The 70,455-nt window shown below is 47.6% G+C and overlaps 3 protein-coding genes across 6 annotated transcripts; 1 reads left to right on the top strand and 2 right to left on the bottom strand.

Annotated features, from left to right (window-relative positions):
- Nucleotides 1–2,722: 2,722 nt before the first annotated feature.
- On the bottom strand, nt 2,723–11,839 carry LOC310694718 (protein S100-A14-like). Its single transcript, XM_083478077.1, has 4 exons — nt 11,718–11,839; nt 11,232–11,397; nt 6,221–6,367; nt 2,723–4,738 (listed from the first exon to the last, which is right to left on the bottom strand). The coding sequence occupies exons 2-4, from the start codon at nt 11,259–11,261 to the stop codon at nt 4,607–4,609; spliced, it is 309 nt and encodes a 102-aa protein (XP_083334203.1). The 5' UTR covers nt 11,262–11,397; nt 11,718–11,839; the 3' UTR covers nt 2,723–4,606.
- A 10,671-nt stretch (nt 11,840–22,510) lies between these two features.
- On the bottom strand, nt 22,511–34,139 carry S100A13 (S100 calcium binding protein A13). Its single transcript, XM_083477466.1, has 3 exons — nt 33,975–34,139; nt 26,811–27,062; nt 22,511–22,814 (listed from the first exon to the last, which is right to left on the bottom strand). The coding sequence occupies exons 2-3, from the start codon at nt 26,961–26,963 to the stop codon at nt 22,677–22,679; spliced, it is 291 nt and encodes a 96-aa protein (XP_083333592.1). The 5' UTR covers nt 26,964–27,062; nt 33,975–34,139; the 3' UTR covers nt 22,511–22,676.
- A 16,713-nt stretch (nt 34,140–50,852) lies between these two features.
- LOC310694294 (protein S100-A1-like) lies at nt 50,853–69,112 on the top strand. Of its 4 annotated transcripts, none has more exons than XM_083477409.1 (3): nt 50,853–51,002; nt 67,526–67,718; nt 68,771–69,112. In XM_083477409.1, exons 2-3 carry the CDS (start codon nt 67,578–67,580, stop codon nt 68,912–68,914), a joined length of 285 nt encoding a protein of 94 aa, XP_083333535.1. In that variant the 5' UTR covers nt 50,853–51,002; nt 67,526–67,577; the 3' UTR covers nt 68,915–69,112. The 4 variants fall into 4 exon arrangements, with proteins under 4 accessions (XP_083333535.1, XP_083333537.1, XP_083333534.1 ...); XM_083477411.1 differs by having other exon boundaries at nt 50,901–51,002; nt 67,576–67,718; XM_083477408.1 differs by lacking the exon at nt 50,853–51,002 and adding an exon at nt 66,175–66,311.
- Nucleotides 69,113–70,455: the final 1,343 nt, after the last annotated feature.

Here is a 70,455-nt window from a genome sequence, read left to right as displayed (position 1 = left end):
CTATTATTATTATAATAATTACCCTGCCTTTCTCTCAGAACCAGGACTCAAGGCACAAATTAAAAACAACACAGGCAAAGTAGAAAAGGCTAAAAGCATATAAAACATCATCATGAAAGAGCAATTAAACTCTCGTAAAATTACAGCAATATAAAAAAAGCAAATCTTATTAAACGCAGGCAGTATAAATAGCACAGTGCCGTTAAAAGCTCTTTCCTTTAAAAACAGTTAGTTCCCAAAGGTCTGCTAGAATAAGACAGTCTTCACCTGCCAGTGGAAAGCAAGCAAGGAGGGAGCCAGTCTAGCTTCTCAAGGAAGGGAGTTCCACAGCTTGGGGGCAGCCACCGAGAAGGCCCTGTCCTGCATCCCCACCAAGCAGGGCTGTGAGGGCAGTGGGACTAAGAGAGGGGCCTCCTCTTAAGGTCTTTCAGATGGGCCAAAGTTGTATAGGGCTTAGAAGTCATAACCAGCACTTTGAATCATGCCAGGAAACTGACCAGAAGCCAAGGGACCTGTTGTATCAAGGGAGCTATTCACTCCTTATAACCGACTTAATTTCATAGAAATCATTTGGGAATAGGGTCACCATATTTCAAAATGTGAACATCCAGACAGAAATGGCAACCCTATATTAGAAGTAATTTTACAATACAGTGGTACCTCGGGTTACAGACGCTTCAGGTTACAGACTCCGCTAACCCAGAAATAGTACCTCGGGTTAAGAACTTTGCTTCAGGATGAGAACAGAAATCGCGCGGCGGCAGCAGGAGGCCCCATTAGCTAAAGTGGTACCTCAGGTTAAGAACAGTTGCAGGTTAAGAATGGACCTCCAGAACAAATTAAGTTCTTAACCTGAGGTACCACTGTACCGTAAAAACATGAAAAACGATTGCATCATTATATGGTGTGTTTATGTTTATGTTTTTAAACTCTGAGTTGCTTGGATATATTCCTGTGTTTGTAGTTACTGTTGTGTTACCGTTTGTATGATTTTAACGATCTTGGCTACGCTAATTTTCAAGGTGGTTGGATGTTGTTCCCCATTTCTGAGGGGCTGTGACAAGAGGGGGAAACCAGGATATTTTGTGTGTGTGTGTGTGTGCGTGCGTGCGTGTGTGTGTGTGTGTGTGTGTGTGGTTCTTCTGGAAGAAGGTAAAGGGTTATAAAGACTAGGACTAGTGGCCTGAGAAACAGTTTCTATCCAAATGCGATTTTGGTTTTAAATGCAGTGTAAGGAGTCTCTATGGGAGTATATCGTATTTAAAAATGGGGTATCAGAGTTTTTAGGGGGCTAACCAGGTTGGGATAGCAGGCTTGTTGGTTTTGAATGTCTTATGTAGATTTTTTTCAATTTCGTTGTTCTGTATGGGACAATGACAATAAAGATTATCATAGAGTGTGTGTGTGTGTGTGTGTGTGTGTGTGTGTGTGTGTGTGTGTGTGTGTGTGTAGCCTTTGTCTTTAATGGTGCTTGCTGTCTTTATTTGATTCATTGTATTTGATTTAATGTACTCCTGAGCCGCTCAAATCTCAAAGCAGTTTACAAGCAATGCATAGCAGTAAAATAACAAAATGTAACAGGACATCTTTGCTGGCATCAGGAAAAGCTTTGTGGGGGGAGGAGAGAGAGGAAATCTCTGTTTCCAAGACTCAGCTCCCATCTGGAATATGAGACCTGGAATACTGGAGTTTTTTAAGCAGAGGTTGGATTTAGTTGAGATTCCTGAATCGCAGGAGGTTGGACTAGATGACCCCTCGGGGTCCCTTCCGACTCGACGATTCTATGTTTGGTAATTATCCACTCTCACAGCAACCCTGTGAGGGAGGTCATTAACAGGCTGACTGAGCGTGAGGGAGAGTGACTTCCTCGTTGCATCCAAACATCACTGCTTAGACGAATAGAGCGAAGTGGCAATCCTTAGTCTGTAGGACAAAATGTGGCCCTCCAAGGCTTTGTAGATGGCCCTCAGAACTCTCCCTAGGTAGCAACGCTAGCCGGCCCTGCTTTGCATCCTCCTTGGGTGTTTCTGGCTGGCTGGAATGTCTCCCTGACCTCTGATCATGCCTCTTGCTTCCTGGGATACAGAAGGAAGGGTGAGTGTGTTGGAAAAACTAGCTTACTGTAGAACAGTAAACTCTATATCTGTTGCTCTGCAGCTTTGTCAGTGGCCTCACCCACCTCTAGCATGCCGCCCCCAAAAGATTGCTCAGAAGGGAATGCGACTCTTGGACTGGAAATAAAAGGTCCAGTAGGGACACGGGTGGCGCTGTGGGTTAAACCACAGAACCTAGGGCTTGCCGATCAGAAGGTCGGTGGTTCGAATCCCTGCGATGGTGTGAGCTCCCGTTGCTCTGTCCCTGCTCCTGCCAACCTAGCAGTTCGAAAGCACGTCAAAGTGCAAGTAGATAAATAGGTACCACTCCAGCGGGAAGGTAAACGGCGTTTCCATGTGCTGTTCTAGTTCACCAGAAGCGGCTTAGTCATGCTGGCCACATGACCTGGAAGCTGTATGCCGGCTCCCTCGGCCAATAAAGCGAGATGAGCGCCGCAACCCCAGAGTCGGTCACGACTGGACCTAACGGTCTACCCTTAGAGTAGAGATCTAGAATCGTTTCAGCAAGGCAGGATCCTGCCAGGCTAGCAACAACATGGATCCGTCCTTAAAGATCCTGTCCCTTAAACGAGATGTGATGAAGGATAGACAACAAGCCCCTTGCAATCTTTCTTTTCTTATTTCTTTATTTCATGGATTTATACAAAATAATAATAATAATATGGCAAGCAACACAAGAGGTCAAAACGTTTGGCCATCCGCCCAGCCCAGACTTTGGAAACCGAGGATAATTCTTGCCAGATGAGGTGGAAAGGAATGGGACAGATCCAGACCTTACTTGGACACTCGGTGGATGGCTTCGTGATGACCACAGTGGATCAGATTCGGCTGCAGGGAAGGGTTTCTTCAAAGCATTTGACGGTGGTTCCCATTTGGCGAGTGTTTAGGTCTCAGACCTGTTTTATTTGTCCAGCGGCGATGTCAACCCCAACCCAGAACGCCCTTTGCTTCCCAACCTCTTCTCTCTCCAACCCAAGAATCACACACGGCCCCAACTCCTAGCCTCTTGCTCTAACCGCTAGCCTCTGCTTCCCTTTCCAGGGGAGGAAATTGAAAGCCATTACCCCTGAGCTTTGCACCCTCTCCCTTAGGCCCCCAGTAAATTGTGCAGAGAAGAGTTGAAGGGCCACAGTAAGTATTGGGTAGAGAGAACTGGGTCTTCCAAGAATTCACCCCCTGGTGGCTTATCAGGAGGTGAAGGGAAGACCACTCATGTATTTCAAATGCATTGAGATGAAGGACTGCATTCAACACAGCTAGACCTGATGTTGGAGGCCAGGGGGCGGGGCCACATTGGAACTCTGGCAGATCAAGGGGTGGAGCCAGTGCAGGAACTGGTGGGTTATGGGCGGAGCCTATATAAATCCAGTCTCTCCAAGCTGGTTCAATCACAACCCATGTTGCCACAGTTGTAGTTGGTTGGGCCAAGATTTGCATTTCTCCAGTGGTCGTAAATTCAGGTTGAGTGCTTGCCTAGGTCCAATCTCCATAGCTTCTCATCTTCTTCCGCCCACCTGATCTGGCACAGCCAAATCCAATCCATTTAATTCAAACTCCATAGCTTCTTTGCTTTGTGAATTTAGAAGACTAAAATAACACCCAAGGAAGAGACCAGGAGCTTGAAAACACAGCTAATGGAAGAAGCATCATCAACGCTATGGAAGCGGGCGAACCAAGATGGACTGGCCAAGCGGGGAACGAATTCCACCACCGAGATCAAAACTTTGGATTGAATGTATAGGTTTATTTTTAAAAATAATAATAACATTTCCAAGGTCTGGAACAAATAGTATTCTGGATTCCGGATCTGGAGAGAGGAGGGAAACATGGTGCTCTGGGCATTCTAGATCCAGGGGTGAGAGAACTGAAACATAACAAATCTAGAGGCAAGGGCTACTAATTTATTTTAAAAGTAAATCTCTAAAGAGTTCTGGATCAAATCTGGAAGATCTCAAACAAACAGACATGCAGACGAAGAAGAGTTTGGATTTGATATCCCGCTTTATCACTACCTGAAGGAGTCTCAAAGCGGCTAACATTCTCCTTTCCCTTCCTCCCCCACAGTATGGGGGCGTAGGGGGGGGGGTCGGCCTTAATTATCAAAACCAGAAAATAGGAACTTTGAGAAAGCATCCAGACGGTGAGCTGAAATGACCTCTTAAGGGTCCAGAGCTCCTCCGTTTGAAGGTTCTCAAGTTGAGCGGTCAGGAACCGAGAACGTCGGTGTACCTGGAAAGCTTACAACAATGCCATTCTAGAGTGGACTAGAGTGGTTAGGGTGGGAACCTGGGCTGGGAACTGAAAGTTTCCTGACTTAAAGGCGATCAAGCTCTAGACTTTGATATCCCAGAACCGAGCAAGGGGAGGGGATGGAGAGCACCCCGAAATATTAACACTGCATTGACAACACATTGACATCATGGCGGACAGTCTCTCGTTCTTCCTGTGTAAACGGTCCGAGGCCTTGTGGTTCTGATCCTCCCAGGTGTGCGTTACTTCTTACTCTTTGTGACTCGGCACCCCTTTGCTGCGTCTCCCATGACGCTCCAGTACTCGCCGAATTGCAGTTTGGCCTCGTCGCCATCGCCATGGCATTCAATCTTATCGTCCAACGTGCCAACGCTCTGTTTGGAGAAGAAAAAGAAGCTGTCAAAACCCAGCAGGGAAACCAGAAATTGGATTCACAGTTTGCGGGTTCTTTTTCCAGACTTGGGGGGGTTGGACTAGGGGAGCCCAGAGAGGAAAGTGGGTGGGGCAGCAAAGGTCAATAATTTCACCTCCACGCAGGAGGGCAGTTTCTGTGCCCGTACTCACCCCCCCCCCCTGTATCCTGGCAAGCTAAGAGGCATGGTCAGAATTCAAGGACATATTCCAGCCAGGCAAAAACACTCAGGGAGGATGCCAAGCAAGGGCAAGAAGAGGGCATGGCCTGGAGAGAAGGGGCAAGGCTTAGAGATGCCTGGAGGGCTGATCCTGAGGTTTCCTATCCCTGCATTAGAAATCTACCACTTCCATTGCTTTTTTCATTTTAAGCCAAGTGATAAATACCGTATTTTTTGCTCTGTAAGACTCACTTTATCCCTCCTAAAAAGTAAGGGGAAATGTGTGTGCGTCTTATGGAGCGAATGCAGGCTGCGCAGCTATCCCAGAAGTCGGAACAGCAAGAGGAATCGCTGCTGTCACTGCATAGTGATCTCTCTTGCTGTTCTGGCTTCTGAGATTCAGAATATTTCCCCCCCTGTTTTCCTCCTCAAAAACTAGGTGCGTCTTGTGGTCTGGTGCATCTTATAGAGCGAAAAATACGGTACACCTTTATTTTTTGGAGGGGGGGGTCCTTTCTCCTTTCTGCTGCTCCTTGGAAAAACTGCACCTCTCCCTTTCCCTGCTCCATTCAATGAATGTTTCTGTTCCATTCGTTTGTGTCAGGGATGGGGAATCTGCAGCAAGTCTTCCATACATTGTTGGAATGGGGCAACCCAGCCAGAGGGGTATTATTATTATTATTATTATTATTATTATTATTATTATTATTATTAGCTTCTAACTCCCATCAGCCCCAGCCAGCAAGGCCAACAGCCAGGTACTGTGGGAACTGAAGTCTAATAACATGGAAGAGCACAGATTCCTCCTTCCCAACTTGTATAGAACAAGAGAAACAAGACTGCAATCAAAGCAACGTTGGAGGAATGTGGACACATTGACCTGCCATTACTTCCACAGCTGAGTGTCTCGCAACAAGGATCTAGGCCTCTGCTCCCCCCCACCCCAAACTGAGGCCCTGCAGGCATTGTTGAACGCTCATCACCCCTGACAATTGGCCATGCTGTCCAGGTCTAATGGAAGCTGGCGTCCAAGAACATTGTTGGACTACAATTCCCATCATCCCTGGCCATTGGCCATTGTAGCTGAAGGGGCTGGTGGAAGTTGTAGTCCCTACGACACGTGTCAGGCCCCAGGTTGAGGGAAGCTGATCTAGGCTGAAGAGAGGAATTGCATCCCTTTGGTTTGGAATTGTTCCCCGACATAACGCAGAAACACTCCCCAAAAAAACTCTGCCACCCCCCGGCGGACGCCTGTCTTAGATTCTAGGTCTAGATTCTCTTCACCTCTGCTAAATGTGGCAACCTCTGTCCCACCAGGTCCCTCAGCTCGTTGGGGGTGATGCACTCTTTACGGCCCTTGACGGCGTAGCAGTGGAAGTTGTTGATGACGATTTCGATGGCCCTCTCCACATCGGTGAGCTCTTGAGAGTTCTGGGGAAGGAGAAAGACAAGGGGTGGAGTTATTGCGAGACGCAAAGCATCAGCACAAGTCTGTGATCTCAAAAGAAGGCAGTCAGACCGGCCCGACTCCCTCCTACGCAGTTACACCCTCCCCGAAACTCCATTAAGACTCCCAAGATTGCATACCATCTCTGGTGAGCAATCTGGAGATGATTATCCATTCCATTTGCACCAAACAGCTCAACTCCATTACAGAGGAAACCACAACACCCATCCTCTTCTGTGCTAGACCAGATAAGATATGTCCCTTGTCCACAAACATATCAGTCCAGAACGAATCATATCCTGTGTTGAAACTCATTCATTTCCTGACTCACATTCTGTCTGCATTAGAATGAATGAAAACTGAAGTCAAATCCATCCCAAATCTTCTGAAACTTCAGGAGATATCAAGAGTCTTTCTTCAACCGCTGGACATATTCCAAATCATTTTAAGACCTGGTTGTTGGTGTTGTTTTTTACAGAAGCCACAACTGCACCATACATTTAAAGCACCATGATCCCACTTTAAACAGTCATGGCTTCCCCTAAAAGGAATCCTGGGAGTTCTAGTTTGTTAAGGGTGCTGCTGAGAGTTGTTAGGACAACCCCTTATTCCCCCCCTCAGAGCAACAATTCCAGGAGCGGCTTAACAACCAATCCCTCTTCCCAAGGAACTCTGGGAATTGTAGTTCTCCTAACAACTGTCATCCTATTTCACAAACTACAGCTCCCAGAATTCATTGGGAGGAGGGACATGACTGTTTAAAGCAGAAGAAGTCAAAAGGGCATGGAGAGTCAGTGTTGAGGACTGAGATTCCCAAAGGGTACTTCCTCCAAAGTTGCACTCCAACTCCCATAAGCCCCAGCCAGCAAGGCTAATGGCAATGGATGGTGGGAATTGCAGTCCAATGACATTTGGAGGGGTATCAGCACTCTGATATGATATTGTGGGTGTCAAGATGCGCAACAGGTGGGCGTTCTATAGCCTCAAAGGATGGATGAGAAATCTGATTCTGTTCACATTTAAAGGCAAATTGATCAAACTGACGCATTACAAAACAAAATACAAGCATGAAAGACAGCCATCCTCCTAATTTCGCACTATTCTGAATTTTGCAGTGCATTTCTCTGGCCAAGTAAAGGTGTACAAAAACACAGGTATTGGTAAAAATCACATGTGCAGAAAAGTCTCATATTGGAGACTTTGCAGAAATGTGTCGATCGCAGCGAAATTGCATTCAAAAACAATTGTATAGTAAGAGAAATTCGCACTGAGGTGCTGACGAATTTTTGTGAGGACTTTTAAAAAAAGGGAAAACCCTGCAAGCTGATCTGGAAATGCGGAGAGCTGAATTTCAGACTGGAAAAATGAGGAACAGAGAGAAACGGAAACGGAAATGATTTGCCCAAACTGGCAGCCACGATTATTTGATGCACAACAAATCTCCAAAGCCCACTGATCCATCTGGTCATGTGCGCTGCAAACATGGATTAACAGTGGAGTAGGAAAGACCCAGGGTCTCTTTTTGCACCATGGTGTCTAGGGACATATCCTGACCCTCAGTTTTCAGCCATAAGAGCACCATACCACCAGACCCACCAAGACCCAGCCCGAGAGAGAGTTTGTGGCCTCTCGCCTTAACATTCCCACCCCCTGCCTTTCCTAATTATTACACAGGAAGTTGCCTTGTACTGAGCCAGACCCCTGGCCCATGTACCTCAGTGTTGTTTACGTGGACTGGCAGCTGCTGCTCTCTAGGATTCCAGGCAGAGGGCTCTCCCAGCCCTACCTGGAGTTTCCGGGAATCGAACCTGCGACCTTCGGCATTCAAAGCAGACTCTTTGCCCTTGAGCTATTGTCCTCCCCTGCTTTCACATATACTTTTAACTGGGGGTGCCAGGGACTGAACCCCAGACCTTTGGCATGGAAAGTGCATGTGCTGTGATTTCAGCCGCAACTCTTGCCCTATAAATAAAGGCCCTAGTCCTCAAAGTTTGGAAGAAGGCCCTGATTAAGACAGGAATGGAGGGAGCTGTTCTGTACTGAGTCAGACCTCACGGTCCATCTAGATCAGTGTTCTCCAAACTGTTTTTGGACTACAACTCCCACCGTCCCTAGCTAGCAGGACCAGTGGTCAGGGATGATGGGGATTGTAGTCCAAGTTGGAGACCCAAGTTTGGGAAACACTGATCTTCTCTGATATTGGCGCGCTGACCAACAGTGGTTTCAGGCAAGGAGAATTCCCAGTCCAATAGGTCTTACTCTTGAGTAAGTGTGCCCAGGGCAACAGCCCATAAATAACAAAGGGTTCTTGCTTCCTGCGACTGCCACCCTTACTTGGGGACTGAGTCCCACCGAAGTCACTGGAAGCGACTTCCGAGTAGACCTGTATAGGACTGTGCTGTGCCAGCATCTTTTTTAATGAAATGAAATGAGATCCCATTTTGAATCCTGAAAATCCATATGAAATCTTCCTTCTACACCGTGCTGCATTCCGTCGAGAGCTTACTGAATGTTTTTTTAAAAAATAAATATATTTTTAAAATTAGCAGGGAAAACCTGTTTGAACGCCGAGAGAAGCCAGAGCATTCGGGCGTTTCCCTGGATGAACGTCTTTCTCCGACCACAAAGCCAGTTGATCCAGAATATATATTCAAAATCAGCTGAGGGATCTGGTCTCCATGACAGAAGTCACTTGTGGAGCCTGCTGACATGTCATTCTGGACCCAATGTGCTATTTGTATTCAGGGCTGCTGGAACAGGAGGTGATCTGTACCTCCTTGGTAGTTTTTCTAATCTGCATCTTCTGCTGCAGTTTCACCTTCATGCACACGCACATACGGAGTTTACACCAACCTTCCCCAGTCTGGTGACCTCCAGATGTTTGTGGACTGCAATTCCCATCAGCCCCAGCCAAATGGGACAACGGTCAGGGCTGATGGGAGTTGTAGTCCACAAACATTTGGAGGGCCACAAGCCTGCCCGCCTGCCCCTTTCTTAGACACATGTCCCAGCCAATCAAGGATCACATATCAAATGCACTTACAGAGGTGTAGAGCAGGGATGAGGAGCTCCTATGTTGTTGGACTACAACTCCCATCAGCCCCAGCCAGCACTGGTCAATGATCAGGGATAATGGGAGTTGCAGTCCAACAACATCTGGAGGGATTCCCCTTCCCTGCATTAGAAGGAAGGCAAATGACGATTTAGTTCAAGGACAGGGAACCTGTGATTCTCCAGATGTTGTTGGGTCCCAACTCTCATCACACCCAGCCAACATGGCCAACAGGCAGGGGTGATCGGAACTGCAGCCCAGTAATATTTGGAGAGTCACAGTTCTTCCCACCCCTGCTGTATACACACGTCCCAACCAATCAGGGACCACATATTAAATGCACTTGCAGAGGTATAGCACAGGATGGGGGAGACTGTTGACCTCCAGTTGTTTGTTGGACTACAACCCCCATCAGTCCCAGCCAGGATGGCCCAACGGTCAGAGATAGTGATGGGAGTTGTAGTCCGGCAACACCCGGAGGGCACCAGCTTGGGAGAAAGCTGGCTTACGCATTCCCTGTCTGCAAATTTTGCCACCTGATTTCCCCTTTCACAAACCATGGCCCATGCTCAGTTGGCAGAGCACAAGACTCTTTATGTCAGGGTCGTGGGTGCAAGCCCCACGTTGGGCAAAAGACTCCTGCATTTCAGGGGGTTGGACTAGATGACCCCCGGGGTCCCTTCCAACTCTATGTTTCCATGAAATTTTCCACCTTCTCTCCCCATTTCCAGCGAACAGCATCCTAGGCGAAGACAATGAACTCTGACTCAGCACTAGACTTGGCAACCATCTCCGCTTCTAATAAAAATATTGCCAAGATATTCTCCCCCACCCCCCAAAAAAACCTCACCCCACGTACCAATCCCCTCTCATTAGGAGATTTTTCCTTAAAACATTTCAACGTGTCCCACGAGGAGGACCATTCCAGAGGAGATGAGAACTTTGCCAAGGTGGTAGACAAGTCTATTCTAGGCCCCAGAAAGTCAGTGTCTCACACAACTAGAAAGAACTGGTTTGGCCGAGGAGATCCCGAAATTTCCTTAGAGGGAATTGGTTGCGCAAGAGGATCTCTCCCTCTCTCCTGGGGAAGGACTGGGTCTCAGTGGCAGAGTGTTCCTAACCACATCAACCCTTTCTCCAGAATCATGAGGACATTAGCTATGGGGCAGGATCATAGCTGTCAACTTACAGATTTGAAAATAAGGGATCAGCAGCCTTGAAAATAAGGGATCAGCAGCCAAAATAAGGGATTTCCCGGGCACAGGTATGTTCAACTTCTGAGCCCCTCTGAGCCAAAGACAGAAAGCCCAGCCAGCAGCCAAATGAAGCCTCATCAATAAGGGACAGCAGCGGGACATGGCGCTGGGATAAGGGACTGTCCCGCCAAATAAGGGACACTTGACAGCTATGGGCAAGATATGTAGCCAAGTTACAAAGTACACACACTGTATGCAGAAGAGCTGCTGCCAGTCAGTGCAGGCCACATTGAAGTAGATGGAACAATGGTCTGACACAGCGTATGACAGCTTCCTATGATCCCTGGAACATTAATGGAAGAAACTGACTCCTATATTTTAGCCAACCCAATCTGGCTCCCTATGACCTGGGTTTCTCTGTTTCTCCCAGAAGCTTTGCTGAGTTTAAGATCCACAGATGATCCGAGAGGGCATCCTTTCCACCCCCCCCAAAAAAAACCCTACGCGCACCCCCCCTTCCAACACAGAATGAATCCACAATTTCTCCTCTCCATTCCCCAGAAAACCGAAAGACAGTCCCATTTCCCCACTCCAATTGACCTTTCTCTTCTTGCAGCAACCAAAGCCCATTGTTGATTCGGTTCGGTTCGTTCGGTTCGGCAAAAATCCCCTTTTCCGGAGCAAGTTGTGGCGAGTTGGTTCCTTGAGATCCGCTGGGTAGTTCCCGCAAAGAGGCTCTTAGAAATCCAACAAACGGCTGTTTTTCCTACGTGCGGCCAAACAGAAGGGAAGAACGGAGACTTTTAGCTTTCCATCAGATCCTGCCTTTTTTATTTCCCCACTCCCCCACCCTAGTCTGAGCATGTTTGGGAAGCCAAATTGTTGAGCTCTGCCTGAACATGTCCGGAGCGACGAAGCACACCGCTGAGCGAGAAAAGGATTGGAGTTCACGGGGAAGGGGTGGGAGTCCGGAGGAAGGGAAAAGCCCATTGCCACTACTATCCCAAACAGCAAACACCCCTTGCACCCCTTCTGTTTTGGGATGGGAGCCCCGGAGGAGTCCCAAAGGAGAGAAGTCCTTCTTACCTGCTCGAAGGGATCAGCTGTGCTGGATAGAACTGCCTCTCCTGCCACGGTTTTATATCTCAAGAAGGCGTGTGTTGGAGACACCTTCGGGAGATACCAGGAGGCGGTGGTGGCGCAAGGCATCTCCCTGCACCGCCTGGCATCCTGCCAGCGTGGAACTTCAGCGCCACCCATTTCCTAATTTTTTTAGTCACGGTGTGGCGGGTGAGCAATTGGTATGACAGGAGGCCAGTTTACGTGACTCTTCTTTTCCCTCCCCGCCCCCTCCAGTTTATCAAACTCGCCCGCTTTTCTCGTCTCGTGCTCTATCCCAGTGATCTCCAAACATTAAGGATCTAAGAATGTACATCCGTGGCTCCCAATTTTTTTGCTGCCACGCCTTATGGATTCCATAAACTCATCTCCAGCGCCCCCCTCTAAAAGCAGGGGCGCGGGTGGCGCTGTGGTCTAAACCACTGAGCCTCTTGGGCTTGCCGATCGGAAGGTTGGCGGTTCGAATCCCTGCGACGGAGTGAGCTCCCGTTGCTCTGTCCTGGCTCCTGCCAACCTAGAGGTTCGAAAGCAGGCCAGCGCAAGTAGATAAATAGGTACCACTGTGGCAGGAAGGTAAACAGTGTTTCTGTGCTCTCTGGTTTCCGTCATAGTGACCCGTTGCGCCAGAAGCGGTTTATTCCTGCTGGCCACATGACCCGGAAAGCTGTCTGTGGACAAATGCTGGCTCCCTCGGCCTGAAAGTGAGATGAACGCCGCAACCCCATAGTTGCCTTTGGCTGGACTTAACCATCCAGGGGTCCTTTACCTTTACTTTTAAAAGCATTGTTCAGAATAGTGGTTTGCGCAACCCCCTGATTCATTGCACATTTATTCGAAATCCAATTAAAATTGATTAGTTTGTTGTAGAATATTTGAAAAAGAAATATCATGGTTGTCTTAAAACTTAGGCAGGATTTGAAGTATAGCAGCAGATGACAAGTGGTAGCTTAATAATTTATAGTTTTTACTCAACTTAAACTACCCCATCAGGTTATTGCGAGGTCAAAACAGGGAGGAGGAGGACTGCCTTATTTTTCCATGTATAAGACGATGTTTTTTGCTTAAATTTGTTAGGCAAAAAATGGGGGCCATCTTATTCACAGATTGTGAATGCAAGAGAGGAAGGTGATCAGAGGTGGCAGGTGGGCAGGCAGGTGAGAGATTGGCAGTGGGCGACCTCCCCCCCAAAACTTAAAAAAACCCTCAACAGATCAATAATTATTGATTTCTTTATTTGGGTTAAAAAATATAGGGATCAACTTATACACGGGGGGAATCTTATACATGGAAAAATACGGTATGTAAGCCACCCTTGAGTAGGAAAGGTGGGATATAAATGTTAGTGTAAAATTGCCGTGGCAAAAAAAAGCAGCGAATAAATTTAATAAACAATCATAGCAATGCAAACGAAGCAACCACCATGAAATATAACACAAATAATCATAAAAAGTGACCAGCCAAATAGGGACAGAGGCAAAATCCAATTCAGTTTGCATTCAAAGGCCAGCTGCTCTCGTTTGCACTTCCTGAAGTAAAACACGAAGCGAAACTCAGCCATCCTTCGAAATCCGAACTGCCCTGAATTTTGCAACGCAGTTCTTCAACCAAGTTGTAGGTATGAAAATGTATACGCTGGGTAAAGTTTGCATGTTGGAAAATGCATACTTTTATTAAAAGAATGTATGAAAATGCATTATGTTTGGGGGGGTGGCTTGCAAAAAACTTGTCTTGCAAATTAGGCAAAATTTGCATTAAAATGCTGGTGAATTTTCATGTTATTTTAAGAAAAGAATTTGCAAACTGATGTGGAAATGTGGAGAACTGGAAAATGAGAATCAGGCCCCATCTTCCCTGTGCATCTAAAGCAGTAGACTAACACATTTAGCAGTCATGGCTTCCCCTAAAGTATCCTGGAAGCTGTCATTTGTTAAGGGTGCTGAGAGTTGACAGGAGGCCCCCTCCATTCTTTCACAGAGCTATAATTTCCAGAGTTGTCTCCTTTCCCGGCGACCCGAGAGAGAGACTGAAATTGATAGATTATTCCATCTGTATCGGCTCATCAATTTATATAGCTGCATAGGCCTGTGGACATAGAAAGACATAATTGAAGGAGTGCCTGACAGTCTAATAATAATAATAATAATAATAATAATAATAATAATAATAATAATAATTCAGTGCTTTTTCTGGGGGGACACAGGGGTACGCATACCCCTAAACATTTTGTGAATCTAAAATTTTAAACATTTTTAGTTTCTTCGCTAGCACGGTGAATCGTCAGTTCCGTCGCTACCCCCGATGGCGTCCTCATTTCCTCTCATGGCACTTCCTGAGTCTCAGACGGAAGCGAGCGTTTAATGTGTGAAGCAGTGTGGAATGTGGATGTGTGGTGTTTTGCTGATGAAAGTTTGGCCTCATTGAGGGGCAGTATTTCAATATGAGTAGGAAAATCACTGAGCTGTCAAGCTGTGTAATATGAGGCAATGCATGTTCTTTGTACTTTTGCCCATTGATGGTATTTATTTCCCCCGATTTGAACTATAAAATGGTGGTTTTCTTGAGCCAAAATGAGAGTGCCCCTAAACATTTTTAAAAGGGGGGGGGGAACCACTGATTAAATTGATTGCTTTATTTTGCCCAAGGTAACTCAAAGGGACACGGGTGGTGCTGTGGGTTAAACCACAGAGCCTAGGACTTGCCAATCAGAAGGTCGGCAGTTCGAATCCCCGCGACGGGGTGAGCTCCCGTTGCTCAATCCCAGCTCTTGCCAACCTAGCAGTTCGAAAGCACATCAAAGTGCAAGTAGATAAATAGGTACCGCTCCAGCGGGAAGGTAAACGGCGTTTCCATGTGCTGCTCTGGTTCTCCAGAAGTGGCTTAGTCCTGCTGGCCACATGACCCAGAAGTCGTACGCCGGCTCCCTTGGCCAGTAAAGCGAGATGAGTGCCGCAACCCCAGAGTCGGTCACGACTGGACCTAATGGTCAGGGGTCCCTTTACCTTTACCTTTTAACTCAAAGTGACTTACAAACAACAGACAGGCAGACAATAAACCCCAAATAGATAGGAGGAGGCACAAGAAGAAGGGCCTCAGAAGATGATCTCAGGGTCCAGGTCTCATGTGGAGAGAGGCGGTGCTTGAGGTATTGCAGTCCTGAGCCGTCTAAGGCTTTATAGGTCAAAACCAGCACTTTCAATTGGGCCCAGAAATGAATTGGCAGCTGGTGCTGTCAGGCCAGGATTGGTGTAAAGCATATTTCCCCAGTGAGCAAAAACGAGGATGCTACAGGGAACCAGGCAGAGGGCCTTCTCAGTAGTGGCGCCCGCCCTGTGGAAGGCCCTCCCATCAGATGTCAAAGAGATAGATCTGACATTTAGAAGACATCCGAAGGCAGCCCTGTTCAGGGAAGTTTTTAATGTGTGACATTTTAATGTATTTTTAATCTTTGTTGGAAGCCCCCCAGAGTGGCTGGGGAAAGCCAGCCAGATGGGCGGGGTACAAATAATAAATTATTATTATTATTATTATTATTATTATTATTATTATTATTATTATTATTATTATTGTGGTACCTTGGGTTAAGTGCTTAATTCGTTCTGGAGGTCCGTTCTTAGCCTGAAACTGTTCTTAACCTGAAGCACCACTTTAGCTAATGGGGGGTCCTGCTGCTGCCGCGCTGCCGTAGCACGATTTCTGTTCTCATCCTGAAGCAAAGTTCTTAACCTGAAGCACTATTTCTGGGTTAGCGGAGTCTGTAACCTGAAGCAGATGTAACCCAAGGTACCACTGTGTTATTATTGCTGCATCTTTGCTGGAAGTGTGTTCCACAGCATGGGACCAGGAACACTAGGTGCCCAGCTTCTAGCAGAGGCCAGTTAGTCTGCTGTAACACACAGGACAACGAGCAACACTCATCTGGATTATCTCAGAGACTGAGCCACAGGTGGTCCTTAAAATATGCCTGAGAAGCTCGTACACCAGCCATGAAATGGAACAATTCCTCCCCAACAGCGCCGTCATAGAGATATCCAAATTGCATCAAAATGTTTCAGTGCCAAGTGCTTGTCTTCAACCAGCCATTCCCTTCCCAGGATATTCCATTCAGGTCTCCCTCTACCTGCCAGTCTGCATTTCATGTCGACTCCTCACTGGGCTGTTTTGGGTGTAATAATAATAATAATAATAATAATAATAATAATAATAATTTATTTATACCCCACCCATCTGGCTGGGCTTCCCCAGCCACTCTGGGCAGCTTCCCAAAAAATATTAAAATACTGTAATACATCAAACATTAAAAGCTTCCCTAAATAGGGCAGCCTTCAGATGTCTGTACCCCATCCCTTAAGGGTCCCCCCCTCGAATCCTACCCCAAAAATCCCTTCCTCATGTGCATTGTTGATTTTGGAACCACTGTATTGATGTAAGGAACCATTCTTGCAGAATCAATCCTGCTAGGGCATCCTGTGGCCCTCCAGATGTTGTGGAACTCCCACCAGCCCCTGTTTATCAAACATGCTGACTGCTGGGGCTGCTGCGAGTTCAAGTCCAGACACAACTGGAGGGCCACAGGTTCCCCGGACGCAGCTGTGAGTGTACAGGGTTGCCTCTGGGTATATAGCCTGGTTCGCCTAACAGTCATTGACAGACATATCCGTTGCGAATTTGTATAAACCACGTATAATCATTTCCCGGTAATAAAATCTAGCACCTTCTTTGCGTTGACAGTCCCAAGACAGGAGCCTTTAATTAAAGAGAGTTAACCGATCAGGATTATTATTCTCAGTCTTATTTACCCACCTTTCACCCTAAGGTCCCAGGGCAGGCGACAACAGTTACAACTCAAAGTTAACAGTTTAAGGCTGTTTATAATCACAGACATCAGGTGGGTCCTAAAAATATAGACCTTTGTGGTCGGAGACATTACCACTCCGGAATACCAGTTGCCAGTTTTCCACAAGTTGGACAGGATGCTGAACTAAATGGACATTGGCCTGATCCAACAGGCTTTCCTTGTGTTCTTAGGATTCAGTTTGCCTTTAAAAGCAAGCCCATCTGCCCTGATGGCACTATGGGTTAAACCACAGAGCCTAGGGCTTGCCGATCAGAAGGTCGGCGGTTCGAATCCCCATGACGGGGTGAGCTCCTGTTGCTCGGTCCCTGCTCCTGCCAACCTAGCAGTTCGAAAGCACGTCAAAGTGCAAGTAGATAAATAGGTACCGCTCCGGTGGGAAGGTAAACGGCGTTTCCGTGCGCTGCTCTGGTTCGCCAGAAGCGGCTTAGTCCTGCTGGCCACATGACCCGGAAGCTGTACGCCGGCTCCCTCGGCCAATAAAGCGAGATGAGCACCGCAACCCCAGAGTCAGCCGCGACTGGAGCTTATGGTCAGGGGTCCCTTTACCTTTAACAATCTACCCTGAACTTTCTGAAAGAGTGCATGAACCAAAAACATATTCTTCAAATCCCTCCTTCTCTAACTTTTGTAGTGTGGTTCCCCAGCCAAGTTGCAAAAACAGATAATAAACTAAAGTTTTCAGGGAAATGCATGCGTGAGTAAAAAGAGCATAAAAGAATGCCTTGTGGAAGGGAGAATTGTTTTGCAAGACAAAAAACAAAAACCAAACTCTGCATATTAGGAGAAATTTGCCCTAAAATGCTGATAAATTATCACGGGGAGTTTTCTTTTAATACAGACTGATGTGGAAATGTGGAGAACTGGAAAAATGACATAGACTTGCCCATTCCCTAACTCAGCTGAAATTAGACAAATCATTGGTTCAGGAGTGGGTCTGAAAATGACTACAACTCATCATGGTGGCTCTATGCGCCCTCTAAATTTGGAGGCACTCAATTTATGGATGCTGGTTTTGGAGCGGGTGGGCAAGCAGGGGTTACGGTTATTCTCATGCCTATCTTGTGTGGGCATCTTGGAGGCACCTGGGAATGTGGGAGCCCAGTGTGCACACAGGGAAGCTTCCATGTGGATAAGGGCCAGGAAAGGCACTTGCGCATGGGAGAGCTCTATGAGCGCATGGGGAATCTTTCTATACTGTGAACCTTTTCTGTGGATAAAGGATGGGAAGGAAGCTTTTGTCCATATGGGCACAGCTCATTTGCGCGCACGAGCAGCCTGTGGTTCAAGTGCCACCGGTCCCTCCTCTGTGCCCACACAAAGCTTGGAATCAGAGGCCGTGTGGATTCAGGAGACGCCCCTGTTGTCATGGTCACCTGTGGCGGAGCAACACCCTCGGGGGTTAAATTCCGGAGCGCATTCCTTTGCCCTGCCGAAATCAGCCTCCTTATACAATACGTGTCTTGGAAATCGGGAAGCTTCATTTCCGGCTCCAAAGGAACAGCAGGTTGTCATTCCTGGGCTCTCTCGCACCGAGCCCTGGCCTGAAGCCAAACGTGTTTCTCTTACCTGTCGAGCTGCTCCTCTGTCTTAACAGATGCTCCGCCTTCCCCCCTCCAGAGGTAGACACATCTTACTCTCATCAGTGCAAAAGGAGGTGATGGATTTCTGGCTCCTCCTCCTCCTCGAGGAAGGGGCTGCCAGATTTATATACCACTTAATTCAAAAGAATATTTCTAAGCAGTTTGCAAGAAGCAAAATGAAATGGACCACTGAGTAGCTCAGTCGGTTAGAGCAGTGTTTTTCAACCACTGTTCCGCGGCACACTAGTGTGCCGCAAGATGTTGCCTGGTGTGCCGTGGGAAAAATTAAAAAATTCGAAAGATTTTTTTTTTTAAGTCAAATTTTCGAGTGGGGCGCCGTCCCCGGAGGGAGGCGGGCGAGTCGGGCGGCGAGAGGCGGGGCGGCGGCGGCGAGGAGAGGCCGCCCAGCGCGGGGCTCTCGCCGTCTGCCTGCCTGGCTGCCTGCGAGCTCGGTGGGCAGCGCCTCCGTCCGCAGCGCCCGCCTCGCGGCTCTCATTCCCTGCCCCTGCCAAAGCTCACCCAGCCAAGCCGCGCTCTCCTTCCTGCCTCGCTTTGCTGCCTCCTCCCCCCCACCCCCAAAGCTTGGAGGTTCCCCGGCGCCGGCCCGCAGGTTTGACCCCCTTCTCACACCTGTTCACGCTCCTTGCACGGAATGGGGCGGATGGGGAGGAACGGGGCTCGCCGCTGCCTCCGCTCGCCCTCCCCCCCTCCGCCGGCGGTCCCGCGATTCTTGGCTTTTTGGCGGTTGGCACAGAAGGAAGGCAAGGGGGAGGGGAAAAGGCCCAGGTTGCGCACTGAATAAAGTATTTTATAATTTTTCATATTTCTGTGTTTCTTTGTGTTTATTTGATTCCTATTAAAGAGAATTACTTTATATATAGTCAATATAGGCACAGAGTTATTTTTTTAAACATTTTCTAATGGTGGTGTGCCTCGAGATTTTTTTCATGAAACAAGTGTGCCTTTGCCCAAAAAAGGTTGGGAAACACTGGGTTAGAGCATAGTGCTGATTACACCAAGGCTGTAGGTTCGATCCCTGTTTGGGACGATTCTATTCATTTAAATCATTGCTATGAAAAGTCCCTGGCAGTTAAGAAATAAAACATATAGCAATAAACACAAAAAAAGATAAAGGACAGCAAAAGTAGTAACATTATCAAACTTAAGATAAAATCAATCATTTGAAAAATAAACATATATAATGAAATCACTTGGATGGCTTTAAAAGAGAATTAGACAAATCAATGGAGTATCAATAGTAACAATGGAGCATCAATAGTATCAATGGTTACTAACCACAACAACTATGTTCTCCCTTCACTGCTGCAGGTAGCATGTCTTTAAATACCAGTTGCTGGGAAACACAGGAGGGCAGAGGGCCAATGGCCTGATCCAGCAAAGCTCTTCTTATGTCCATATGTTCTTCTAATATTAATGGCCTCTCCACAACAGAGGGGAGTGGAGAATGGGTCTCAAGACCCAAGGAAGAGCAGGGCATGGGGGTTGGGGGTGGATAACTACTGTCACATCTCCTGTTGTCATTTAGCTTTTGTCCAGGTTGCAAAGTCGCAGCCCCAACTTGGAGGAGCGTTAGTGATAGGGAGGAGTAGTGCTGGGACCAGCTCACCCTAAAGAGCAGGCCCCACCATGAGGCAAAGTGAGGGGGCAATATGGGAGGCAGAGCATTCAGAGCTAGGAAGCTCTAGCACTTCTGATAATGACAATAACATCTCCATCCCTTGGGAGCTCTCCCAGGTCCTGAAGAGCCTCCTCCTTGCCCCTAATTAAAGACCTTGCTCCAAGACCACCTCCCTCCCTTAGGAGCTCTCCCAGGTCCTGAAGCGTCTCCTCTCCAATCTTCCTCCCTAGAACAGGGATAGGGAACCTGCAGCCCTCCAGACATTGTTGGACTCCAAATCCCATCAGCCCCAGGCAGATAGGCCAATGGCCGGGGTGCTGGGAGTTTCATTAATAGCGTTTTTCTGATGCATACCAGGGTAGGCTTGGAGGTCGGGATGGGGAAGAAAATGGAAGGGATAGGGTAGAACCAAGAGGGAGTGTCACATACAGCCAAGATCACTCTTCCCCACCCCTTGACCAATGACACAATGATTCTGCAGATATACTGACTGGTGTCAGGAGAAAATTATCCCCTGGCATGATTTGGGTTGGGGGGGGGCATTGGCAGGGAGATGCAAGGTGTCACACCCACTTTAAAACACAATTGCAAGAGATTAGGGGTGGCAGAGGGTGAGGAAGAATGAAGGACTAAGCAGATTGTCCAGGGTGCTAATGAGTAGGTGCTCCCCAATAGCCTAAAATAAGAACTGACAATCACTTGCAGCAGCAACACTGGGAGTTATAGTCTAACAACGCCTGGAGAGTCACAGGTTTCTCAGTCGTGCCCTATAGCCTGCCACCCCAAACCTGGTGCCTACTTCCCACAGCTGTTGAAATTGTACGATAAAGACCCTAAGAACCCAGGAATCCGAATAGACTGTTCCTGGACTTCAGAAGAACCTGGCTGCTGGTTCAAGTCAATGCCTATCTAGTCCAGAATCCTGTTCTCACGAGAGCTAACTTTTTGGGGAGCCTGCAAACAGGACTTGAGTGCAACAGCAACTCCCACCACTTGTGATTCCTAAAAACTGATGTTTAAAAGCACATTGCCTCTTTAGCATATCGGTAGTCATTAAGGCTCATTGACAGACTTCACCATGAATTTGCCCCATCCTCTTTTACAGCCATCCAAGTTGGTGGACATCAATGCTTCCTCTGGAAATGAGTCCTCTAGATCAGTGTTTCCCAACCGGTGTTCCGCGGCACACTAGTGTGCCGTGAGACACCGGCTGGTGTGCCGTGGGAGGGAGGCGGGCGAGTCGGGCGGCGAGAGGCGGCGGCGGCGAGGATCCGCGGCGAGCCGGGGGCAGCTCCGCGGTGCTGGTGCCGAGCGGCGGGGCAGCGCGCGCAAAAGGGAGGAGCGCGAGACAGCGGAGGAGGAGGAGGCCGGCATGTCCGGGCAGCAGCAGCAACAGCAGCAGCAGCAACTCCCGGCGACGGCTCCTCCTCCGCCCGCTATCGCCGCCACCACCACAACAGCCGCCGCCGCCTCAGCTGCCGTCGTCCCTCAATCCCTCGCTCTGCTGCCTCCTCCCACCCCGGCAAGGGGAAGGGAAAAAACTTTCACTTTTGTGCGTCCCTCCCGGCGTGACACTGCGCGCTGACGTCACGGGGCGGGGCTTTAATGGTGGTGTGCCGCGAGATTTTTTCCCGGTAAACAGGTGTGCCGTTGCCCAAAAACGTTTGGGAAACACTGCTCTAGATTAACTATTCACTTTGTGGAGCGAAACTACTTTCCTCTGTCTGTCTGGAATCTTCCAACATTCAGCTTCATTAAAGGTAAAGGTAAAGGGACCCCTGATCATTAGGTCCAGTCGTGACTGACTCTGGGGTTGCGGAGCTCATCTCGCTTTATTGGCCGAGGGAGTCAGCGTACAGCTTCCAGGTCATGTGGCCAGCATGACTAAGCCACTTCTGGCGAACCAGAGCAGTGCACGGAAACGCCGTTTACCTTCCCGCCGGAGCGGTACCTATTTATCTACTTGATGTGCTTTCAAACTGCTAGGTTGGCAGGAACAGAGACCAAGCAACAGGAGCTCACCCCGTCGCAGGGATTCGAACCGACAACCTTCTGATCAGCGAGTCCTAGGCTCTGTGGTTTAACCCACAGCGCCACCCGTGTCCCCAGTGCCACCAGCTTTATTGGACGTCCACAAATTCTAGTGCTATAAAAAAGGGAGAAAAACTTATCTCTGTCCACTTTCTCCACACCATGTATGATTTTATACACCTCAGTCATGCTCCCTCTTCCTTGCTTGTGTTGGTGCTGACCTTTAAAGCCCTAAATGGCCTCGGTCCAGTATATCTGAAGGAGCGTCTCCATCCCCATCATTCTACCCGGACACTGAGGTCCAGCACCAAGGGCCTTCTGGTGGTTCCCTCACTGTGAGAAGCCAAGTTACAGGGGGCAGAGGGCCTTCTCGGTAGTGGCACCCACCCTGTGGAACGCCCTCCCACCAGATGTCAAAGAGAACAACAACTACCAGACTTTTAGAAGACATCTGAAGGCAGCCCTGTTTAGGGAAGCTTTTAATGTTTGATGCATTACTGTATTTTAATATTTTGTTGGAAGCCGCCCAGAGTGGCTAGGGAAGCCCAGCCAGATGGGTGGGGTACAAATAATAAATACTTATTATTATTATTATTATTATTATTATTATTATTATTATTACTTTGCCACCAAGCAAGCAACAAACAACAGTATCTCAGAGCAAATGCTTTTATTTGAATTGCTGCAGCCTGCTGACTGATGGGTTGATATTTCCTGTTATCTTCCTCCTCCTGCAAGCACTCAGAATCAAGGTGTCTTGGTCCCACTCACCCAACTCTCTCTCTCGCACGAGCCACGGCCACCCACCCGTGCCATGACTTTCACTTCTTTCTCCCCACTTTCTCCCTCTTGATATCCTTGGCCAGCTCCCCAATCAGCCTCCAGTACTCTCCGAATTTCAACTCCTCGTCGTTGTTGACATCCAAGCTCTTCATCTTCTCGTCGAGGTCGCCAACGTCCTTCGGAAAAGGAGTAAAAGAAAGGAAAAGTCAGGGACACGTCTAATTTGTTAATTTGTTAATTAGACAAATTAACAGGAATTAGATGAATTAACAGGAAGGATCCGAAACCGGCGGGACCAGAATTTTACCGAAGACTGGAGTAAATTTACGAACTATATGAAAAGTATTTGTGATGATCAGATGACATTTGCAGGTTTGCAAGAGGTTCTGTGAGGAGTACTGTTGGAAATATTGTAAAAATGGAAAAGGAGGGATGATAAGTTAAGAGAGGTAAAGACAATATAAAATTAAGTAATGCATAAAAAGAGGTTAAGTCCCAAAAAAGTGTATTTGTAATAATTTGTGTGGTACGTTTTATAATTTGTATGTTAAAATTAATAAAAATGTATTATTATTATTTTAAAAAGGAAAAGTCAGGGATAGCAAAGGCGCTGCGAGGTTTTGTCACACGAACCCGCTTGTAAAAATTATGTAAGGTATGGAGAAGACAGTCTGAGGAGAATTCTCTCTCTCTCTCTCATCATACTCCTAGAGCTCAGAGTCATCCAAGAAAATTGATTGGCAGCCCTCGGTTCAGAACCAACAAAAGGAAATACATCTTCATAACTATGCATAATTAACTTCAGGAATTTGCTCCTGCAAGATCTGGTCAGGTGTCTCGTGTTTGCATCACCCCATGGATGACATGGAGTCTGGTCCAACTTCCCACAAGCAGCAAGTGAGGGGGTGGTCTGAAAGCTACACGCACACAGAGTGAGAGAGGAAAGGAATTCCTTGCACACAGAAATCTAGCATGTCAGGTAGAAGGTGGTCTAGCTGAAATTTATTCCCTGAAGAACTAGTTTTCTACATGCTCTTTCTTGGCAGAGTAGACTAGGTTAGTCGTGTTGATTAATTTCAGTGGGTTTACTCTGGGTAGGAATAAGAACCCCATATATCTATAGCATTTTTATACCACTTTAGCAGTCGTGGCTTTCCCCCTCCTTAAATAATCCTGGGAAGTATACAACAGTTTGTTAGAGGCACTGGGAATTGTAGCTGTCTTAAGGTCTCCTAAAATCTCTCAATTTAACAAACTACAGCTCCTAGGATCCTTTTTTTTTATTTTGTGGGGGTGCCTTAAATGTATAGTATACACAGCCGGGACCATAACCCCGTGGCTTAATGTAGATAAATCAAAGGGAAGTCAATGTTTTTCTTTTTAGTGTTTATATTATTAACTTGTAGGATATGGATTTGTTTCGTTTGTTTGTTTTGAATGTCGGTTTTAGTGTTTTGTGTACTGTTATTTTTTGATATTTTTCATGTTGTTGTTGTGTGGAAAATACTAATAAAATTTATATTAAAAAGAAGAAGAAAAGAAAATCAAAGGCAGCAGGGGTCATATCCAAACCATCAATTGAAATCACATTTATACCACTTTTTAAAGTCAAGGCAGTTTTCTCCAAAGAATCTTGGGAACCACAGTTTAAGGGTGCTGGGAATCATAGCTCAGGGTGGTGTCTCCTAACACCACCCTTAATAAACAACTCCTCCCAGGATCTTATGGAGGCAGCCATGACTGTTAAAGCGGTATCACAGTTCTTTGAACAGCTAGTACAGGTGGAGCCAAGCATTAGTCATTACTCAGAGTAGACCCACCGAAATCAATGGATGTGACTAACTTAGGCTCAGTGGGGTTGCTCCCAATCTTCATCCCACTCAGAAAAAGACCCCCGTTGACTTTAATGAACTAGACTAACGTAGGTCCATTATTTCCAGTGGGTCTACTCTGAGCACAATGGCAACTGTCAAGTAGGTTCACTTTTAAAAGGGACACGAATCAAGGCCTCATGAAAATCCACCAGCGTTTTAATGCACATTTCTCAAAATGGACACATGCGTATACGCAACGTTGCCTAATAGTCACATTTTTGCAGAGCACACATTTTTCTATGCAATTTTACCTAACACACACACACAAAAATCTTTGCAAAGCAATTTTCCTGAATACAATGCATTTTTCTATCTTATTTTCACTAAGAGACGCATTCATACACATCTTGGTGTAAAAGGCTGTGCTAGAGAATGCATTGCATGATTCAGAGAAGGGTGAATTTTGAAGGCAGGCTGCATTTAAGTCATTGATTCCGAAAGCACGACTTAGGTTCTCCTCCAACTGTGACATGAATCAAATACAATACCTCCCCTGTCCTTAGACATTGCGGCTGCTGCAACTGCCAGCTACTCAAAACTTTTGCAATCCTTCACCTTACCTACTGGAATGTAGCACACGAGTGAATCCCTCCACTCTTGTCAGAGTCAGACCATTGGTTTGTCTGGCACAGTATTTCCAACACTGACTGGCAACTGCTCTCTAGGGTTTGAGGCAGGGTTCTCTCTCAGCTGTTGGAGACTAGCTGGATGCAGAGAAGAGGTGGGAGGCAGTAGCTGGAGGACCCCCCAAGGGAAGATGGCTCGGAGCCAGGGAACTGGTGGTGCGTGGTCAGAAGGAGAAGACTGGGAGAAGGATGTGTCAGAAGCAGAAGGTGCAACAGGGTTTAGTGAGCGGTAAAGGTAAAGGGACCCCTGACCATTAGGTCAAGTCATGACCGACTCTGGGGTTGCGGCGCTCATCTCTCTTAACTGGCCAAGGGAGCTGGCGTACAGCTTCTGGGTCATGTGGCCAGCATGACTAAGCTGCTTCTGGTGAACCTGAGCAGCGCACGGAAACGCTGTTTACCTTACCGCCGGAGCAGTACCTATTTGTCTACTTGCACTTTGATGTGCTTTCGAACTGCTAGGTTGGCAGGAGCAGGGACAGAGCAACAGGAGCTCACCCCGTCATGGGGAGTCGAACTGCCAACCTTCTGATCGGCAAGCCCTAGGCTCTGTGGTTTAGACCACAGCGCCACCCGCATCCCTTAGTGAGCGGTTCATAAAAAACTTTTCCTTTGTAAATGCCTGCTCCAATGGTCTTATCTTACTACACTAGGGATTATATAGCTATATCTGAAATTTCATGCATATCAGTTAATATCTTGACCCTGCTCCACTGAATTGAAATTTCACCCTTCACGACATAGGAAAACGGCCAAGTAAACAGCTATTTCGTGGAGGAGGGTCAAGATATTAACTGATATGCATGACATTTCAGGTATAGCTGTATAATCCCTAAGATAGTAAGATAAGACCTTTGGAGCAGGCATTTACAACAACAAAAAAGGTTTCTTATGAACCGCCGTAGTGAGCAGGAAGAGGCTGTGGCAGAGAGCAGTTCAGAAGCAGAGGCAGAAGCAGAGGCTGGAGAGGAGGGGGCCAAGAGGCCCAGATGAGGCAGGCTGCTGAAGAAGCCAGGGAGACTCCCCTCCTGCTGTGTCCAGCTTCCCTCCCTGCTGGTCTTCCAGGACCAGGAGAGGTGTGAAGAGGGAGTAGCAAAGACAGGCAAGTCGACTGAGTCTCAGATTGCTTGGGAAGGAACTGGGGAGAAGCAGACTTAGGCAACAGTGGGCAACCCTCAGCTGCCTCATAGGGGGCAAGGTCTACCAGGATGAGTTGCTGTGCTCGCTAGGCCTGGCCTCCTGAGCAGATCTTGTTTCCCTAACTTCACTGACGCCATGTGATTTATTGCTGACCTGCACGGGACACCATCCCGACTCTAATAATGCCTCTTGCTTGCTTGGATGGAGGATTCGTGAAGGAAGGTGCGAGTGAGTGTGCGGGAACTCGGCGAAGGTAAAATCCGCACTCGTTACTCCACTCACTGTGGCCTCTGGTCCCTTCCCAACACTGCAACATGGCCCTGGAAGGCTGCTCAGAAGGGAATGTCACCCTCAAGCAGAAAACTGTTCCCTGCAGAGCTTCTGGGACATTCATTGAGAGGCAGTGGGTCCCCAACTTGTCCTTCAGCAAAATGCTTTTGGCCTAGCCCTGCTTATCCTGATTTTAAAATAAAAGTCTCCCCCATCCACCTGGTCTTACGCCCTATAATTTGTGTCGTTCCCCCCACCCTACCTTCATGAGGTTCGGGAGCTGCTCGTGAACAAGTTCCTTGAACTCCCCAGCCGTCAGAGTCCCCTTCTTGCCCTCACGGCCCGCATGCGTGAAGAAGATGTTGACGATCTTCTCGATGGCTGCCTCCAGCTCTGTCCATTCGCTGCTGGCCATCTCAGGACTGAGGAGTGGTGAGTGAGTTCCTTCCTCGCTGAGGCTGTGGCTCGATGGATGGAGAGTGTGTTTGTAGCGACGGGCTGTGTAAGACGGGCTCTGTGAACAGGGGAGAGAGGCAAGGTGAGGCAGTCAGGAGGAAATCAACAGGGGAAGAGCAGGAGTAAAGTTGTCAACAAAGCAGCAAAGGACATAAGAAGAACTAAGAGACTGTATAACACCGGTCTTGAAAGACCTACATTGGCTCCCGGTACATTTCCGAGCACAATTCAAAGTGTTGGTGCTGACCTTTAAACCCCTAAACGGCCTTGGCCCAGTATACCTGAATCAGCGTCTCACCCCCATCATTCTACCAGGACACTGAGGTCCAGCACTGAGGGCCTTCTGGCGGTTCCCTCACTGCGAGAAGCCAAGTTACAGGGAACCAGGCAGAGGGCCTTCTCGGTAGTGGCGCCCTCCCTGTGGAACGCCCTCCCACCAGATGTCAAAGAGAACAACAACTAACAGACTTTTAGAAGACATCTGAAGGCAGCCCTGTTTAGGGAAGCTTTTAGTGTTTGACGTATTGCAGTATTTTAATATTTTTTTGGAAGCCGCCCAGAGTGGCTGGGGAAGCCCAGCCAGAAGGGCGGGGTATAAATAATAAAGTAGTAGTAGTAGTAGTAGTAGTAGTAGTATTTTTCTATTGTTCTGCTGTTTTTTATTGCTATGTCTTTTTATTTTTTTAACTGTCAGGGTCTTTCCATAGCAGTATTTTAAATGAATAGAATTAAAGCTCTGGCTAGTTAAAACATCGCCGTCAATCGACAACAGCTCAACAAGAGAGACCAATGTCACTTGTTGCTTTGCCAAACGAATGCGCCATGGGCCGGTCTTTCAGCTTTTCATAGAATCACAGAACGGTAGAATTGGAAAGGATCCTGAGAACCATGTCATCCAACCCTCTGCCATGCAGGCAACATCCCACTTTCCCAATCAGGGATCAAACCTGCAACCTTGGCGTTATCAGCACCACGCTCTAACCAGTTGAGCTACCAGTTTGCAATACTGCCTAGAGGCAAAGGAGAAAACATTCCAGAAGGCCTGTAAACGCCACCTTGGTAGCCAAGATAACCCCATGACCAATTGTCACTTGCTGCAAGAGCAAGATCACATCGTATGTGGTGGGAATGCAGAGAAGTTAAAAAAAATTGGGAAATGATAGCTAATGAATTGAAAAAAATGTTTAAAATAACTTTTGTAAAAAAAACCCAGAAGCATTTTTGTTAGGGGTTGTAGGACAAGACCTGCCAAGGAAAACAAAGAATTTATTCATGTATGCTACAACAGTGGCAAGAGCACAAGGATGGAAGAATGAGGAAACCCCAACAAAGGAACAGCGGCAAGAGAAACCGATGAACTATGCAGAATTGGCTAGACTGACATACAAACTGCGAGGTAAGGACAACGTTGACTTCAAAGAACAATGGGAACTTTTTACAAAGTATTTAAAAAGACAACAAAATGAACTGGACTCCTTGGCAGGTTTTGAATAAACACACACAAATTTAGTGATTGATAACATGGTAGATAGATAAAAGAAGGATTGAAATAATTTTATAATATGCTGAGAAATCAGAGACTGAGGGAAGTCTCGGGGGGAAGAGGGTTTGATGGGGAATGGGAAAAGGGGGGAAATAATGAATATGATATGTTTTGATATATTGTTATGTTGAAATTGTTAATAAATATTTTTTTTAAAAAAAAAAGAACAAGATCAAATCGGCTTAATCACGTGCTTGGGCATATACTGTATTAGTTGGCTTGCTTGGGATGCTTATCAAGTTGGGAGAAGGGAGACCTCTCACACTGATTTCCTGCCAGCCTGAGATGGATGAGAGATAAGCTTCTGCCTTATCTGAGAGATGGATGAAAGCTTCTACCTTATCTGGGAGATGGATGAGAGATAATGTACTACCTTATCTGAGAGATGGAAGGGGGCTCTAAGCCAGGGGTGAGTTAACTGGATTATTGGTGCCTGTTTACGTAGTTTGCTTTGTGCATAAGTAATGCTTAACATAATAGCAGTGAGGCTCTGCAGGGAGCGTTGTAAGCTTACACTTTCCTTTAATAAAGCACTAGAACTGGCCATTCTGGAGTTCTCCCATCCTCCTTCAGCATATCTGCTTCAACCAACTCTCACAAGCCCTCGACCTTTCTTTTCTCCTCGTGAAAACCTATCAGCATATACGCGCAAACTTCTCCTGATGTTCGCAATCTTCTTATGCACCTATTTGCAACGTTCCCCAGTAGAGTGCATTTGTGGCGGGTTGGTTTCACTAAGAGATCCATTTCCACGCACACTTTAACGCCAGTTTGTACATCGTTATACATGTTACTCTGCTAAAGAAACTGGATTGCAAAATTCAGAGAAGCGCAGATTTCCTAAAATGGCTGTGTTTCCATTTGTGCATCATTTTGGGATGCAGAAACTAGGGAGATTCGTCTTTAAATGTGAGCTGAATCACATTTCTCCCCATCAACTCTGACTGTGGGTTGATCCTAGTACATTTCTGCAGGACATTGTATCCCAAAAATATCAGAAAGCGGTCAAGTCCCAAGGAGAAGGGAACTGGTTGTTAAGAGGGCAAGGAGCTCGCCTCCCTCTATGGAAATTAGGAACTAATAACACCACTAAAAAGAATTAACAGTAAGAAATAACAATGCGCACATCAGAGTTGTATCTTTCCACCCATAGATTAATCAATTGCATTGCGCTGCACGCTGACTTGGGAATAAGCCACCTCCAACTCAATGAGGCTTACTTTTGGGTAAATGTGAGGAGGTGGATTCGGTTGCATTGATGTGTGGGCCGGATCCTATGGATGCCCTCTTGCAAACCAGTCCTGCTGAATTCAGGGCGAAAGCATGTATAGCATTGCACCACTTTCCTCCCGGGGCAACTAAAGCACTTCTAAACGCAACTTTGGGGTCAGGAGAGACACTATCCCCTCCGTCCCACAGCCCTGCGATCTGGCTCCCCATACCACACCAGCTAATTGTCTTAAAAGGCAATTAGCTCCAAAATAGGTGACCAACGTCCAATCTGGCTGGTCCTTACGCTGGTTAGCTGGCTGGACTGAGAATTAATAGCACCCTTTAAAATGTAAGAAAAGCCCTCCTCAGCGAGAGACCCAGGAAACTCTCAGAAACCCACCAGCAAGGCATGGAGGCAATGTTCCTTAGTTGTTGTTTTTTGCAATTTGTTTTTGCAATTTGTCTTTAGCACCTTGTTTTCAGGATAAACTGACCCTGAATTTGGAGGCTCTGTTTTGCTGGCAATGTTTTAGACCTGTGTGCCACAACGATAGATGATAGATAGATAGATAGATAGATAGATAGATAGATAGATAGATAGATAGATAGATGATAGATAGATAGATAGATGATAGATAGATAGATAGATAGATAGATAGATGATAGATAGATAGATAGATAGATAGATAGATAGATAGATAGATAGATAGATAGATGATAGATAGATAGATAGATAGATGATAGATAGATAGATAGATGATAGATAGATAGATAGATAGATAGATAGATAGATATAGAGAGATAATTGATGACAGATGATAGATAGATGATAGATAGATAGATGATAGATAGATAGATAGATAGATAGATGATAGGTAGATAGATAGATAGATAGATAGATAGATAGATAGATAGATAGATAGATAAATAGATAGATGATAGATATAGAGAGATGATAGAGATAGATGATAGATAGATGATAGAGATGATAGATAGATAGATAGATAGATAGATAGATAGATAGATAGATAGATAGATGATAGATAGATAGATAGATAGATAGATAGATAGATGATAGATAGATATAGAGAGATGATAGAGAGAGAGAGAGAGAGAGAGAGAGAGAGAGAGAGAGAGAGAGAGAGAGATAGGGCTCATCCACACTTCTGCTTCTGTCATGCTCAATAAAGCACAGGTCCAAGCTGTTTTCCCCTTGCCCTGCTCCTTTCCAAGGAAAAACCCACTCTTTAGAGCCAGATCAGAACAAATGGCAAACCAGGGGAAACCTGAATTGTCACCTCTGTTGTATCTCTGACCAACAGCAGACCTCAAGGGATCTTGAGTCCCTCGATAGGGAGGTGGACTTCAAAAGCCAACCCCAATTCTTATAACAGCCGTTTGTTCTGATCGAGCATTAAAGAGCAGTTTTCCCTGGGCAGGAAGCAGCGAGACAATAGGAAATGTGGGTATGCCCTTACAGATACACATCTGTGATTCTATCTAATCTAGTGGCTACGAAGCACATCTTGTGGGCTATTTTGGATTCTGGTGTGTCATGTCACTTCCACGTGACTGGTTTATCTGGCACTCATCCTGATTTGTTTGCACAAAGTTTGCCTGGATGTTAGATGCCCTCTGCTATTTATTGAGCATTTTGTTCTGATTCGTTAGACGGCGTCGTGTCAATCAACTGCGACCCAACGCGCGCTCTCTGGTGCTTTCTCCCATCGCTTTCCTTCCTGCAAAAAGTCCAGGGTGGGGTGGGGGAAAGTGGGTTTATGCAAGACCTCCCAATCAATTTTAATTGCCCAACCCAGATTCGCCAGTACATGATTGGATCTCATTGGAAAACAGCATCTGTCTGGAAGTGCTCTTCATAGAATACAATGTTATTACAAGAGAATAAATACATACAGTGGTACCTCGGGTTACATACGCTTCAGGTTACATACGCTTCAGGTTACAGACTCCGCTAACCCAGAAACAGTACTTCAGGTTAAGAACTTTGCTTCAGGATGAGAAGAGAAATCGTGCTCCGGCGGCACAGCAGCAGCAGGAGGCCCCATTAGCTAAAGTGGTGCTTCAGGTTAAGAACAGTTTCAGGTTAAGTACGGACCTCCAGAACGAATTAAGTACTTAACCCGAGGTACCACTGTATAGGGAGATAGCTGAATGGATAGAGACAGACAGTGCAGCCATTAACATACAGTGGTGCCTCGCAAGACGAAAATAATCCGTTCTGTGATTCTCTTCGTCTAGCGGTTTTTTCGTCTTGTGAAGCAAGCCCATTGACGGATTAGCGGATTAGCGCTATTAGCGCTTTTAGCGGCTTTTAGCGGCTTTTAGCGGCTTATCTGCTGATTGGATCTGCTGATAAGCGGCTTAGCGGCTTAGAAAAAGGGGGGGGGGAGGAAAAAAACCCAGCAGGAACTCGCAAGACATTGTCGTCTTGCGAAGCAAGCCAATAGGAAATTGGTTTTGCGAAGCACCTCCAAAACGGAAAACTCTTTTGTCTAGCGAGTTTTCCGTCTTACGAGGCATTCGTCTTGCGGGGCACCACTATATTTACTTAGGGCATGTGTCTCCTAAAGTTCACTGGCTCTCAAGTAAAAGTGCTTAGGATTTGCCCACTTGTTTCTTAAACATAAGAGCAGAGGAGGAGTCCTGCAGGATCAGACCACTGACCCATACAATCCAGAACCCTGTTCTCACAGTGGTCCTCACCCCTGCTGCAGGTTCCAGTAACTGGCGTTCAGGAGCACTGCTGCCTGTGGAGACAGAGTCAAACCAACATGGCTAGTAGCCATCGATAGCCCTCTCCTCCTCCTCCATGAAAATGTCTCTAATCCATTTTCTTGAAGCCACCCAAGTCGGTCGCCATCGGCCACTGCCTCCTGCGGGGAGTTCCGCAGTTTACTCTGCACTGCATGGAAAAGCCCTTCTTTTTATCTGCCCCGGCCCTTCCCACATTCAACTCCACTTCAAACTCTGGTGTTATGAGAGATGGGGAGACACCTTTTCTCTGTCCTCGTGCATCATTACCGTATTTTTCACTCTATAAGACGCACCAGACCACAAGACGCACCTAGTTTTTGGAGGAGGAAAACAAGAGAAAAAAATATTCTGAATCTCAGAAGCCAGAACAGCAAGAGGGATCGCTGCGCAGTGAAAGCAGCAATCCCTCTTCTGTTCTGGCTTCTGGGATAGCTGTGCAGCCTGCATTCGCTCCATAAGACGCACACACATTTCCCCTTACTTTTTAGGAGGGAAAAGTGAGTCTTATAGAGCAAAAAATACGGTATATAAACTTCTCTCACGCCACCTCTTAATGGTCATTTCTCTAAGCTAAAAAGTCCCAGATGCTGAAATTAATAATAATAATAATAATAATAATAATAATAATAATAATAATTTATTATTTATACCCCACCCATCTGGCTGGGCTTCCCCAGCCGCTCTGGGCGGCTTCCAACAAAATATTAAAATACCGTAATGCATCAAACATTAAAAGCTTCCCTAAACGGGGCTGCCTTCAGATGTCTTCTAAAAATATTTCCTCATGGGGTGGGGGCTCGCTCCAACCCCCTTGATCATTTGTGGTTGTCCTTTTCTGAAATTTTTCCCATTCTGCAATCTCTCTTTTTTCTTTTCTTTTTTTTGAGGGGAGGAGCCCAGAACTTCTTAAACCTCTGAGCTTATCTCAGAATCTCACCAGTACAGTGGTACATCAGGTTAAGAACTTAATTCATTCCGGAGGTCCGTTCTTAACCTGAAACTGTTCTTAACCTGAGGTACCACTTTAGCTAATGGGGCCTCCTGCCACCGCCACACGATTTCTGTTCTCATCCTGAAGCAAAGTTCTTATCCTGAGGTACTATTTCTGGGTTAGCGGAGTCTGTAACCTGAAGCGTCTGTAACCCGAGGTACCACTGTACCTCAAACAGATGACCCTCCTCTGCTTGCAGATTTTTCTAACACACCTCAATGCATGCATGTAATCCATGAATGCAATGGTGGCTTGGATGGGTGTTTTCAAGTGATTCATCGCCTCCCAAAATTCTTTTCGTTAGTCAGCAGACTTTGCACTCCCATAACTGCACTGCCCCATATCTCTCTCTCTCACACACACACACATGCACATCCCATGACCAAAGAAGGGGGTCCAGCCTCTGTCACCAGCTGGCAGCATGCCCCTTCCCAAGGATTGCCACTTACCCTGAAGACGGACGCTTGCAAGGATAATGTCAGTGGGGGAACAGGGCGGTGCTTTTTATACAGCTGTGGGCAGCCAGAATCGGGGGAAACGAGGAAGGGGGGGAGTTGTTCAAAGGATCAGTGCTCCATTAAGCTAAAAGACTTTGCTGGTGTACGGTTTCTCTTTCCACAGACACCGCCCACGCCCGGACTCCCCCCCCCAGGCTGCAGCCCGCACTGCTACTGACACAGGGCACTGCCTTCCTGGCTTGTCAACAACAACCCACAAAGCTTAGCAGCCAGTCTTGGCCCTGCCCTGCTGTCCACAAACAAACTTTCCTTTTGCAAGATTCGGCATGCAACCAAGGAAAGTCGGGGGGGGTGAGAAGCCCCCAACAACAACACCTCGTGTTTGTGGGTGTGTACAGGCTGCAGAAGACACACACAAGGGGAGAGTTTGTGTTACAGACTCTCTGCCCGGGCCTCGGGATGAGTTAGCAGGGAAGGCGGTGGAAGCCCTCCAGGAAAATCTATTTCATGAGCTGACTCACTCGCCCAGCCACCGTTTGCAGAAAAACACGACTGGCCGTCGCTCACGCTGGGACATTTTTTTGTGGGGGGGGGAGGGGTAGTTTGATTTTGATTTTGGCCAGGAAAAGTAAACAGGATGCCCTAGCAAGGCTTGGACTTGATGCCAGGCTCGGACAAGAAGATCTAGCAAGGTTCTGAATTTAAGTCAGATTCAGACAAGCATACCCTCCAACGTTTCTCTGATGAAAATAGGGGCGTCCCATTCCACAATGAATTTTACTACAGTGGTGCCTCGCAAGACGAAAAGAATCCATTCTGTGATTCTCTTCGTCTAGCGGTTTTTTCGTCTTGCGAAGCAAGCCCATTGACGGATTAGCGCTATTAGCGCTATTAGCGGCTTTTAGCGGCTTTTAGCGGCTTATCGGATCAGCTGATAAGCGGCTTAGCGGCTTAGAAAAAGGAGGGGAGGGAAAAAAACCGCAGGAACTCGCAAGACATTTTCGTCTTGCGAAGCAAGCCCATAGGAGACTCATTTTGCGAAGCACCTCCAAAACGGAAAACTCTTTCGTCTAGCGAGTTTTCCGTCTTGTGAGGCATTCGTCTTGCGAGGCACCACTGTATTTATACCCCACACTGGGTTGTCCCAGCCTCTCTGGGCAGCTTCCAACATATATGAAAACATAATAAAACATTAAACATAAAAAAACACAACTTCCCTATATAGGATTGCCTTCAGACAGCTCGGGGGTTGGATAACTCCATACCCTCCAGTGCAAATAGGGTCATCCTACCATACACTCCAACGTTTCTCTGAAGAAAATAGGGATGTCCTAAGGAAAAGCAGGATGTTCCGGGATCAAATCAGAAACCGGGACAGCTTCTCTAAAACGGGGACGTCCCTGGAAAATAGGGACACTTGGAGGGTCTGAGACAGGATGATCTAGCAAGATTTTGAATTTAATTCAGGATCAAACAGTTTGATCTAGCGAGGCTTGGATTTAAGTCAGATTCAGTCAGGACGACCTTGCAAGATTTTGAATTTAAGTCAGGCTCAGACAGACTCAGACAGGAAGTTTAGCATTCATGGGAGTTGTAGTCTAACAATCACTGGATAGATGCAGGTTCCTTCCTGACCCAACTGGGCCAGTTTTCCACTGAAGACCAGGAAATCATAGCATCTGGAATTAAGTGGTATGCTGCCTTTTGATTATAGGGATTCTGTTTAACCATTGAAATATCTCAAGATCACAGATCTGCGCTCTGAATGAATGTATCTGGAACATTGCCTCTTTTCCTTCAACATTCAACTGTTACCCATGGATTAAAGATGTCCACATGAATGATATATCCATCCCCACCAACAATCAGCTGGCATTTTGTGGCCACTGAGCATGCTCAATTCTTGTTTTGCTGGAGGGTTTGTTTGTTTGTTTGTTTGTTTGTTTGTTTCCCTCCCTTTAGCATTTCTCCCTAAATAGATTTCAACATCTGTAAACCTCAGGATTCCCCAAGCCAGTCGATATCTCCCTCTTGCAGAAGGATCCTGCCATTTTCATGACTTAACCATCAGCGATAGAAGGAATTATGCATCATGGAACGTTTGGTGGGGAAAATATTTTTATTTTGTAGAAGAATCAGTGCCTGGCTTCAATGCCAAGCCCGTTAGAGATCCACAATATTTACCAACCTTCCCAAGAATGGGGCAGGGGACGACCCCCCCCCCCACACTCATCCTTTCCTCACTGCCTCGAGATCTTCCTTTTCTAAACAATAAATTGATTGATGCTAAATTGCTATATTATCCCAATTCCAAACTGTTTTATATATCAAACACCCTTGTTTCCTAAGAAGAAAACTGCACAAGAACGTGGCAACACGAGAACGGGCCTTCTCTGCGGTGGCTCCCCGTCTGTGGGACGTTCCTTTTCAACCAGGCTTTTTGGTTGATTTGATTGACATATGCCCTTTTAAAATGTGGGGTTTTTATGGGAGAGGGTGTTATTGGGTTATTGTTTTTATTTTGATTATATATTTTGTGGTTTTGAGTTCTGGTTTTGTTCTGTGAGCTGCCCTAAGACCTCCAGGTATAGGGCAGAATATAAATTCAATAAATAAATCAAATGAATGAATGAATACAAAGAAAACAAATGAAATAGAACGTGGGGAAAAGAAAATGGCATGTGGGAGAGGAGGGATAATATAACAAAAAAGGCTATAGCTCCGTGAGATAATGCAATCATTTACATTGTCATTCCAGAAAAGGCCCACTTCTCAACAAATGTGCTTTCCTGAGTATTACATATTGTGTTTTTCTTATGTGTAAGGTTTATCGTTAAGATAGTTTGCCAGGTTTTCCTTAGCCAATCAGATATGGGGATGGGGTTATATTTCTGTTTTTGTGCCATATACTGTTTTGTTGTCGTTAGCAGCATCGTAATCAGCTGCACTTCAGTGTTAATGACCTCAGAGCGAAGTATCAAATGGAGAGTTATTTTTCAATGTTCTCAAATGACGATGTTAAGCTGCAGCTTTCCCCCACTCCGACTCTGCAAGCTCATAATCCCAAATCCACTCACATTTAGTTCAGTCTACAGCAGTCACTTACCTGCTATTGGAAAAATGTGGTCACCGACCCCCCACCACCACACACACAAACACACACACACACACACTCCTGTGCTCCTCCCCAAGTCACCAGCCTCCTCCAGTCCTTCCTGTTTTTGAACACTGCTTTAGCAGAAGCGGTGAAGGTTCAGTTCAATATCTTACTGGTTTATCCTGAGCAGCTCAGTTTGTTATAGACAGCTTTGGGAACGGGAATGGGCAAATCCGTTCCTCCTTTTTCCCATTATTCAGTTCAGTTCTCCACATCTGCACATCAGTTTGCAGATCCACACCCTCCCCACACAAAAAAGCCTTTCTGAGAATTCATCAGCTTGAATCGAAGAATTCATTTTTTGTGCATGACTCCTGGCATACAAAATTTTGCATGCAATTTTTATTTATTTTTTGCATTTTTGCAAAGCAATTTTCGGTAATACAATGCATATTTGACATGTTGCTTCCACTAACAGATGCACACTTTGGTCTCATGGGTGGATTTTTTGTATGCATGACTCAGCTGCAGAATTGCACTGCAAAAGCACAAATTTCAAAGGTCGGCCACAATTCGATTCATGCGTTGCTTTGGGTGAATCAGTAGGTTTGACTTTAAGTTCGAACCGAAACAATTTCCCCTCCATCCCTATACCTGACCACTGGCTGTGCTGGCTACACACTCATTCTAAATGTAGACCAATGTGTCCTACCTTCTAGATCAGCACAAGAGGCAGATATCAGAAGGAAGGGGGGAAAGAGGCAGCGGTGGTGCAGTGGTTAGAGTGGTCAACTAGGACCCGAGAGGGAGATTGGAGTTTGAAAACCACCACTCAGCCATGAAGCTCACTGGGTACGATCTCAAGCCCAGCCACTGCCTCTCAGCCTAACCTACCTTTCAGATGGCATGGAGAGAACTGTGTACAGTGGTACCTCGGGTTACATACGCTTCAGGTTACAGACTCCGCTAACCCAGAAATATTACCTCAGGTTAAGAACTTTGCTTCAGGATGAGAACAGAAATCGTGCTCCGGCGGAACGGTAGCAGCAAGAGGCCCCATTAGCTAAAGTGGTGCTTCAGGTTAAGAACAGTTTCAGGTTAAGAACGGACCTCTGGAACGAATTAAGTACTTGACCAGAGGTACCACTGTATGTCACTTTGAGCTCCTTGAGGGGGAAAAAGGTGGGATGGAAATCAATCAATTAACGAATACACACAATTTCCCCAATAAATGCATTTTTGTCAATATGGTTTGATTGATGATGGACTGCATAGCAAAATTCAGAGAAGTGCGAATTTTGACGGATAGCTGTGTTTTCGTTTCCGAAAGTGAGGATTTGATAGATTTGGCTGAAACCTAGATCCGATTTCTCCCCCCGCCCCCATCACTGAGGAGAGCCTCAGGAAGTTCCCCCTCAGGCCTTGCTTAGGCATTCCTGGGCTTTATGGACCAATTGCCTGACTCAGTATTAAGTGGCCTTGTAAAACAGCTAAGTTATTTGACAATAATAGTAATAAGGCTATGTTTTGCTGCTTTGGCCCACAGAGAGATAACACTGGAATGCAGAAGAGGTGGCCGGACAAGAATTACCGGAAAGATCCTTCGGCGTACAAAGCAACAACCCCTATCCGCTGCCGAGAGGCCCAGTGTTTTGACTCTGACATGTCACACTTTAAAAAAAGGAAAAAATCAAATTAGCATTGCGTAGGTTTTGCGAGACCTGGCAACGCATCTCAGGTTGTTTTATTCATTTATTCATCAAAATTGCACTTATGGCCCACCTTTTATTCCAATGAGCTGAAGGTCACATACATGGTTCTGCTCTTCTCATTTCATCTTCACAACCGCCCTGTGAGGTCAGCCAGGCTGAGACGCACAGACTGTGGCAAGGTCTCATTCAGCGAGCTTCAAGGCCAAGGCAGGATTCGAACCCAGCTCTCTCCTAAGTCCTAGTCCAGCACCCCAAGGGGAAATGATTGCTGTGGTGACAACGTGGACTAGACGGACCATTGGCCTGATCAGACAGGGATCGTCTTACATGCCCTTCAACATTTCTCCGATAAAAATGGGGACTTCCATCATTATTATTATTATTATTATTATTATTATTATTATTATTATACCACGCCCATCTGACTGGGTTGCCCCAGCTCAGGGCAGCTAGGCAGCTTCCAACATATATAAAAACATCATAAAGCATTAAACATTTTTTAAAAACCTATACAGTGGTACCTCAGGTTACAGACACTTCAGGTTACAGACTCCGCTAACCCAGAAATAGTACCTCGGGTTAAGAACTTTGCTTCAGGATGAGAACAGAAAGTGCAGCAGCGGCGCAGCGGCAGCAGGAGGCCCCATTAGCTATAGTGGTGCTTCAGGTTAAGAACAGTTTCAGTTTAAGAATGGACCTCCAAAACGAATTAAGTACTTAACCCGAGGTACCACTCTACAGAGGTGCTTTATATGCTTGGCTTGGGGGTCACATTAACTCTTCAACATTTCTCCAGTGAGAATAGGGACAACCTAAGGAAAACCGAGGGACGCGGGTGGTGCTGTGGGTTAAACCACAGAGCCTAGGACTTGCCAATCCGAAAGTTGGCAGATCGAATCCTCACGATGGGGTGAGCTCCTGTTGCTCAGTCCCTGCTCCTGCCAACCTAGCAGTTCGAAAGCATGAAGTGCAAATAGATAAATATGTACCACTCCGGCAGGAAGGTAAACGGTGTTTCCATGCGCTGCTCTGGTTCGCCAGAAGCGGCTTAGTCATGCTGGCCACATGACCCGGAAGCTGTACGCCGGCTCCCTCGGCCAGTAAAGCGAAGTGAGCGCTGCAACCCCAGAGTCGGTCACAACTGGACCTAATGGTCAGGGGTCCCTTTACCTTTAAGGAAAACCTATCCATTCTGAGGGAAATCAGTCCTGAGTGCTCACTAGAAGGGCAGATCCTGAAGCTAAGGCTCCAGTACTTTGGCCACCTCATGAGAAGAGAAGACTCCCTGGAAAAGACCCTGATGTTGGGAAAGATGGAGGGCACAAGGAGAAGGGGACGACAGAGGATGAGATGGTTGGACAGTGTTCTCGAAGCTACCAGCATGAGTCTGACCAAACTGCGGGAGGCAGTGGAAGACAGGAGTGCCTGGCGTGCTCTGGTCCAGGGGGTCACGAAGAGTCGGACACGACTAAACATCAACAAGGAAAAGTGGGACATTCCAGGATCAAATTAGAAACCAAGATGGATTCTGTAAATCCAGGAAATTCCCTGGAAAATAGGGGCACTTGGAGGGTCCGTCCTTACGTTCTTAAACCGCGAAGCCCCATTATCAGCAGAGAGCGTCCCACATTTTTCATTGTCGTTCCTCGCCCCCTGTCATGATCAAGCCCGGCCTGTCGGCAACAGCAAACGCTGATTGATCGACACACATTCCTTCCTTCTGTGGAGGCTTGCAATAACAGGGGCTTATTTTAGTTTTTGCAAACCATTGCCAGCCTCCTGTTGCTGAGCCCTAACACGTTCAGATGACCCGGGATTCTGGGAACACCAGCAGCAAGGAACACCGGCCCGGCCTGTTTCGTGTGCCCACACGCGCATAACTCTGTCTCGCTCACCCATATGCTAATCCGGGCCAGTCGAGCTCCATGCCATCGCCAAGGGTAGATAATAGATTTCCGGAGAACTGGGACAAGGCGAGGACGTCACAGCTTTCCAACCCCGGAAGCAACCACCTTTGGCTGGAGAAAAAGAGGCACGTGCCATAGGACTCAGAGGATAAGCGAGGCCATGTGTCACGCACAAGCTCCCCAGTGAATAATGGCCAACTGCTTGTGACAGCATTGCCTCCCCCCTCACAATATTTATTTATTCAAATTTCTGAACCACATCATACTTTGAAATTTTCGAGGCCACATTCACACCATGCATTCAAAGCGCAATAATATCCCTTTAAACAGCCAGGGGTGTCTCCTCCCCCCCAAAAAAATAAAAGAATTCTTGGAGCTGTTGTTTGTTATGGTCGCTGAGAGTTGTTAGGAAACACCCCCCACCCCCCGTTCTCTTTGCAGAGCTACAATTCCCAGAGTGGTTTAAGAATCAAGCCCTCTTCGCAGGGATTTTTGGGATTTGTAGCCCTCTGATGGGTATAGGTGGGTCAGTTCTCAGCTCCCTGAAGAAAGGAGAGCTCCCATAATCTTATTTTTTGGGGGGGAGCCTGTTTATACTGCAATGATACCACTTTAAATAGTCATGGAGCCCCGCAAAAGATTCTGGGAGCTGTGGTTTGTTAAGGGTGCTGAGAGTTGTTAGGTAAAGGTAAAGGGACCCCTAACCATTAGGTCCAGTCGTGGCCAACTCTGGGGTTGCGGCGCTCATCTCGCTTTATTGGCCGAGGGAGCCGGCATACAGCTTCCGGGTCATGTGGCCAGCATAACTAAGCCGCTTCTGGCGAACCAGAGCAGTGCATGGAAATGCCGTTTACCTCCCCGCCAGAGCGGTACCTATTTATCTACTTGCACTTTGACGTGCTTTCAAACTGCTAGGTTGGCAGGAGCTGGGACCGAACAACGGGAGCTCACCCCGTCGCGGGGATTCGAACCGCCAACCTTCTGATCGGCAAGTCCTAGGCTCTGTCGTTTAGACCACAGCGCCACCCGCGTCCCTCCCTGAGAGTTGTTAGGAGACACCCATTTCCCCTCCCTGAGCTGCAATGTATGGTGTGAATGTGGCCATTTTGATGTAAAAACAAAGACACAAACCCCTGATACACAAAGAAGGAGAAAGGGGGAGACTCAGCGAGCTCCCTGGGAAAGAAGGAAATGACAGTGTGGTGTAGCGGTTAGAGTGCTAGACTAGGACATGGAAGACCAGGGTAAAGCTCATTGGGTGTGGCCTTGGGCCAGTCACTGCCTCTCAGCCTAACCCACCTCACAGGGTTGTTGCAACGACAAAACTGGGGGAGGCAGAGAAGCATGTATGCCATCTTGAATTCCGTGACGGAAAGTTGGGATATAAATGTAATAAATACATACATAAATCTTCAGAGAAAAGCTGACAATGAATCAGGCCTGTATTTCAGCAGGTGAGGAATCCTTCTCAGCCCCGAGGGCCACATTCCAACCTTCTGAGGGCCACAAGCCAGGGGTGAATTTTTTACCAATGTGATTTTTTTAGAAGACATCTGAAGGCAGCCCTGTTTCGGGAAGCTTTTAATGTTTGATGTATTATAGTATTTTAATATTCTTTTGGAAGCCGCCCAGAGTGGCTGGGGAAGCCCAGCCAGATGGGCGGGGTATAAATAATAAATTATTACTATTATTATTATTATTATTATTATTATTATTATTATTATTATTTGCATAGTAGGCTATTTTCTGCGCACACACACTTTTCTCTTTATCCTTCATCCAGGCAAGCAAGACGACATATCTCCAGCCAGGCCAAAATACTCAAGGGTTGGTGAGGGTGTGGCTTGGGAGGGTGGTTCTGAGGGCCAGATAGATATATTTGGAGGGCCACATTTGACCCATGGACTTGAGGTTTTCCATTCTTGCTGCATCTAAACACTGTGCAGTTTCACACCCCCACACACACCAGAGAGAAGCCAGAAATATGCAATTTCTACATCTTTGTGAACCAGAGTCAGAGAGGGAAATTGGGGGAGGCAGCTCCCCATTATCTCCACCATCATATTTTGAAACCTTAAGGCATGTCAGAGAGTAACTACTTTGCCAGGCACGGTTTGAGGAATGCATGACATCATACCATCGGAACTCGCTGTTACAGGGTTGCTTGATGAGTATTAAATGAGGCGACTGTCAACTTTTGATTTCACAATGACTGCCAGAGGTGTAGCCAGCTGCGTCCTGACAGGATGTTCTGTCCCATGGGTGGAGCCTAGCAGCTTCAAGATGGAGTCGATAGTGAAAGGAAGGAAGGAAATTTTGTTGAGCCAATTTCTGGACTTTAATGGGCTGTTTAGTCTCCAATTTCTTAAACCTGAACATAGGAGCCAAGTCCTAGAGGCCAAGGTCCCTTTGGCCCCCAAAATAAAATATTTGAGGGCCCTCCAAAGTTGATGGGCATTGCCATTCAAATGGGGTGTGTGTGTGATCAATTATGCAGGGCAGAGCTTACTTGGAGACCCCTCCAATATTTTATTCAAGTTAGCACCCCTGTACCTGAGACAAAAGGGATGCAGGTGGCGCTGTGGGTTAAACCAGAGCCTAGGACTTGCCGATCAGAAGGTCAGTGGTTCGAATCCCTGTGACGGGGTGAGGTCCCGTTGCTCGGTCCCTGCTCCTGCCAACCTAGCAGTTCGAAAGCACGTCAGAGTGCAAGTAGATAAATAGGTACTGCTCTGGCAGGAAGGTAAACAGCGTTTCCGTACGCTGCTCTGGTTTGCAAGAAGCGGCTTAGTCAGGGGTCCCTTTACCTTTACCTGAGACAAGGGTGGCTGGTGTCCAATGGGACTGAGAGGGCATAAGGCAGGGAGACCAACAGAAGGTGGAACCAGAGTCAATGATAGGCAAAAGTGTCCCGTCCTGACTGGTTGTAAGAAGACAAGTGGATCAGGAGCAAACATCTGGGGAAACATTCTGAGCAGAGCAATATCTTAACATAGAATAAAAATGTCAGGTTGTTGTCAGGCTGCAGTTTGCATGGCCGCAGACAGGTGGCACTGTGACGTCATGAGACACAGTGGGTGGTCACCCCTAGCGAGCCATGGAGGGGCAGCCAGAAGAGTCTGTAGGCCCACGGTTCCCCCTATCTCATCTGTTGGATCCTCTGCTTTTCAGCCCTGGCAACAGGAGCAGCACGAGGATGAAGGATTTACCCAGAAGCAGCAGCCTATTTCGCTTTTTTGTACTGATTTTTAAACGTATTTAAATTTGTATATTATAAACCACTTTGAGATGGCTTGTTAATGCTAAGCACTCTATACATATTATGAAATAAATTGCTATAGAATTGCATGCAAAAAGAGTTGCATCAAAGTTACACTCAGAGTAGACTCACTGAAATGAATAGACACAAGTGAGTCACGCCCATTATTTTCCATGAATCTACTCTGAGCAGAACTAATGTTGCATACAACCCATCATGTGTATATTCGGGGGAAATGTTCGCAGAAATGCATGGGAAATTTTGCGCAAACTTTTTTTTTAATCCACGTTTTGGTGCAGAAAAGGTACAAACTTAAAACTGGGGAAGGGGGGGGGGAGAGAGAGAGAATTAGGAAGTTTGAGAGGTTTGACCATCCCTAGAAGAGTAAAAGTTAAAGGACCCCTAGACAGACAAAGGCGACTATGGGTTAGGGTGTTCATCTCGCTTTTCAGGCCAAGGGAGCTGGCGTTTGTCCACAGACAGCTTTCCGAGTCATGTGGCTAGCATGACTAAATCACTACTGGCGCATGGAGGACTGTGACGAGTGCCAGAGTGCACGGAAACGCCGTTTACCTTCCCGCCACAACGGTACCTATTTATCTACTTGCACTGGTGTGCTTTCGAACTGCTAGGTTGGCAGAAGCTGGGACAGAGCAACGGGAGCTCACCCCGTCACGGGGATTCGAACCGCCAACCTTCCAATTGGCAAGCCCAAGAGGTTTAGACCTCAGCGCCACCCGTGTCCCTCCCTAGGAGGGTGGCACTATGTGATGATCCTGCATCGGCGGCATAGCAACCTCCTAGAATTATGGGAGCTGTAGAGTTGTTAATGGACCCTTTCTCTCTTCACAGAGAGTTAAAGGTAAAGGTAAAGGGAACCCCGACCGTTAGGTCCAGTCGTTGCCGACTCTGGGGTTGCGGCACTCATCTCGCTTTATTGGCCGAGAGAGCTGGCGTACAGCTTCCGGGTCATGTAGCCAGCATGACTAAGCCGCTTCTGGCGAACCAGAGCAGCGCACAGAAACGCCGTTTACTTTCCCACCGGAGCGGTGCCTATTTATCTACTTGCACTTTGAGGTGCTTTTGAACTGCTAGGTTGGCAGGAGCTGGGACTGAGCAATGGGAGCTCCCCCCATCGCAGGGAATCGAACCACTGACCTTCTGATCGGCAAGTCCTAGGTTCTGTGGTTTAACCCACAGCACCATCCGCATCCCTTCACAGAGAGCTATTGTTCTCCAAAATGGTTTAACAATCCACCTCTCTTTCCAGGGAATGCTGGGAATTGTAGTGGTGAGCGGCGAATAGGGAGGTCTCTTAACCATTCTTGGCACCCTGAACTAACTACAGTTCCCAGAATTCTTGGGGGGGGGTCACATCTGGCCCCCAGACTGCAGGCCCCCTCCCTCTGCCCAGTGGAGCCAGCCAAGTCAGCCTGGCAGCATCTGCTGAGCTGGCCTATGCTGGCGCTGTCCCCGCGCTGCCACGTTCAGCTGGCAGAGATCCTGGCATTTCTCCTCCCTCAGTGCCAAGAAATGGGCCTAGCCTTCACGTCAACATTCTTCACCCCCACCCCGGGGGAGAAAACTGCAAACTCATCTCAAACGCTTCTTTTCTCTTTGGCTTAAAACCCCTGGCACTGTGTGAGTTATGCAGAGGGAGGGAGAGAGATCTGGAAGGCGGTGGGTGGAGGGTTGGCCAAGACAGGCGGGTCTTATTTAGGCCTCATGGGTAGCGTAGCGTCAGGACCCATCTGTATAGGGTTGCCATATTTTAAAAATCCAGAAACAAAAGTCATTCAACTTTTTGTGTGTGCAAAAAAACCAAACTTTTAAAGCTATTTCTTAAGGAAATCCGCCCAGAAATCAACACTTCCGACATGGGCTGCCATACGACCTGGAATATTTTTTACTGATTTTGAGAAATTCCGCTTGGACGCTATTTTTGACGGACGAATCCTGGATGTATGGCAGCCCTATTTAAAGGGGTATTATACTTTCCCCAGGACGCGGGTGGCACTGTGGGTTAAACCACAGAGCCTAGGACTTGCCGATCGGAAGGTTGGCGGTTCGAATCCCTGCGACGGGGTGAGCTCCCATTGCTCGGTCCCTGCTCCCGCCAACCTAGCAGTTCGAAAGCACGTCAAAGTGCAAGTAGATAAATAGGTACCACTCCGGCAGAAAGGTAAACGGTGTTTCCGTGCGCTGCTCTGGTTCGCCAGAAGCGGCTTAGTCCTGCTGGCCACATGACCCGGAAGCTGTACGCCGGCTCCCTCAGCCAATAAAGCGAGATGAGCGCCGCAACCCTAGAGTCGGCCACGACTAGACATAATGGTCAGGGGTCCCTTTACCTTTTATACTTCCCCCAGTTTCTACATTAAGTAGGCCTAAGGCTCTGTTCTAAGTATGCAGTGCACCCTGGGAACTGTAGCTTGTAAAAGGTGCTGAGGGTTATTAGGAGACAGTGATTCTCCTCACAGAATGGCTGTTCCCAGAATTCCCTGGGAAGGGAGACTGATTCTTAAACCACTCTTGGATTTGTAGCTCTGTGAGTCCTCTCTCCTGTTGCGGGTTCCTCCATCATCATCATCATCATCATCATTATTCCTAATCCACTTTTAAAACCATCATTATTTCTAATCCACTTTTAAGGCCATCACTGTCCCTTCTGGAGCAAGTTTCAGAAGTTTCACTTTCTTTTATCCGTCCAGAATCTGTCCAACATTCAGCTTCATGAATTAATGTCCACGAATTTTAGTATTATGAGAGACAGAGAAAAACTATTCTCCAAGCTTTTCTTACTGACAGACGGTTTGCTCCTGGGTCACCCACTCCTGAAATGGACAACAAACCGGTTGATCTGGGTTGCAAAGACTTTTTTATTCTTAAGGAACCTGTTTGGAGAGAGAGAGAGAGAGAGAGAGAGAGAGAGAGAGAGGGAGGGAGGGAGAGAGGGAGAGAGAGAGAGATGTGCTTTCGTGAACTTGCAAGCCGTATCACACACACACACACACACACACACACACACACCGATCTGGCCTGTCATGTCCTCATCATTCATTCTTGCTAGTGTGAGCATGTCACTAATTGCTTGCGTGCCTGGCTGCCCTCCTTTTTCTTCAAGGTATTCAGCAAAAAGAGAGTGAATCTGATTTGAATGGTGTTCAAGAAGAAACAGCAGAGATAGAGAGGGCCAATCCAGCCAGGGTTATCGAGAGGTAGTGCAGCATAGTGGTCTCATCAATAAGATTTGGGAGGCAGGTCTGTTTAGATGGGGAGGCCCACCTGGCAAAAGGAGAATGCATCTAATAGGAATGACAATCCATAGGAAACCACGGAAACATAGAGGGTAAATCTAGCCGGGATCATTGAGAAGGCAGTGTGGTATAGTGGTTAGAGTGTTAGACTTTGGAGAGGGGGAGTCTATTTGGATAGGGAGGTTTATTTGGCAAAGAGATAATCTTTCTAATAAGGATGACAATCAAGAGGAAACAGCAGAGATAGAGAGAATTATTACTCCAGCTCCAACTTATATCAGCTCCCCCATCCCTGCCGATGGCCAGGGATCCTGGCTGATGTAATTCCCCATTCCTGTTCTAACAGATCTGTCAACAGCTACTGGGTGTGGTGGCTATATGTTGTTATCGGTTCGAAGGGTCAGTCTGGATGATGCCTCTTGGTCCCTTCCAGGCCTGTGATCCTGTATTTGTGAGGTTAGACTCTATGGCAGGAAACCTGCTGGGCTGGTCAAACCAGTTCCTTTGTTAAAGTACTGGCCTTCATTGCTCAGCAAGATACTCGTCATCAGCATCTTAAAGAGTGAGCTCTGTTGCCATGGAGGCAAATGGGTGGGCCTTTTCTTCACTTCACCTGGCTGGCTGTCACACCATTCTAGGAAGGAGAATGATAGGCCAAAGGGAGGCTGGGGAGGGGGTGGGTTTGGGCTGATCCTGGCAGCTGGAGAAACAGAGGCATGTCTTGCTCTGGGCTGGACCCCAAAGCCATAGCTGTCAACTTACAGATTTGAAAATAAGGGACCAGCAGCCTTGAAAATAAGGGACCAGCAGCCAAAATAAGGGACCTGCAGCCTCACCTGTTCCAGGCACTCCAGTCTTCCTGTCCTCCTGCAGTCTGGTCAAACTCATGCTGGTAGCTTCGAGAACATTGCCCAACCAACTTTGTAACCAGAGGTTCAAGTGAACAGAATCTGAATCACATGCACCACAAGGCCTATGCAGCCTCAACCACAAGGCCTATGCAGCTCCCCGGCCTGGCTTTGCACTGCAAAGTTTGTAGCAGCACGTGCAACAAAATGGCGTCCAGCATTCAAAAACCTCCTCAGCTTGCATTAACTAGCCACACACAAGGCATGCAAGCTCCACCCCCCAGTCGTTCTTAGACTTCTTATTGGGTGAGCAACACAGCCAAGCAACACAGTTGAAGCCTCCCTCCTCCCTGGCTGGCAGGGAGGGAGGGAGAGGAGCTGCTTCCTTTGAAATTTAAGGTACATTTAAGGGACATCCACCAATAAGGGACAGCAGCGGGGCATGGCGCTGGAATAAGGGACTGTCCCTTCAAATAAGGGACACTTGACAGCTATGCCCAAAGCTATGGCTTGGAGACCTCCCTGGGAACCCAATGGGGAGGCAAGATCTGCTGACGTGTTGGTGCTGTAAGTGTCTCCATCCTACGCTCAGGTTGTGCGTGTGAATAAGACCATACATCCTAAAGGCACCACAGTCTCCGCTGACCATCATTCCAAAGAAAGCAAACTCGGAGTAAGGACTGGAGCCTCTGGAGCAGCGGGTCTCAACCTGTGGGTCCCCAGATGTTGTTGGACTACAACTCCCATCCTCCCTGAGCTCTGGCCTTGCTAGCTAGGTGTGATGGGAGTTGTAGTCCAACATCTGGGGACCCACAGGTTGAGAAAGGCTGCTCTGGAGTCTCTCACCACTTGGAAATTGGGTGCGTGCAACACTGGTGTCAGAAGTGGGAGTCTGTTGCTGCTCAGAGATTAGCATAGATGCAACAGCATAAACAGTCGGTTAGGAGTAACCATAAGGAAGTAAACAATAGGAAAGGCTTGCTGCCTTCGTGCCCTGTTTGTGGGCATCCCCGAGGCATCTGATTGGCAGCAGTAATTGCAGGCCTACAATGCAGCCACATTGCTGAAGCTAAGCAGTTGCGTCAGGCCCCAAGCAGGAGACCTTCCTTTGAACCTCATCAAACTTTATTTATTCAGGTTGCAAGAACAAATGAGCCCTATATTCCAAACAAAGTGCTTGATTAACCTGGAGGTAGGCTGTATGAACTCTGTATTGATTTGTAATGTTTTGTTGGTCTCTGGACCGTAATAAAGATTGTGTGTGTGTGTGTGTTATTTATTCATTAATTTATAATTGATTTATATACCACTTTTTCTCCACGGACCTCAAGGTGGGGCGCATGGTTCTCTTCCTCCCTGTTTTATCTTCACAACAACCCTGTGAGGGAAATGAGGCCAAAAGAGACGGTGTTTGGCCCAAGGTCACCAAGCGAGCTTCATGGTGGAGCGGGGATTCAAACCCTGGTCTCCCAGGTCATAGGCCAAACCTCTAACAACTACACCATACCGGTTCTTCAACTTTGCCAGGGATGGGCATCTTTTGGCCCAGCAGGACTCCCAACTCCTATCTCCCCCCCCCCCCATTTAATAACTTTTTATTATTCAAAATTAAAACAAAACATATTATCCAGAAACATATCATCCTTACTCCCCCCCCCATTTTTCCTCCCTCCCCTCCCTCCCCCGACTTCCCTCAGTTCCAGTCTTTGATTTCTCTAAAAATGCTATTTCCTGCATGTTACACAGTTGTATAGATCCTCAAACTATTTAGCTGATTATTATTAATAAAAAGTTTTCGAATGTTTATTCAAAGCCAGCCAAGGAGTCCAGTTCGCTTTGTTGCGTCTTCAAATACCCTATTTTTCGCTCTATAAGACGCACCAGACCATAAGACGCACCTAGTTTTTGGAGGAGGAAAACAAGAAAAAAAATATTCTGAATCCCAGAAGCCAGAACAGCAAGAGGGATCGCTGCGCAGCTGTTCTGGCTTCTGGGTTAGCTGCGCAGCCTGCATTCGCTCCATAAGACGCACATACACTTCCCCTTACTTTTTAGGAGGGAAAAAGTGAGTCTTATAGAGCAAAAAAATACGGTACTTTGTAAAGGGTTCCCATTCATCTTTAAAGTCACAGTTATCCTTGTATGTCAGTTTTGCCAGTTCTGCGTAGTCCATCAATTTTTCTTGCCATGATTCTTTAGTTGGGGTTTCTTCAGTCTTCCATCCAGGACTCCCAACTCCTATCAACCTCAGCCAGAAATGGCCAACCACTGGGGATTGTGGGAGTTGGGAGTCCAGCCACATGCCCACCCCTCTCCTAGACACACGTCCTAAGCAATTAGGGATCACACATTAAATGCACGTAGAGAGGCGCAAAACAGAGATGGAGAGCTCTCCAGTTGTCGCTGCTCAAAACTCCCATCAGCCCCTAGCCAGCGTGGCCAACCGCAAAGGTTCATGGGAGTTGTAGTTCTGCAACACCTGCGGGGCCACAGCTTCAGCATCCCCAATCAATAACCCCTTTTTTGCGTTCCCTGTCCCAGAATTTTGGACGCTGTATAAAAAAACAAACAAGCGAAAAGCACCCAGGCACCGAATATTTGAGCTTGGCTGCTTGAAAAACCTCAGAGGGTTATTTTTTCTCCCCCACCTTCATTTTATGAAGGAAGAATTGAGAGGTAGCGGGTGTGAGAGCCGGCTGTTTTTCGGAGATGGGGCACAATTGGCCTTTGTTATGCCCACGGCCTCTTCTGCTGGGCCACAGCAGGCTAGACAAACAGACTTCTGTGCTTTCTGACCGGTTGCCGACTTCCATTCATTGGTGCTCGGAGGTGGGGAGGGTCCGGGGGGAGGGTCCAGACCCGGGTACAAGGCAAGTTCCTCTGGCACCCACCTAGACCAGACCTGCTGCAGCAGCTGCACACAAGATCCCTCCAGGTTTTAAGTAAGTGGTTTCGATTTAAGGGGATTGGGGAAGGGGCAGCACTGGGCATGGCTTTCCCCTCCTCTCTGCTCTCCCATGAAACGGAACGCCTCAGCATCTGGGACTTTTCAGCTTAGAGGCGAGGGGAAAGGATGGCTTGACAAAAGTTTACAGAATTACGCATCACGTGGATAACACAGAGAGAGGCTCTTCTCCACAAGAGCAGAACTTGCAGGCAAAGCTGAGTGTTGGGAGATTCAGGACCTGTGGAACTCTCTGCCACAGGAATGCAGTGGTGGCCGGCAACTGGAATGGCTTTAAAAGCAGATCGGGCATATACATGGGAATAGAAGGCTATTCATAGCTACTAGCCACATGGGTTACGCTCTGCCTCTGTGGCCGGAGGGAAACGCAGGAGGGGAGAGAGCTGTTGTGCTTGTGGGTTTGTCGCTGGGAGATATGGTTGGCACCTGCGAGGACAGGGCTAGAGAGGGGCTGGTGGTCTGATCCAACAGGGTCTTCTTATGCTGGTCTATCTAGATCAATATTCTCTCTGTCTCCACAGACAGGCAGCTGCGTTCAAGGGTTTCAGACAGGTGGCACTGCCAAAAAGTCAAGTTAAGATCCTAGTCCTCATTGTTCTGAATAAAAAGCTGTGTTGATAAGGAAAACAGGAAACTGCCTTATATCACACCAGGTCATTTGTTTGTTTGTCTTAGCATTTGCTACACTTGAATGTCAGGGTTTCAGGTGAGAGACAAGACCTGGGACCTTCTGGGTACAAAGGAGGTGCATTTCCACTGTGTGACGGCCCTCCCTTAAAGGGCAGCTGAAACGGTCCAGATGTTTGGAGCACCTATCAGGAAAAGGCAAACACATTTGGTGGGTTAGTTTGGGGGTGGGGGCAGCTGGGTGATGGAGGGGATAGGATGGAAAGTTGATATTTTTATTTTTATTTTCTCTCTCTCCCTGCTGGAATGTCGGCACTGCCCAGGGAACGACTGGGAGCCAGCACGTTTAGGAGAGACCAATCAAAGCACTGCAGATCTGCACTGTGTGGTTGTGAATCTATGGAACTCACTGCTGCAGGGTTTTTAATTGATTTATTTTTGTGGATTTTATTACATGGTTTTATGATTGTGCTGTTTTCTCTGTGGCATAAATGCAGTAATAGTACTTGTAATTTAATAATAATAATAATAATAATAATAATAATAATAATAATAATAATAATAATAATAATTTTTAGCAGTATTTTCTGATAGCTGCTGTGGGGGTACGGCCTAGCACAAAACAGCTGCAGCATTTGAAAGAGTGAAAATGGCATTCCCGCCCCCCATTGGCTGCCCCCCAACAGGGAAAAGGGACCCACATCACGGACCACTGTGCTTTCTCGCAGTGAGAAGCTCTTTGCACCTCTTCTCTGTCCAGAATGGGAAGATTGAATCCTGGCATGTTTAAGAGGGTGCTTTCAGTGTATGAGAATGAGCCAGTGCAAACAGGAACTGAGATGGAAGAGCGAACCACCCCTGGATTTTGCAAGAGATATTTTGTGGGCACCATTAGAGGGGCTGGAGGGCACACTGGCACCTGTGGGCACCTAGTCCCCAAACCAGCTTGTCTCTGTGCCCATGCCTTTCCCCTGGCTGGTGATTAGGTGGTGGTGGTGGTGGTTACTCAGTTTGGCAAGCAAACGGCACTCTGCACCTGCCCCGAGGCGTTTCCTAGATGCAAGCCAGAGTTAAAGGAAGCCTTAATTTTCTCTGATTCAGGTCATCTACCCGCGGGTGAATGGGTCTCTCTGTAAAGGGCTGTGGCACTTAATGCCTAGGCAGGGTAACTGTCGGCTACCCCAGAATTGGGATCATCCTCCTTCAGATCATTAACAAATTGAATAATCCAAGCGCTAGACCAATGTGGCTTCTCTGAGCAAGGAGTGTCTCCCATGATCCCTTCAATGCGCTGAGCTGGCAGTCACCATGGCTGCATGTGTTATGTTGACTTGGCTTCGCCATCTGCACCCATGACTCATCTCTGACCCAGAAGATGCTGCAAGCGTGGATCTGTCTACCACGTCGCATATTAGAGAATAAAAGCAAATGTTCTTCCTCGTAAGTTTAGGGAGCAGGGGTGGAGAGCCTGCAGCCCTCCAGATGTTGCTGCACTCCCAACCCCTGGAAGCCAGCATGCCCAATGGTCAGAGATGGTGGGAATCATAGGATCATAGAATTTTAGACCCTGAGGAACATCTAGTGCATAGCTGCCAACGTTTCCCTTTGTTTAAGGGAAATTCCCTTATTCTGAAAAGGATTCCTCGCAAGAAAAGTGAAAAGTTGACAGCTATGATCTAGCTGCAGGAATATGCAGCTGTCCCGTCCCAGGATCGAACCTGCAACCTTGGCGTCATCCAAATCTGGTGCTTGCGTTTGAGAATTGCTTTGTGCCCATTGTCCCTTTGCAAGGGACGAGGGAGGGAGAATGAGATGGCTCCCCCTCCCATTAGATGCCCCGCCCACCACCGCTCCTGCTTCGGTAGTTATCAGCCGCCACCAAATGGTAGAATCATAGAATCTTAGAGTTGGAAGGGAGCCCGGGTCATCTAGTCCAACCCCCTGCAATGCCGGAATCTCAGCTAATAATAATAATAATAATAATAATAATAATAATAATAATAATAATAATAATAATTTATTATTTATACCCTGCCCATATATCCAACTCTACCATTCTATGATTCTATGATAGGCTGAAAGGCTGGCCCATGGCGCATTCGCTCCGCTAAACAGCAAGTGACGTTGGTCTCCCTCCTTGACTTGCTTGTCGATTGATGGTGATGTTTTAGCAAGGAACGCTGGCACCCTTAACACAGGCGGCAGTGACCAGGGGTGGGGCGGCCTCTAAATCCACCCCTGGATTTGAGACACTGCTCTTCTTGTGCCTCGACATCAGATCCAACTCCATCCGTTCCGACCCACCCCGTGTTCTTGCAAACATCTCGCTCGTTCCACTGCTCCCCCCCGGTTCCTGTGCACACAGAGAGAGAGAGATGCTTTTCCAAAATCCCACGGGCAAAGGAAGGGGCGAGGCTCAGCACCGCTGGTGCTACTGGACCAAGGAACTGAATGAGTTCTCTGTCTTGGCAGAGGGAGGAAAAAGACAGTTGTAAACAGCTCCCCTTCTCCCCCTCCCAACCCTCCGTTCCCAACCCCTTCCTGTTCAGAAAGTACCAGAACCGGCTCTGCTATTCAATAAAGTGACACATTTGCCTCAGGTGGCAAAGGATAGGGGGACGGCCCCCACCTAACGTCCCTAAACCAGCTTGCTTTGTAACCCTCCATGCTACCCTGTATGGTATGGTGAGGGATAATGTCCCACTGCTGGTCTAGAAATAAGACGAAACTGCTGATCTGGTCAGATTTTGTACATGGCATTTTTTTTTGGGGGGGAGGCAATTTTTCCTTTGCCTCAGGGAGCGAAATGGCTTGGGCACGATGAGCCACTAGCAATGTAAGAAGGCATATTTTCCCGTCCCACCCTGTGTTTGTCTCATGCAGTTAGTCCTCTGCCCAAAACTGTGCTGTTTGTATTGCTGTCGTACGTAAGTTACTGAATTAATTTTATTTATTTATCTATATTTATATTACATTTGTATACTGCCCTTCATCCGAGGATAACAAGGCAGTTCACAGTATATAAACACAAAAATACATCACATAAATGCAAAGGAAGCACAGGGGGAAATAATCAATTATCGCTTGCAGACTGAGAGCAGAAAATTATAGCAAAGGACTGATCATATTCGCCAGACTGGCTTGTATTCTGGACAGGGGACAAGTGACCAAGCACTAGCAATTTCTGATCCCCATTTTGGTCAGAATCCTCTGACTTCCCTATGAGCCGCTAAGGAGGTACAAATCTGTAAGTCGGTTTCCCATCTCTCCAATTTTAAATTCAGATCTTCACCTTTCTGCAGAAATTTGCATAGTTTAACCTTCCTGCGGATAGGTTGACCAGGAGGGTACAGCGCACAGTGACTCCACGTTGACCAAACACAACACGCTTCCGATTTTCGAAATCAAGCCTATGGAAGGATGATATCCTAGACGCCGTGTTGTTGGAAAACGACACCTTTCTAGAAAGCTTATACTGCAGTGAAGAGCTCTGGGTTTTCTCCTCCCCACCATTAATAATTAGTTCAGACAATATATTATGGCAGCTTTTGAGGGGTCAACAAGATAGATATCAATAGGCTGTAATAGGCCTTTCTGGGACAACTAGGTCCTACTCAGAGTAAACCCACCGATGGGTCTTCTCAGAAGTCCGCTCACCTCTTTAATGGTGGGAGGCACTGCGGCCAGGAAACCAAGCCTCAATGGTTGTCCAGCTTAGAGGTGGAGGTACTCTACCTCACCCCTACATCATGGCCGGCCATGTTGTGGCCTGTTTGAACCCAAATACTTCGTGTCCGTGTGTTTCATTGTTCTCCTGGGAACTTTGTGGCTCGGGTGCCTAGGCACATAATAGGACTTGACTGGGTACCCCCATATACAGTGGTGCCCCGCAAGACGAATGCCTCGCAAGACGGAAAACTCGCTAGACGAAAGAGTTTTCCGTTTTGGAGGTGCTTCGCAAAACGAATTTCCTATGGGCTTGCTTCGCAAGACGACAATGTCTTGCGAGTTCCTGCTGGTTTTCCCCCCCCTTCCCCCCCTTTTTCTAAGCCGCTAAGCCACTTATCAGCTGATCCGATCAGCAGATAAGCCGCTAAAAGCCGCTAATAGCGCTAATCCGTCAATGGGCTTGCTTCGCAAGACGAAAAAACCGCTAGACGAAGAGAATCACAGAACGGATTCTTTTCGTCTTGCGAGGCACTACTGTAAGTTATAGCTCTCCATGAGCGGACTGTACATTAAGGTTGCCATATTTCAAAAAGTAAAAATCCAGATGGACGCAAATGTTGTTGAGCTTTTTTTTTTTTTCAAGATCTCCATTAAAAAAGTATGCGTTTTAGCTATTTTTTAAGGAAATCCACCTGGCCCAGGAGTTGCCAGTTGCTGATAAAGAGAATGTCAGCAATGGCCAGAGAGCTATAATTCTCAGAGTGGTTTAGCAATCAACCCCTCTTCCTAGGGAACTCTGAACATGTTAGTTCTGTGAAGGGAAGCAGGGCCACCTACTAACGCTCAGCACCCGTAACAAACAAAAGCTCCCAGGATTATTATTATTTGGGGGGAGGGATATGACTGTTGAAGTGGTATAGGTAAAGGTAAAGGGACCCCGGACCGATAGGTCCAGTTGCGGATGACTCTGGGGTTGCGGCGCTCATCTCGCTTAACCGGGTCATGTGGCCAGCATGACTAAGCAGCTTCTGGCGAACCAGAGCAGCGCACGCAAACACCGTTTACCTTCCCACCGGAGTGGTACCTATTTATCTACTTGCACTTTGATGTGCTTTCGAACTGCTAGGTTGGCAGGAGCAGGGACCGAGCAATGGGATTCGAACCGCCGACCTTCCAATCGGCAAGTCCTAGGCTCTGTGGTTTAGACCACAGCGCCACCCGCGTCCCTTGAAGTGGTATAATCCTCTGTTAAATGTACGGTGCGCAGTGTGACCGTGATGTGCCGCTGTGCCCCGATACCACAGGAATGACTGTGCTTTTCTTTAAAAAACCGAAACCTTTTACATGTATTTCATAAAAGAAAATAAATCAAGGGCCATGCGTAAGGCTGGGTGGAAGTGGGAACATTCCAGAACGTCGTTCCATTCTGGAAAAATGACAAGGCTCCATTGCACAGCGCCGCAGTGCAATTACACAATTACACAACTGTTTGGGGACAGGAAGCAAGAGAGAAATATTAGACCGTGGAGGAATTCGGAGAGCGATGGAATGCTGGCAGGTCTCTAGAGCATCTCTGGTCCACGCCTTAAGCTCTTGCAAAATCAGCTGCAGTTCTCAGTGGCAAAGGCCTGGGAAGCAGTAGAGATAACAGCATACATTGCCCACTAGTGGCCGATGACCGGTACTTTAATGCAAAGTTGGGCCAAACATTTCACGACCTTTCTGGTAGAATTTGATGTGCTTCTTCTTTTTTTAATTATTGAGGCCCTTGTCTACTCATCGAAGGCCATTTTGTAGGCTATTCGTGGAATATCCTCCACATTCTCTGTGTGCGTGTTGGTGGTGCCTGCCATTTCCCCTCACCATTTCCAGTGCATTGTGGGGGAATACAAAATGGCGGCCGGCTTGCCAACTCAGAAGCAGAACCAACCGAGGTGTGCTCATGTTGGCAATCTGGAATTTGCCCTTGGTTTCATGCTCTGGCTAGTCATTGTTCGAAATGGCATGCAAGCAACCGTATCAATCACTACCCAGTGATTCACTATGTTGACTGTAACATATCCGTGTGGAGAGGCAAGCCAGGAGTAGACCCAACTCCCACACTCTGTCAATGTTGTTGTTGTTGTTGTTTCATTGCATTAATAAGCCATGTTTCTGCTGAGGCACCCAAGGTGGTTTACAATTTTAAAGTACTAAGACAAATCATATAACATGTAAAAAAATTGGGGGGGGGGGCCTTTACAATCTGACTGGAGCAAGCCCTGATGTTGTCAGACCCGCCAAGTGTCCCTGTTTTCCAGGGACGGTCCTGGATTTACAGAATCTGTCCCAGTTTCTGATTTCTTAACCCTGCAATGTCCCACTTTTTATTAGGGCGTCCCTATATCAGAGAAATGTTGGAGAGTACAGAGTTATGTGACCCCCCTGAATAGATAAATAACTATACAACCCTTAGAAGACATCTGAAGGCAGCCCTGTAAAGGGTAGGATTATTTAATGTTTCATGTTTTATTATGTTTTATATATGTTGGAAGCCACCCAGCGTGGCTGGGGCAAACCAGTAGGATAGGATGGATGCTGTATAATAACAACAACAACAAGTAATACTACTACTATGGAACTGGACATCCCTATTTTCATTGGAGAAATGTTGGAGGGTGTGTGTGTGTTTTGTGTCTGACTGCTTCACATTCTCCTTTGCCAGACCAGAGAAGTAAAATCTTGGCTGCCAGAATAGCCTGACGACGATGTCATGAGTCCCAACTGCTTTATAAGGCGATGGGGCAGGATGGGGTGGAGGGCAAAGAGAGACAGTAGCAAATGCAGCCCCACCAAACGAAGGGGCTTTTGCGTGTAATGGTACCACGAACTCGGAGGCAACAGAGAAAGCCAAGATGAGGCAGATTTGCAGAAAGCAGAACGGAACATATCACCACATGTGGTGGCCATGTATCTTTTACACAAATATAGTGGAAGGTGATCATTAGAATAACAGCAACAGTATTGAAATATGAAGTTCCCTTAGAGCCGGTATTGATAGGGCAGAACTATATGTCACCTATCCTAAAGAAATAACATAAGGAACAGGCCTCCTATCTGCAAATACCTGTAAGAATGTTAATGGCTCAAAACTGGAAAGTTCCATTACTCCCTTCGTGGAAAGAATTTCCTAAGAAACTTTGGGATTTGGCTGTAATAGGAAGAATAACACCTAAGAGTGAAAACTGCAAGCGACTCTAGAAATAAATTATGGGGAAACAGGTTGTATTAAGAAAATAATGACCTTCCATAAAAGCTAATTCAAGCAGTTTTTGTCTTTCTCTTTTTAGAAAAAAATGTTGTTCTACGTTGCCGTATTTTATTGCAGTATATTAAGGATGTGAAGGCTTTTTTTCGTGAGCAGATTTGTTGATTATTTTTAATGATTGTCAAATGATTACATCTATTTAAAATAAACTAGCAGTTGGGGACCTGCTAATATAGACAGTGGCGTAGCGTGGGTCGTCAGCACCTGGGGCAAGGCAAGTAATTTGCGCCCCCTAACCCGTGGATTTTAGCACTTGAGTGCGAACGCGCCCCCCCAGATGTTGTGCCTGGCCCCCCTGCACCCCCCACGCTACGCCACTGGGGCTGGGGGCGAGCGAAGGAGCCAAGGACCCCCCCAAAGGCTCAGCAGGAATTTATTAAGTTTATTATTTGCGGAGCCCCCGCGGGCCGAGGCAGCCTAAGCCCCCTCCCCTCGGGCGCCTCCCCGCCCCCTCCTCTCCTTGGGCTGTAGGTGGAGCTCCCGATCCGGGCTTGGCGAGCGCCTCTCCTCCTCCCGGCCGGGTCCAGGGGCTTCCAGCCGTGCTCCGTCCTCGCCCCCCCTCCCCGCGGCTGAGACTTGCGCTGAGAGCCAGAGCCAGCAGCGCCCCCTTCTGCCGGGAGACCCTCGCCCGCCCGCTTCCTCTCGGAGGGTTTTGGGGAGCGCAGGGCGCGGCGAGGCCCCTCGGAGCTCTCCTCCCTCCCAGTCGGCAGAAGCAGCCGCCGCCTGTGGCTGGGCCGAGGGGATGGCGGCGGCGGCGGTGTGCGGAGGCTGCCCGTGCCCGGCCAGGCGTCGGTGGCGGCGTCGGCGCTGCTGCAGCGGCTGCTCCTCCTGCGAGCAGTGAGTGGAGCGCAGCCGCAGCAGCGGCAGGGGGCGCGGGCGCGCTAGGGTGCAAGGCTGGCGGTGGCGGCGGGGAGCCCGGCGGAGGAAGGAACTTGTCCCTTCCCTCTGGACTCGCGCCCCCCAGATGTTGCGCCCGGTGCGGCCGGCACCCCTGGCACCCCCCACGCTACGCCACTGAATATAGAGGATGGTGAGCAGAGTGATTGTAGAGTCTGAAACACCGTAGAGAGCCTGGGTGGAATAGAAGGTGCATGTGAAACTTTGTGCGGCAATAGAAACTTTACCATTCAGCCTTGCAGGTACCTGTATAATGCAGTGGTCAAGAGAGATGTAGACTCAAAAAGGTTGAAAATCTCTGATATAATGCAAAGAGAATCAGACCTCCCCTCGATAAGAGTCTTGCTGAGTCTTCTCTGCAAATCTGATTTGACTCCTACCAGGCTGCTAGAACCAAGGGCAGAGGTTGCCTGTGTGTCCACCAGCACCTCTTATGACAGCCATTTTGAGTTATGCCACGCTCCCGTGGCATCCATTTTGTGACATGCCACATCCACGCAGACGCCATTTTGTGAGTGGCACCCACGGCAATAGCTCGGAATTTTAAAATGGTGCCCTCTATCCCGAAAACCTGGACTGGGGCAGGAACTAGGAAACTCAAGGAGGCTAAAATATCACTATTATGAATAATAATCATCGTTAACAATAAAAGCAGGAAAGCACATGAGGCCACCAACTTGCTGAAGAAGAAGAAGAAGAGGAGAAGAGTTTGGATTTGATATCCTGCCTTTCACTCCCCGTCAGGAGTCTCAAAGCGGCTCACATTCTCCTTTCCCTTCCTCCCCCACAACAAACACTCTGTGAAGTGAGTGGGGCTGAGAGACTTCAGAGAAGTGTGACTAGCCCAAGGTCACCCAGCAGCTGCATGTGGAGGAGCGGAGACGCGAACCCAGTTACCCAGATTACGTGACTACCGCTCTTAACCACTACACCACACTGAAGCCTGGTCCTGGTCAGTGTCTGGATGGACAGGAACAATATGGTTTCTGACATGGAGTAAAAAGCAGGATATAAATGCAAGCAAACAAATAAATGAAATCAATACATATGATAGGCTATTACAAAGCTACTCCTGTGCCTTCAAATTAGACTACTGTACTGAATATTGTAGGGACGTGGGTAGCGCTGTGGGTTAAACCACAGAGCCTAGGACTTCCCGATCAGAAGGTCAGTGGTTCGAATCCCCGTGACGGGGTGAGCTCCCGTTGCTCGGTCCCTGCTCCTGCCCACCTAGCAGTTCAAAAGCACGTCAAAGTGCAAGTAGATAAATAGGTACCGCTCTGGCGGGAAGGTAAACAGCGTTTCCGTGCGCTGCTCTGGTTCGCCAGAAGCAGCTTAGTCATGCTGGCCACATGACCCGGAAGTGGTACGCCGGCTCCCTCTGCCAATAAAGCGAGATGAGCGCCGCAACCCCAGAGTCGGCCACGACTGGACCTAATGGTCAGGGGTCCCTTTACCTTTACCTTACTGAATATTGTGTTTTGTTTTCTCTCTTGTATACACCATGCTTGGCTCATGGGCTGGCGTAGGTTGGGTTTTGAATGTTTTATGTGATTTTTCAGTTTTGTTGTTCTGTATGGGACAGTGACAATAAAGATTATCGTATTGTGGGTAATTATTCCCCCCACTGCAAGTTCCCAAACCCTGTTGTTGGTCAGGCTCCGTCCCCAGTGCGGCCATGTCGAGCCTAGCTCTGCCCCCATGAGCCGCCATTTTGCACCAGGCCCCACCCCACCCCAACAAAGTTGATCCCGCAACTCTGAAGCCTTCCCACGCTTTGCTAAAAAAATGTGCCCAGCCCTGCCTTTCGCCTTACCCCTGGGGTGCCCTCGACATTTCCCCACACGGCAGCCGACTGAGAACTGCAGCCCCGCCTGCCCTGAGCTGACTTTGCCCCGTGTGTGCCCGGGGTGGCATGAAACATCGTGACTTATGCCTGAGAACAAGGATGCCAAATCCAGCTCTGGAGGAGGAAAAGGCACAATAACACGATGCATGATTAATCGTCTCCCCCTTACATCATTAATGCCAGGACGGTTTATTCTTGCCGCAAGCTCCAGGTCTTGTAACCGGACCCGAGGCGTGTGGGTGGGTTGTGGTTTTTTTGTTTTTTTTTGTTTATTTCCAGTTGGGCTTTGCTCCAGGCCCGGAATCCGGTTTCGGGTCTCCTCCGTTTCCGCGGCAACCATTGAGGGCAGTGCGTTTTCATTCAACAAGGGCCCTTTCTCATCCCTGCGTAACCCAGAGTCAGGTGGGCCCGGATCCGTCACCCGAGCGGCCTCCTCTGACAGCACCCTTTGTCCGATAGGAAGCTGGCAGAGACACCCGATCGCGGGCCCTCCTTATCGAGAGGATGGGTTACAGGTCCCCGGACAATGCCACCGTTACGGCAGAAACCATACTCGCGGTATTAATAGACCGGGCGCTGAGCAAAAAAACCCAACCCTCTCAGGAGTCACGCCTGGCCAACGTGCCGCTGCCGAGATTTCGCAGGATGATTTCGGTCTGATGCCGGCCTGCCCAAATATCCTGGGGTTTTTTTTGGGGGGGGGGGTTCTTCTTTGACCATTGGAAGAAAATTTGAAGACGTCTTTGGAGAAACAAACTCTCTTAACAAAGAGCTGATATGTTGGTGCAGGCAAGCAGAAACAGAAACACATATATTACATGTAGTTCACAGAGTCGAGGACTCCTAGTGAGAGCCAGTGGTAGGAGTTAGAAAGATGTTGGATAGAAACTAAGTGGTTTCCAGCTGTAATGCTTTAGGAGATATGAAAAAAGGATTATAAATGGGTAAAAGTTTAATGGTAAGGATTTGCTGAATTAACAAATTGAACTGGAATACAAAGAAGGGAAGTATGAGGAGGTCGGAGGAAATAAGGGTATGGAAGTTATGTCATTGAAAATTAATGTGTGTTTTTAATTGTTTATTATTTTGTATGTTTATTTTTTATTTTTTTCTTATATCCAAAAATCTTTAATAAATATCTTATATATATAAAAAAGAGAGAGCCAGTGGTAGGAGTTTCAGACTAGGACCTGGGAGAGTTCAGGGTTCAAATCCCCCCAACTTGGCCCCGTGAAGTTCATTTGAGGGACATTGGGCCAGTCGCTGCCTCTCATCCTGAGGGTTGTTTTGGGGGTTAAATGAATAGGTGGGAGGACCATGCATGCCACCTTAAGCTCTTTGGTGTATAAATGCAATTAATAAAATAAAACTGTATTGAGGTATATTGTTTACATGAGGTGTATCACCTCAGCTAGCAAGGTTATCAATTTAGATAATTCAGGTATGACATCTTTTCTTACATTTATCTGCTATGCAATAAAAAGGTAAAGGGACCCCTGACCGTTAGGTCCAGTTGTGACCGACTCTGGGGTTGCGGCGCTCATCTCGCTTTATTGGCCGAGGGAGCCGGCGTACAGCTTCCAGGTCCTGTGGCCGGCATGACTAAGCCGCTTCTGGCGAACCAGAGCAGCGCACGGAAACACCGTTTACCTTCCCACCGGAGTGGTACCTATTTATCTACTTGCACTTTGACGTGCTTTCGAACTGCTAGGTTGGCAGGAGCAGGGACCGAGCAACAGGAGCTCACCCCGTCGCGGGGATTCGAACCACCGACCTTCTGATCGGCAAGTCCTAGGCTCTGTGGTTTAACCCACAGCGCCACCCGCGTCCCTAGCAATCCTAGGTCTACTTACCGAGTAGGTCTTAGAGAAAAGGCGAGGAAGGGGGAACGTGAGAGAAGAGCTGTCCGAAATTATGCATGGCGTGAAGACAGTGGATAAGTTTTTCCTCCTTCTTGCATCGTACTAGAACTCAGGCACATCCAGTGAAGTTGAATGTTGGGTAGATTTGGGACAGAAGGACTTCTCCCTATTCATGCTCCCACCAAAGGCAATAATGGCCACCAACTTGCGACAGCTTTAAAAGATTAGGAACGTTAGCTTAGCTGCAGCTGCTAATGTTTTGTCAACCGCAGGAGGGGAGAGTTGATGTTGTGCGCAAGCCTGGCTTGCAAGCTTCCCAGGGTCATCTGATTGACCCTTAGGCCGCAGAGGCTGCTCCATTAGGGTAAATGGGTCACTGCCATGGCTTCTTACTTCCAGGGTGACCCTGGCTGTCAGCTTCCTCCTCCTGCTTAGTCTCAGGGTTGCCCCTGGTAGAACTCAGCAGGGAGGAAGAGAAAGGATGGGACCGTTGGCTCTCTGGCGCCACCTACTGCTGGGCTCCCTGCCTTCCGCCCTACCAGTTCTAACAGCCACCACTTGAGCTCTTAGGACAGGACACTGGACTAGAAGGGCCTGATTCAGCACGGCTTTTCAATGCTCTTATTGAACTCAGAGTTCGGAGTAAACATGGATAGGATCAGGACCGGCGGTAGCGACCGGCTTCCAACTGTTAACGGAGAAATCTGAGGGCTCCCTTGGACAAAAAAACAACAACAACCAAGGACACCATCCAGGAATACCAGAGGAAACAGCAGCCAGTAGGCTTGGTCTTTATTGAAGACTGTCGCGACAGGACTCCCACCTGCCACCAGGTGGAACAAGATGGAAGCCCCGTACAAAAGAGAACCCAAATTTTTATTAGCTGCTAATCCCCATGTTAAAGGCAAAGGGACCCCTAACCGTTAGGTCCAGTCGCGGATGACTCTGGGGTTGCGGCGCTCATCTCGCTTTATTGGCCGAGGGAGCCGGCGTACAGCTTCCGGGTCCTGTGGCCAGCATGACTAAGCCGCTTCTGGTGAACCAGAGCAGTGCATGGAAACGCCGTTTACCTTCCCACCGGAGCAGTGCCTATTTATCTACTTGCACTTTGACGTGCTTTTGAACTGCTAGTTTGGCAGGAGCAGGGACCAAGCAATGGGAGCTCACCCTGTCGCAGGGATTCAAACTGCAGACCTTCTGATTGGCAAGCCCTAGGCTCACAGCGCCACCCGCATCCCTAATCCCCATGTTACACCCCCCCAAACTACATCATTAATACATCATGGTTACATCATGAAAGGGGAGGTCTGGTGGCAGTAATCTGAGCATCCTGGACCCTGCCCCATGGTTCCCCTTGCGCTCCACCATACACCTATCAACTGAAACAAAAGTGATATTTACATTTCCCTGTTTCCCAGCCAAGTTAATCCCACCCTTTTGTCTTCATCTGGGTTTGTTATTTCTGAAATGGCTACCTGTCTGGCACTCAGGTATCAGGAGGCCAGGAATTATCACTCAGGCAGAGGGGCTGCTGAGTAGCTGAGCTCACATGTCTATATGAATTTCTGATGTTTTCCCAGCGAGTCAGTACATAGATACATTTGTCAGTGAATTGTTACATTTGGTATTGTGCAGCAGAGGCCCTTTGAATAGATAGATAGGAAGAAACTGTGACCAAGTGTTTTGTGGGGACAAATCACAAAAGTCACAAAAGTGTGCTGATTTTGGTAGTGGGATGCATGTGCGTGATATCTGCTGGAGGGGCAACCCCCCCAACCTATACATAAAGGTAAAAGGTTAAGGGACCCCTGACCATTAGGTCCAGTCCAGTAGGTCCAGCTGACTGGGGTTGCGACGCTCATTTCGCTTTATTGACTGAGGGAGCTGGCGTACAACTTCCAGGTCATGTGGCCAGCATAACTAAGCTGCTTCTGGTGAACCAGAGCAGCGCATGGAAACGCCGTTTACCTTCCCGCCGGAGCGGTACCTATTTATCTACTTGCACTTTGACGTGCTTTTACTGTGGGTTAAACCACAGAGCCTAGGACTTGCTGATCGGAAGGTTGGCAGTTCGAAACCCTGTGACGGGGTGAGCTCCCGTTGCTTGGTCCCAGCTCCTGCCAACCTATACATAAATCCCTACAATACTACAGCAGGCGCTAAGACCCCAGGTGGGCCCACCAGCAGCTGCCCCTAGCACACATTGGGTGGTTGGGTCTATGAGCTGCCATTTCAGTTTCCCAGAATGCCCCTGAGTGGTCCTGGGGCATTGTGGGCCATTAAAACACCAGGTACTGGCCATGCTTTGACACCACTGGTTCCCAGTGAGCCCTTCAGGGCTCCCCAGGTGGGGAACCGGCCCTGCCTAGGATTGAGCTGTGGAAGAAGAGAAGTACCCTGACTCCTGCGCCCTTGAACATTTGGGCGCCACGTAGCAGGAGGCTTCCTTTTCGAGCTTTCAATGTATCCCAGAGGACAAGTGCGCTCTTTGATCGGGCCAAGGAGCAAACAAATATAGCGGGCGATGGAGGGAGAAGAACTTCCAGCAGCGGTCAAGTAAAACAGAGAAATACAACTGTGAAAAGAAGGCCAAAGGTTTGCTTTGCTATGTTGACCACGGTGGTTGCAGAACCCCAGCCTTTTCCCACTTGTGGGTTTTTGGGGCTCGCACAGGGCAGATTTTATTCGCTAGCCTTTTGGGGGAGCGACACAGTTCCCCATCAAAAAGCGTGAGGGTTCTCTGGATCGCGTATTCGGAAGGGAGTAAAAAGAAGAAGAAAAGGAGTCCTGTTTGCATAGGATGAGAATTTTCCACTGTATTCAGTCATTCCCTGGGCTTAGTGGCTCCATCTGGGTGTGGTGGAGAGAATCCTGCCTAATCCTGCACCCACCCTGCCCCTTTAAATTTGGACACTGCCTGCCCAGTGAGCTCCCAGCCAGATTGTCCAGCTGCCGGTATCGGTTTCTTCCTTTGGGGGAGGGCGCTGGGATCGTATTTAAAGCCACTGACCAGCTATTTTGGACTCGCTTTGTCAGAGGCAGCTGCGACGCACAGAACCGAGGACAGAAAGAGAGGTGAGGGTGATGGTTTTGGGGTTGCGCCCGCACAGGTGAGGGTGGGAGGCAGGTGTGGTGGAAGCAAGCGAGGGCAAGGGTTTTCGAAGCCAGGAACAGGTGGCCCCAACATTTAAGCTACTGTAAAACTGAAAATGCAAGAGTCTTCTTGTGCCATTTAGTTGATTGTAGTTATACCACCCCCTCGAGGAGTTGAGGATGGCCAATGCAGTCTCCCCTATCTACCTTTATATCTTCCCAAAAAGCCTGCAGTGCTAGTTACACTGACCAAGAGTGACTGGCCCAAAGCCAACGAGTTGGCAGGGGGATTTGAACCAGGATTTATCCAGCCCTAGTCCAACACACTAATCTCCACAGAGCTGTAGGAGCATGCCTGCTCTTTCCCTGTTGCTGTACTTTATGCCTGGGACTCCAGTCCAGAATGCCAACATGGCAGAGCCTCACTCTCTTACTTTGGACCTCTCTTCCGTGATTCAAAACTCCTGAAAGGTAGCCTGACAATAGGGGTGGGAAATTATCTGTGTATACACCATACATTTAAAGCGTATTCCCTGCCCATCCCTACCCCCCAAGAATCCTGGAGACTGTACTTTGCCCTTCACCGAGCTACAACTCCCAGCACCCTTAAACTACAGTTCCCAGGATTGGGGGAACGTCATGTGCTTTAAGCATGCTTCAGATCTACGGTGTATTTCTGACTACAGAAAGGGGTCGTCAGGAGGTTTGGGAGAGGTAAAAGAAAGTACTTCTTCGTGCGGTGCAGTTAAACTACGGAACTTGCTGCCACGGGAGGCAGCGATGGCCGCAGCGAGTTGCATGGCTTTAAGAGAGGACTGGATAAATTTGTTGAGGATAAGGCCACTGATGGCTACGCTCTGCATCCAGACAGAGGCAGCAAGTCTTCTGGATACCAGTGGCTGGACACCATAGGAAGGGAGAGGGCTCTTGTGTTCGAATCCTGCTTGAGAGCTTCCCATTATGGCATCTGCTTGGCCACTGTGAGAAACAGGACTAGATGGGTCATTGGCCTGACCCAGAAGGCTCCTGTTCTTATAGCATGGGGTAGGTGGGTGTTCCCACCTTGTGTGACATTTCCGGGCTGTGTGTTAATCATAGAATCATAGAGTTGGAAGAGACCACAAGGGCCATCGAGTCCAACCCCCTGCCAAGCATGCACCCAGGGAGTTTGATGGTCAACCTGCATTCTTCCACAGGGTCAATTCTTTTATCGGGCTTCTCTCCTCCTCCTCCACCACCACCGCAGAAATGACGTCGCAGCTGGAGAGCGCAATGGACGGCCTCATCTCCGTCTTCCACAGCTACTCGGGCAAGGAGGGCGACAAGTACAAGCTGAGCAAGAAGGAGCTGAAGGACCTGCTGCAGAACGAGCTCGGCTGCTTCCTGGAGGTATGGAAAGTTTTAATGGGGAAACGGAATGGAGTAATCCCCGAGGAGGGCAAGCCTGACTGGCCGGCACAGCGATACCGGACCTCTCCGCAGCACACAAATCCGGCATTGGGTGGATTTAAACAGAGGGATGGTGCACAACTTCGCCTGCCGTCATTCGTGCATGCCTTTCTTGGGTTCTGTTCGCATTGCATGTCAATGCAAACTGGTTTACTTATAAAGGATAGTTCTATCAGTGCTTCTTTGTCAATACAGTGAAATAGATCTTCCACGTTCAAGGGTAGTTTGCTGCAGAAAACCAGGTGTTTGAACAGCACCAGGAACTTTCTGCTAGTCCTGTTAAATATTTTGGAATGCTGTTTGTTTGCTATGCATTCGGACACATCTTACAATAATGTAACCAAATTTTGAATGGGGTTTCCTGAGATCAAGGAGCAGGTTTTCTGCCTGTGTTTGGCTATAACTGGGTGCCATTTTGAATCAAGATGGATTGCTGAATCCTTCAAAGCAGTGCTCATTCTAACCAAATTTTGCGTGATGGTTCCAGAGATCAAGAAGAAGGTTTTTCTTCTATGTTTGAATGCAGCCGGGTGCCATTTTGATTCAAGATGGCAGGCTGAACATTTCGAAAATGTACCGATTTTAACCACTGTTTTCAAAACCGCTCTCATCTTTTTGGTTCCCGGGAATTCCCAAGCAATGCTGTGTGCGGGACTGGTAGCATACAATCTCCCTGCATACATAAAGATGTTAGGAAGTCAAAGCACAGCTCCCATTGGATGATTTGTAGAGCAGCATCACAATCCTGGATTTGCAGGAAGTCAGAGCAGGATAGGGGAGTGGGAGAGAAGGCAGGTTCTTAAATGGTTTCTAAACAACAGCAGAGTAAAGCAGAGAGGGAGAGATACAGAGGAGCTGTGAGAACAGGGAGTGGGTTAGATGGAGCTGTGAATACATGGGGCAGGGAGTAAGCCGGGTTGGCGAGCAATGCAAACAACAGTAGTAAAACGACACAATTGTAAAAAACGAACCCCTTCTCTCCTGTGTTGCAGGCCCAGAAGGACACAGAAGCAGTGGACAAGATCATGCATGACTTGGATGAGAACGGCGATGGGGAGGTCGATTTCCAGGAATTCGTGGTCCTGGTGGCAGCCCTCACTGTGGCTTGCAACAACTTCTTCTGGGAGAACTCCTGAGGGGCTTGAAGCCCTGGCGAGCCACGGAAGCAGCTGCTTTGCCAAGCCTGGCATGGCACCCCTCTTGCCGTCTCCTTCTGGGTCCCCCTCCTAACCTCCTGGCTTCTCCCTCCAGCCTGGAGGAAAGAGAGCACCTTTCAGTGCCATGTAATCGCTCGCCGAGACAACGCTGCTTATTAAAAGCCATCCCCCACCCAACCCTTTGCTGGTGGTCTGGTCTGCTTTTCTTGCAGGGGAAAGTGGGGAGGAGCAGATCTGGGGATGGGCCAACCACCTCCGGTTCCAGGATTGGGACCTTTCACGGGCTTTCTACTCAGCTATCCACGCAAGGGCTGAACCTAAAAACAGAAAAATTCAATTTCACTTCTAGCACTGGCGACATCAGCTGATGCGGCCAGTGTTGTTAAAATAAATATGCCCATGAACGTCACTAGCCTGCCATTAATTTTACTGGCCTGCAAAAACATTTTACTTAGAAGCCCACTCTTTAACCAGCATGGAAATGTTGGCTACAAGCCTTGTAGAGGTTTTTTCTTCTTACCAGCCTGCTGTCAAGTAGATTGAGCAATACGTTTCTGCTGTGCTAGCCTGCATAATGTGTGTGTGTGTGTGTGGTTGTGGAGGAACGTCATGTGTATGTGACTAACATAACAGAGTAAACCAGTATCTCTGTGACCTTAGTCACTGAAAATAAAGATATGGTTTCATTGGTGATTAACAACATCCTTCCAGGATACAGAACAAATTTATCCAAACTGCTCTTTGATGCATTAAAAATAATCTAAAAAGGTGTCCCGATTAATATATATAGGGTACTTTTTTGTTACTCAAAATAGATTAAACTTTGTTGCAGCTCTAACTTTACTATAAACAAAACAAAACCAGAGAAATGTTCACTGAGATTGGCTGACTCATGTATTGCACCAAAGATTTTTCAGCACCTTCCATCTTCAAAGCTGCAATCCTACCCAATTTCCCAAAAAGGTGAAGTCCCACCCAATCTATTCAATGGGAATGAATTCTGAACAGTCTTGTACAAGATAGCGCTGTGAGGCTACAATGCACACTGTGGAATTAATCTCATTAAATTCAGTGAGATTTACTTCTGAGCAAACCTGGATAGGACCTGCAGGAAGTGAAGAAAACCTTGATCTGGGAGTGGACGAGCATCTCTCTGACTGTAGAGGACTGCCACCTTGTGGTCAACCAATAAATACAACCGATAAATGATACATCTTGATCCAATGCATTTTTACTCATAAAAGTTTCAGAAAAGAACAACCCAAATGATCAAGGAGTTAAAGCAACTCCTCTACTAGGAAAGATGACATTTAGAGCTTTTTTATTTTAGGAGGGAAAGGTAAGTTGGGAAGACATGATAGAGGTGCTTAAGATTATGGGCCGCATACACTGTTGGTTTTAAAGGATAATAGATATGGTAAAAGGAGTATTCCCTGGATGCACAGATCCAGTTTTGGGGCAGGTACTCTTTGGTGAGAGAGCCCCAGCAGAGATTTAAATTAAAACCACAAAACAGGCAG

This window comes from Podarcis liolepis, assembly GCF_965112155.1.
Source record: "Podarcis liolepis genome assembly, chromosome: 15".
In the NCBI taxonomy this organism is placed as follows: domain Eukaryota; kingdom Metazoa; phylum Chordata; class Lepidosauria; order Squamata; family Lacertidae; genus Podarcis; species Podarcis liolepis.
The sequence above is the reverse complement of the archived record's forward strand: the minus strand, read 5'-3'. Positions and strand labels throughout refer to the sequence as shown.

Excerpts from the sequence above, each read along its gene's own strand:
- LOC310694718 (XM_083478077.1), bottom strand. The coding sequence starts at position 11,261 with ATGGGCTTTGGTTGCTGCAAGAAGAGAAAG. Across the intron at positions 6,368-11,231 it reads GTTGCTGCAAGAAGAGAAAG|AACTCTCAAGAGCTCACCGA; the intron begins GTCAATTGGAGT and ends CTCCTTCCCCAG. Across the intron at positions 4,739-6,220 it reads GGTTGCCACATTTAGCAGAG|AGCGTTGGCACGTTGGACGA; the intron begins GTGAAGAGAATC and ends TTCTCCAAACAG.
- S100A13 (XM_083477466.1), bottom strand. The coding sequence starts at position 26,963 with ATGGCCAGCAGCGAATGGACAGAGCTGGAGGCAGCCATCGAGAAGATC. Across the intron at positions 22,815-26,810 it reads AGCTCCCGAACCTCATGAAG|GACGTTGGCGACCTCGACGA; the intron begins GTAGGGTGGGGG and ends CCTTTTCCGAAG.
- LOC310694294 (XM_083477409.1), top strand. The coding sequence starts at position 67,578 with ATGACGTCGCAGCTGGAGAGCGCAATGGACGGCCTCATCTCCGTCTTC. Across the intron at positions 67,719-68,770 it reads AGCTCGGCTGCTTCCTGGAG|GCCCAGAAGGACACAGAAGC; the intron begins GTATGGAAAGTT and ends CCTGTGTTGCAG.